Source organism: Onychostruthus taczanowskii, unplaced genomic scaffold (genome assembly GCF_017590055.1).
Source record: "Onychostruthus taczanowskii isolate IOZ18803 unplaced genomic scaffold, ASM1759005v1 scaffold90, whole genome shotgun sequence".
Classification (NCBI taxonomy): domain Eukaryota; kingdom Metazoa; phylum Chordata; class Aves; order Passeriformes; family Passeridae; genus Onychostruthus; species Onychostruthus taczanowskii.
This window is the reverse complement of record NW_024506994.1, coordinates 2,444,051-2,514,855: the sequence shown is the minus strand read 5'-3', so window position 1 is coordinate 2,514,855 and position 70,805 is coordinate 2,444,051. Positions and strand designations below refer to the sequence as shown.

At 46.3% G+C, this 70,805-nt stretch overlaps 2 protein-coding genes and 4 non-coding genes across 6 annotated transcripts; 4 read left to right on the top strand and 2 right to left on the bottom strand.

Moving 5' to 3' along the window:
* Window positions 1–20,264: 20,264 nt before the first annotated feature.
* On the bottom strand, window positions 20,265–22,596 carry LOC121347509 (gallinacin-11-like). The gene is made up of 3 exons (XM_041426214.1): window positions 22,539–22,596; window positions 21,509–21,637; window positions 20,265–20,392 (listed from the first exon to the last, which is right to left on the bottom strand). The coding sequence occupies exons 1-3, from the start codon at window positions 22,594–22,596 to the stop codon at window positions 20,265–20,267; spliced, it is 315 nt and encodes a 104-aa protein (XP_041282148.1).
* Window positions 22,597–27,055: 4,459 nt separating this feature from the next.
* TRNAW-CCA lies at window positions 27,056–27,127 on the top strand. The gene has a single exon. It is a non-coding gene; the product is annotated as a tRNA-Trp (tRNA).
* A 1,625-nt stretch (window positions 27,128–28,752) lies between these two features.
* TRNAR-ACG lies at window positions 28,753–28,825 on the top strand. The gene has a single exon. It is a non-coding gene; the product is annotated as a tRNA-Arg (tRNA).
* A 1,978-nt stretch (window positions 28,826–30,803) lies between these two features.
* TRNAR-ACG lies at window positions 30,804–30,876 on the bottom strand. Its single transcript has one exon. It is a non-coding gene; the product is annotated as a tRNA-Arg (tRNA).
* Window positions 30,877–32,379: 1,503 nt separating this feature from the next.
* Window positions 32,380–32,451, top strand: TRNAW-CCA. The gene has a single exon. It is a non-coding gene; the product is annotated as a tRNA-Trp (tRNA).
* Window positions 32,452–44,410: 11,959 nt separating this feature from the next.
* Window positions 44,411–44,918, top strand: LOC121347482 (gallinacin-10-like). Its single transcript, XM_041426169.1, has 2 exons — window positions 44,411–44,533; window positions 44,782–44,918. Exons 1-2 carry the CDS (start codon window positions 44,476–44,478, stop codon window positions 44,916–44,918), a joined length of 195 nt encoding a protein of 64 aa, XP_041282103.1. The 5' UTR covers window positions 44,411–44,475.
* The last annotated feature ends 25,887 nt before the right edge of the window (window positions 44,919–70,805 follow it).

Below are 70,805 nucleotides of genomic sequence, written 5' to 3'. Positions count from 1 at the left end.
TGGGGAAGCCCAGACTGGTGTTTGTGCCAGAAGACACACAAACATCTCGGCTGAACAGCCCTGACCTCCTCCTCCTTCCCCCTTTTTCTGCTTATCTCTGCATCCCTGGGGTAACCCAGAGCAGAGATATTCTGGGAGCCCAGCGCTGCCGTTTCCTCCCGGCGCCATTTCCTTCGGCGCGGGGTCAGCACCGCCACCCTCTCCTGACAGGACCCCACGGGATGCCCACGGTCCCCTGGGATGCTGGGGGCTATCTCTGGGAGGACATCAGCCAGAGGAGGAGGAAGCCCTTCGACAGGAGCTGATGGTCCAGGAGCCGGGCAGGCTGGAGGGTGCTGAGCAAGGAAGAAAAACAGGAAAGTGGCTGCAGATAAGGAAAAGGACCTGGAAGAGGAATATTGAGGAATAATGGAGGGTAAGAGGGAAATGAAGATCACAGCAGACGTCGTGCCGTGAGAGGAAGCTGCTGAAAGAAAAGCAGCCCAGAAATATCCTTTTCATTGTACTGGGAAAAGGGTCTGAGCCTCACAGCACAGGGGTGCTCAGCAGGTCTGTGTGCAGGGGTTGTCACACACCCACGGGCCATACCTGGTTGGGAAACTCCAAAACCAGCAAAAATGGTAATTAGCCTGTTGTGAAGACTGCTAATTAATCTGTTAGTGGCCTGATTCCCATTGTTGTAAGGCTGAGCCTCGTGGGTGCTGTCCCTAAAGAGAGACAGTCCTGGGGACAGGGACAGTCCTGGAGGCTGGATGGGGCTCTGAGCAGTCTGGTCTAGTGGAAAGTGTCCCTGCCCATGGCAGGGGTTTGGAACCAGATAATCTTTAAGGTCCCTCCCAACCCAACCCATTCCACGAGTCCACGATTCTATGATTCCATGATTCTATGACTCGGTGTGAACCAGTCCCTTGGATCCTGCTGGGCTGGAACAAACCAGAGGGAGGGGCTTGTGTCCATATCCCAGGTGTGTCCTGCCTCAGGTTCCCTGTGCAGGTGTCCTGCTGTTTAATCTCAATGTGGCAGAACACAACAACTGTGTTTCCTGGCTGGTCTCTGCCGTCACCACCACTTTTTGCTGATCTCTCGGGCATTGATCACTTCCACGTTCTCACCTTGGAACAAGTCACACTTGTGGCACATGGAAATCTCATCATTACTCCAGGACACTGCCTTTCTTCTCCATTTACATGGATAAAACCCCAATCCAAATCCATCCTGATCACAGCCATAACCTGTGGAGGAGCCCTTTCCAAAACACAGATGGGTGCAATGGAGGCACACCTAACCTGGTGTTCCCTCAGAATCATTTCCCTGGGACCTCTTCCCTACAGGAGCCTCCTGGGAATGTCCTGATGGCCAAACTGTGCTGAGGGCTTGTTTAACTCTGTGCTCACTGGTCAGCGTTAAAAGCAACGAGTGGCTAATTTAAAAGTGCAGACAAATTTAATTCCCTCCTGGATGGGAAGGATTATCCCTGTCTTGCCAAGGTAACGTGGTAGCAGTGAGGGGCTGGTAGATGATAACCCCAGAAGGGAAGAGGTCAATCCTCCAGACACAGCAGAAGTTGAGGAGACCTCCATGGTGCCAGTGTCCCCTGGGATGAGATGGGTTGCAGTACACCGACTCTGCTGGCAGACAAGAGGTGTGAGCAGAGGAGCCTGAGCAGAATCATCCCAGTGACCTGATCCAGGAGCCATCACTGACAGTGCTGGGGATGGAAACTGAAATTCCAGCCTCAGAGTCACAAGCACACAAGGAACTTGTCCAGGATGTGGTTGGTGACACATCCTGGATATGAGAAAGTGGTGCCTAGGACAACCGTGATACAAAACTGCCACTAATTAGGGAAAAAAAGAAGGGGACAGTGAGTTGTTTGTGCATGGGCTGCAGAGAGAAGCAGCCCCTCTTTCCCTCTCCAGCATAAAATAATTAAGTGAGATATATGTTGAATCCAGCTCTGGGGTCATCAGCACAGGAGAGACATGGACCTGTTGGAGTGAATCCAGAGGAGGCCACAAAGATGCCCCAAGGGCTGGAGCCCCTCTGCTCTGGAGCCAGGCTGGGAGAGCTGGGGGTGTTCACCAGAGAAGAGAAGGATCCAGGGAGAGCTCAGAGCCCTTCCAGAGCCTAAAGGGGCTCTAGGAGAGCTGGAAAGGGACTTGGAACAAGGCATGGAGGGACAGGACACAGGGAATGGCTTCCCACTGCCAGAGGGCACGGTCAGATGGGATATTGGGAAGGAAATTCTTCCCTGTGAGGGTGGTGAGGCCTTGGCACAGGTGCCCAGAGAAGCTGTGGCTGCCCCTGGATCCCTGGAAGTGTCCAAGGCCAGGTTGGATGAGCTTGGAGCAGCCTGGGATAGTGGAAGGTGTCCTTGCCCATGGCAGGGGGTGGAACTGGATGAGCTTTTAGGTCCCTTCCCACCCAAACCATTCATCCCTGATAAAACTGATTTGAACAGAACCTGACCTTGAACACTCCCAAAGATGGGGCAGCCACAGCAACCTGTTCCAGGGCCTCACCACCTGCATTGCAAAATCTTCTTCTCATATCTAATCCTAATTGACTCCCCTTTAGTTTAAAATCATCACTCCTTGTCCTTTCACAGCAGGGTCTGCTAAAAAGCTTGTCCCCATCTTTTATTGCACTACCTTCATCCACAAACCTCATTTCTTAGTATAAGGCTGACAAGAGAGTCACTGCTGCAGATCATCCATGAGAAACCCACTCATGTCTGCCCCATGCCCAAGTTACAGAAGGTCTCTGCACGTATTTTGGGATCCTCTTTTACCTCAGGATTGTCCAGCTGGTGACTGACCATGTCTGGTGGGATGACTTCCCATCTCTGAAGGCATTTTTGCTGTGTTTCACCATGTGACTCTGGTGAGTGACAGGGCTGTTGTGGGGGCTGATAACTGGATTAGCTAGAGCCAGAATTGCTTCTGCCTACAGTCAGCAGGACCTCGGATCATCCCCCACCGTGTCAGCTCACAAAATCCAAAAGCCCCTTTTGCAGCCTGTGCTGAACCCACCGCAGTCTGTCACCCCCCAGGGGACCCTGCTAACGAGCTGTGCTTGAGGAGCAGCCTCTCCCGGCAGATAGCAGCTCCCAGAGTAGCATCTCCCAGCAGATAGCAGCTCCTGAGGGAACAGGCAGCCTGGGAGCGACCGTGCTGATGGTGAAACTCCCATTAATCACAGGAGCACAGCTGCCACCTCCCCATCCCAGCTACCAGAACCAGTCACAGCCCCGAGCAGACAAAACAACCACATTTTTCCCCTCCCATGTGTTCTCCCTCCATGTGCTCTGTGTCAGGAGTTGTCTGGTGCTCAGATAGGGCTGCCCCTGGGCCGTGGATCATACATTGAAGGATTGTGTTGTCATCCAGCCTCACCCTTGGAAACATCAGCCTGGAAGGTCTGCAATGCAAATCCTTAACTGTTCATTGTGCAGATCCTAACAGGAGAATCCATGACTGTCCTCCTTGGGGAGGTGAAGCTGTTCCCATGCCAGCAAGGGGGACCTCAGCTTCACCTTTGCTTCCAGAGCTGGTTCCTTTGGGCAATCACCTGCCCATGGTCTCAAGACAGCACTGCCAGACTCCTCACCTTGAAGTAAAACCAGGGCAGCATGTTCTTGGGCTTTCCTTGAAAGCAGCAGCCTGGAGGGAGGGATTATATAATTTCTGTGTTTTTCACCCCAACACAAATGAAATGTGTTTCATTTGAAGTGGCTGCTATGGGCCAAGCAGATCTTTGGGAGAAAAGGGGCTAATGGCAAACTTGGGATATGCGTGAACTTGGAATAAATGTAGTGATTTCCAGAGCAAATGTACAGAGCTTTTGAAATTAAGAAGAAATTCTTTACTATAGGGGTGATGAGGTAGCCCAGGGGAGTTGTGGACTCCCTGTCCCTGGAAGTGTTCAAGTCTGGATGGGGCTTGGAGCAACCTGGGATAGTGGAAGGTATCCCTGCTCATGGAAGGGAATGAGATGGTTTTTCAGGTCCCTTCCAACCCAAAACAATCTATGATTCTGTGAAATCACATCTGTATTTTTGGTTTGTCCTGCAGACCTCACTGGGACTTGTTGCCCTGGCAAGTGCTGCCAGCTCCACATCTCTATCACCAAGGTTTGTAGTTCCCTAAAATCTTCCCATCACCCAGCTGCAGGTTTGGTTTTGTCCCCACAGCCCCTGCAGCACAAACTTTGCTGTTTCTTACTGCCTCAGGACCATGGCATCAGGTCCTCCAGGCTGGGGATGAACTTCCAGTCTTAAAGAATCATTCCCTACTTCTGCTCCCTCCACCTCCTCCAGATGAAGACAGGGAAGGACAGGCTTCAGGTTCTACCCTACAAACCTGGGTTGTAGGCCCAGAGCTTGAGAAAAGTGGCAACAGCAGAAACCCAACGAGATGCAGCACACAGTTCTCAACCACAGATGCAGTGCTGGGGTCCCAGTAGCTCTGTTGTGATCTGATACAGCTGAGATATTTTCCACATTAATGTCTTTCCTGCTGGCTGGAGCTTCCCCCTGCCCTGGGAAGGATCTGCCTGACACCAAGGAGGGATCAGACCCCTTGGGGTTCTGCTAGCCCAGCCAACATCCTTGCAGAACCTCTCCTCATTTGTACATACACCCATATGTATTAAGAGATGCTTTTGCAGGAAGGGTGTTTTTGGATCTTACCCAAGGAATTTAGGACTGGCTCTGCTGGGTCAAGAGGCCTTGGGTCTGACACAACTGCTTTGACAACAAATTGCTCCAAAACCCTCTCTTTCCTCTCCTTCTTCCATAGATGTGGGATCATGGGGCGGATGGAGGATGGGCTGGGTGGGCGTTCATGCCCATGCACCTCCCCTCCTTCCCTCCTCCTCCTCCCCCTCCCCTTCCCCATCACCCTCCCAAACCCCTTCTACTCTTCTCAGCCATGATAAGCTCGCTGATGGAAAAAATGTTGTCACACATATCTCACTTCCAGTGTGTGGGAGTCGCTGATAACGGTGCAAAGATCTGGACAATAAAGACTCCTGACAGCTTTCGTGTCCATCCCAGGCACGGGGGGATAGTCCTGGAAGGAGACCTGAATGACTGTGGGATTTGGGGAAGGGTCCTGCAAGCTGTGGTGCTGGGGAGGATGCTGGAGAGGGGAAAAGGCTCATCCACCCTCCCCATTTGGGGTGCAAAGCCATTCCCCTGCACATTCCCCAAATTCCACCCTGCCCTGGGGCATCTCCAAACTGAGAGCCAGGAGATTTTGGCTTCATGTGGCTTTGCTGTTGTGCTGGGGAGCAGCCCAGCAGCTGCTCAGCACGGTGTTTGTTTTGGAGCCTCCCCATCAGCCAGTGCTCCCTCTGTGGGGAGAGGGGGCTCTGCTGCTCCAGCGCTGCCGTTCTTCCACGTGGAGCTGCTGAAAGAGCCCAGAGCAGCTTGTCAGAAGGGTGAAGTCATTTATTTATGCCTAGAAAAAGTGTGTATTTTATTACACAGCCTCTGAGATGCTGGGGCTGAGCCACTGCCAGGTTTTTGTGCTGGTGTGGAGAGCCGAGGTCAGCACAGGGCAGTGCCAGTGGCTGCGTTTCTTCCCAGTCCCCTTTTCGGGATGTACGAACAGGGCACCATTTATTAATGGAAAAAAAGGAGCCAGGGTTTGGCTGGCAGAGGTTCATTTGACACGGAATCACACAATCATTTAGGTTGGAAAGGACTTCCAAGACCATTGAGTCCAGCCTGTGACTGATCCCTACTTTGTCACCAGCCTAGAGGACTGAGGGCAACTTCCAGTCATTTCTTAGATACCTCCAGGCATGGGGACTCCAAACCTCCATGGGGCAGCCCCTTCCAAAGCTTGACCACCCTTTCCATTGAGAAATTCCTCCTGGTGTCGAACCTGAACATTCCCTGGCACAGCTTGAGGCCATTCCTTCTGATTTTATAGCACTCCTAGTTTTTTAGTATATCTATTTTCTCACTCTAGTTATAATAACTGAGAATGACTTTTGCAGAAAACCTTATTTATTCCAAGCAAAAGAAAATCAATTTTATAAATTTTCCAGTTGGAAGGAGACCTACCAGTTGTTTAGATTTCTGTCCCAGTCCTCAGGGGCTGTAGATGCTCTCCCCAAAATTTCCCTTTCCCTCCAGAGCACTGGTCTCCAAAGTGAGCATGATGATCCATCAGAACGGAGGGAAAAATGTTCTTTCTAACATTAATAAATTATGCAAAATTGAATTTATTTTAAGACCATTGCTGTAGGGGACTGTCTCTCTCCTTGGGCTCCCATGTCCCACAAGGCTTTTGCTTTCTGAAAGCTGTGTTGTAGGAGATAGGAAGCCCAGTTTTCCCTGGATTTAGCCAAAAATACTTCACTGTTTTCTGATCAAACCGCCTTTCTGGGGGAGAGAAGAAAAGAGGGGGTGGTGTTAGCATTTTACAAAGAATGAAGATTTTGCATTCCACCTTGGAGAAAGGTGCCAAAACAAGAGGAGGAGACAATGGTCCATCCCAAAACCATTTCCATGGTAAATTTGTACCCAGCTCTGCTTGAGAGCACTCCAGACCCTGAGCTTTGGGTATGTGACAAATTAATTTATCTCCCTCCATCTGCCCTGACCTTCTCCTTTGATGGCAAGGAGCATCTTCTAACCTTTTTCAGATGGATTTTCCAGATTGTCTGCCTGGGATATGAGAGGTTAAACCCCCCCCCAGGAGCAGACCTGGGTGACAGCATCACCCTTGACTCGGCTTTGGCACAGAGGCGCTTTCCCCTTGTCCGGCGGCTGATAGCCGGCTCCATCCTGCTGGGAGCGACTTCCCTGCTGCCAGCGAGCTCAGACACACACACAGACACATCCCTGTGCACACCTCTCACAGGGCTCACATTCAGGGGCTCCCCACCTCCTTTCCCTTGCAGCTCCGGCATCCCGGCCCCGGGATGTCATCCTGCCCCTGATAAGGCGCAGGGGCGGCTGCCAGAGGAAGGTTCCCAGTTGCTCCCGGCGCCAGGCTGGGTAGAGGCAGACGTGTCTAACCCTCGCTCCTCTGAAGGGCCAAAAACAGATGACATCACCCCCTCATCGGGTCCATCCTCCCCCCAGAATCCCTATCACGGAGAGGCTGCTCTTGGAGGAGAGAGGAGGAAGAGGGAAGGCAAGGGGGAGGAGGCCGGGGAAAAGGAGGGAAGGCAAAGGCTGGAGCTGGAAGTTGGTTACTTTGGCAAAAAGACAAAGTTCTGCAAAGCTTCACCGGCCAGACTTCAAAAAGGTGGAAAAACTGGAGGCTCAGTTCTGGCAGGTCCTGTTATCAAGGGGAGCCTTATCTCTGGATGGGGCTGATGGCTCATGCGAGCCACAGTGGCTGCTAACCTCTGGCTGAGCTTTCCGAGGCCCCTGAGGAGCCAGACTGTCACTCAACAGAGAGGAGAAGCATCCAGGAGAGGGGACTGCACGGAGGCATGGCCACCGTGTTTGCAGCCTGCGGAGCCACATGAGCAAGGACGGGGCATCCCAGCATGGAGCCCAGCAGTCCCTCACTGCCTCAGTTCATGGTGGGGAGGAGTGAGGGGATCTTTCCCTGCTTACAGTCCAGCCAGAGATGGGGCAGATCTCCACTGGGTGTCAGCAGACACAGCTGGGTCACTGGTTTTAGTGGTTTCCTCCAGGGCAAGACTGGTGCTTCTGGGATGGACAGCAGAGTGGATTTAGGTTGAAGCCAGATGTGTAGTTGGGGGTTTTAGGGTGGGAATTTTGCACACCTCATTTCTTCCATTCCTAAGTACCACACTGGGTGTTTTCCAGAGATAAATCTGCCAGCTTTTCTCTTGAAGAGATTTTCATACTCTTTCAAGCCAACTCTCTACTTACAGCTCATTCATCTCGATTCCTGCTCTTCCTACACCACCTCCTTTCCACCTCACCACTTCCTTTCCACCTCACCACCTCACCACCAATTCCTCAAAGGTGAGGAATTGCTTTGGGGGTCCTGCTCCAGAGCACACCATGGTGGGCAATTCCCCTTCCTTCAGTGAACAACAGTCCACAGCCAACAACTCTCACTCCCTGGTGAGGAGCTGCTGGAAGTGAACTTGGCCTTGGCTCATTCCCACTCTTAATTCTACTCAATAAATCAGCCTATGCAGGACAAGAAGCAGTGATACCCCTCGGGTGATATTGAGATAGAGTTTGGAATCACTTGCACTATGGAAGTAAGATTTCACCTAACAATGCCTCTGCAGGACAAGAAGCAGTGATACCCCTCGGGTGATATTTGGGATAGAGTTTGGAATCACTTGCACTGTGGAAGTAAGATTGCACCTAGCAATGGTTTCATCCAGGAGCAGGGCAGATGCAGAACCCACCACGCTCCCTGTGAGACTGGGTGAATTGTTTGAATTGTTTCCCCACAGGGATTTCTCAGCTTTACCCACCTTTACCTCCACACAGAGGTGGATCACAGAATCATGGAATGGTTTGGGTTGGAAGGAAGCTTTAAGGATGACCTAGTCCAGCACTCCTGCAATGAGCAGGGACCCCTTCCAGGAGATCAGGTTGGATAATCTGAGTTACCCACCCAGGTTCACCTTGTTGCTATAGGAGAGGAAGAGTGGAAGAGGTTTTACAGAAACTTCTGGTTACCCACCCAGGTTCACCTTGTTGCTATAGGAGAGGAAGAGTGGAAGAGGTTTCACAGAGACTTCTGTGAGAAGTTTGATGAGAGAATCCATGTTTACCCCTGGAAGAATTTTCTACTAAGGTCATTGACATAGAAACCAAGAAAGAAATAAGGATAAATAAGAGAAACCTGCAACTGCCTATTCCAATGAGCACTTTGTTTGTCTTTCATGACCAATGAGTAAAGTGTAAACTTATGAGTTTTGTAAGAATGTATAAAAAGCATGCATGCTATAATAAAATCAGTTTGAAGCCTTCTGAAAATGGAGTGTGCTGCTTTGTATTGTCTCTGTCTCAACTGCAACAAGGAAGAGGAACTTCTGGAGGGAAAATCATACCTCTGTCTTGGATCCATCCCCTTGAAGAGGATGAATCCTGCCATGGTCTCTTTCGAACAGAGCTAGAAATTGAAGTTGTTAAAGGCAGTGACTGAGACAGAGGTGAAGGAATGTGTCCAAAGAGAGGTTTCATAACTGCTAGACCAGCCCAGCAGATCCCTCTCTTGCTGCCACTCTGCAAGGACACCCTTTGCTCCTACACCACATCTGCCACCTTTGTGCAGACGGTTTGGATCCCCCAGTGCACCTCCAGCACCACCAACCCCCGAGTGTCAGGCAGGGTTGTCCGTGTGAGGGGGAAGCACGGCTTCACTCCGGACCCAGCAGGACACAGAAAACCCAGAGGTTTATTGGTGGCGGACAAACCGAGCTGCACGTGGAGGCACGGAGGTGTCTGAGGGCAGGTTCTGTGTACAGTTCTGGCTGCAGGATCACTGGGCTGGCTCTCCTGGGGCTGTCCCACCACCCTGGTGTGGCTGCTGTCACCGGCAGCAGCGCAGGCGGCCGTTGCTGCAGCTCCCTTCCCAGCGCTCCATGTGGAAGCAGAGCCTCCGGCAGTGGCCACGGTTGCTTCTGCACTGCTGGGTGTCTGAACGGCCTCTGGCTGCTGGGGAAAGAGGACAGGAGACCTGGTTAGGAGAGCTGGAACCTTCTCAGAGCCCCAAAACCTACTGGAAACTCCACTGGTGTTGGTGGCTGAGCAATGGGATGCTGTCAGTCGGCAGCAGGGAAATTCAGCTGGTTCCATGGTGAGGATCAGATGTGCTTGGGAGGAGCTTCTCCATCCAGTGTCACATTCATATTTTTTAAAAAATCCCTTTGCTCGGGATTTTTCTCCTGGGAAGCTGCGAAGCCTCAGAGAAAAAGGAAAACAATATTATCTCACTTGCTTCTCCTGTGTTTTGCTGCTTTGGAATGTGTTGGAGATTTTTTATCCAACAGGTGATTGTTTCATTGGTTTCATGTGAATTGTTTTGACTTATTGGCCAGTTGGGGCCAGGCTGTGCGAGACTCTGGAGAGAGAGTCATGAGTTTCATTATTATCTTTTTAGCCTTCTGTAAGTATCTTTTCTGTATTCTTTAGTACAGTACAGTATTCTTTAATATAATATAGTATCTTAATAAATTAACCTTCTGAGAACATGGAGTCAGATTAATCATTCCTTCCTTTGTCTGGGCACCCTGCAAATACAATAGTCCAGCAAGCACTGGGAGTCTCCTAACGACTGGCCTGGGTGAGACAGCCAGGTCTGTGTTGGCTGTGTTAGGTTGGATGAGTTAGGTGAAGCTGGACAGCATCAAAAGACAGAGAAGTGCCTTTTGGAACAGGTCTTTTACCTGTTGCTTTATTTGGAGATTTTTTTTTTTTTTTTTTTTTTTTTTTTTTTTTTTTTTTTTGCTTCTTGGTGTTTTGGGGTTTTTGTTTGCTTGGGTTTTTCAAATCTTTTGCTGTTTTGGTTAAAAGGGCATGTGCTGCTTCTCTTTAGGCAAAGCAGAAACTCCAAGTTTGGGGGTTCTGGAGGGTCCACCACCAGTGGAATGTGCAAACCCTTCTCCCTCTCTTTGTTGTCTTCAGTTAAATAAATGAGAGCATAAACAGGCTAAGCAAGTAATTCTCCTCTTTTTGATTGTCAGGTTTGCCTTCTGCAAACCTGGTATCACCAAAGTCCTGCTAACATCATAGTGACCTTACACCTGAATGGAACCCAAATCTCTGACGTGTGTATACAAGCAGACAGCAAAAATGCCAAGCCAAGGAATAAATTTCTGTCAAACCAGAATCCCAGAAGAAAACAAACAAAAAAAGATAAACTATGTGCCTTTCCCTCTTCTTTTCCCCCAGAAAGATAGTTTTGATTTTATAGAATCAAAGATGCACAGAACGATTTGAGTTGGAATGGACATTAAAGACCATCTACTTCCAACTTCCTGCCATGGGCAGGGACACATTCCACAATCCCAGGCTGATCCAAGCCCCATCCAAGCTTGCCCTGAACATTTCCAGGGATGGAGAGTCCACAGTCTTTTTGGGCAACCTGTGCCAGGGCCTCACAGGGAACAATTCCTTCCCAATATCTAATTTACACCTACCCTCCTTCAGCTTAAGACCATTCCCCCTTGTCCTCTCCCTCCACCCCTCAACCCAAGGCCCTCTCCAGCTTTCCTGGAGCCCCTTTAGGCCCTGGAAGGGGCTCTGAGCTCTCCCTGGATCCTTCTCCAGGTGAACACACCCAGCTCTCCCAGCCTGGCTCCAGAGCAGAGGGGCTCCAGCCCTTGGAGCATCTCCGTGGCCTCCTCTGGACTTGCTCCATCAGATTCTGATGCTGGGGATCCCAAAGCTGAAGGCAGCTTTGCAGGTGGGATCTTACCACAGCAGATCAGAGGGTGAAAATCACCTCCCTCAACCTTCTGGTCACACTTGCGTCTTCCTGCATTTGTCACATCTGTATTCCACTCATGGAGAATTTAATGGGATTCTCCTTGTTTTGTGGCTTTTATCCTGGTCAGGAGCAAAGCTCAGGCTCCTGGCTTTGGCCCAGCGTTCCTGGGTGAATTTTGAGGGTGCAGAGAGGAAGGGATGCACAAACTATGAACTCAGGACAGCTGCATGCAGGAACTTAATGGAGACCATCCCAGGAGAAATTTCTTTCCTTGGAAGCACGAGTTAGGTCAGCCTTGACTTGAGGGCCCTGTCTTGTCCTCTTCTACCTCAGAAGAGTAGGAACCTGCCTTTTCTCTCTCCACAGTCCTGCAGGAACCCCTGTGAGAATTTTGTCCTTACCCGGAGCGCCCTGGAGGAGGAGAATGACAAGGACTGTAAAGAGCAGCTGCAGAACCCGCATGGCTCGGTGTGGGTGGAGGTTCCACCCCGAGGAGGAGTGAAGGGCCCTAAAGAGAGGAATAAGAGGGAAATTCTGGATTTATAGAGGCCAGGGGGGTTGTGTAATTTTCCTGGAGTGGAGGGAACTTTGTCAATCTCAGGTGCATTTCAACATGACGGCAAACAGTTGCACAGGGTATGCCTGCTCTCAGTCACATCGTGTTACAGACAGAAAGTATAAAGGGGAAATAAAGGAAAATAATAGAAGGAAAAAGACCAAAAAGTGAAGGGAAAATCAGGGTTTTGTTGACAATTACACCGAGCACTGGGGAGTCTGCTACTGCTTGCTGCTGGAGACAGGATGTTGGGACTGACCCAGTCTGGCTCTGTGTTTGTAGGCTCGAGCATGTGATGTTAAAATCCAGTCCAAGTGTTTGCAGTATCAAAGTGTTGGGTTTTGGTTTTTTTTTTTTTTTTTTTTTTTTAAATTTATTTTATTTCCAGCTCTCAGTCTCTGTATTTAGCACTGACACGGTCAAGCGTGAAAAAATCCAGAGTCTCCTCCTCAGCACTCCCCAACACACAAAGCTGGCTTGAAAATAACAGGATCCTTAAAAAAATCATGGGTCTGCTTCAATTTCCCAACTTCCAGGCTGCAGAGAGGATGCTTGCCAAGGTTTTGTTTACAACTGTCATGAAAAAATGGAAATTTAATACTTTATTCATTTATGTACTCATTCAATGGGAAAGCTGTGACACCTCCCTGCAGTACTCAGTGGCATCAGCAAAGCAGGTGGATTACAGCTCTCCCAGGGATACTGGCAGGCTCTCGGATTTGTACCAGTTCTCCAGGTCAGTTCCAGGAAATCAGCAGAGGTGAGACCTGCATTTCAACTTGGGAAAACAACACAAAGCAAACAATGAGCAGGAATGTTCCCTAGCCAACAACAAATGGAGGAAGAGGAAACAGAAACTTTATAAAGGTTTTTCTTACAGTGGTGATGCAGTGGAGGCCATCACTGAGTCTTCCCTTTTCCCTTCAGAAGTCACCTCGATGGATTTTTCTTTGCAGGCTGGATGCCAGGGAGTGCTGGAAAATGCAAACCACATGTCCTTCAGGCTGCTTGAACAGAACAAGGATCACCTTCATCAAACAGTGCAGATAAAGGGGCCTTCACCAGTTGGACTTTGGAGTAGGAAACACCGAGCTCTTAACCAGGCTGTCCTGCAAACTGGCCACGCACAGCCTGGGAAGGGAGGTGGACCTGGAAACCCACCTGGGGGAGAGCTGGGTGCAAGGATGTGTGTTGGTGCCCTGCTTGGGTGGAAGGCAATAACCTACTCTGTACCTCTGAGGATTGGCATCTCCAATGTCAGAGATAGTGCAGCGGGATTTCCTGGAATTGTGGAATCATGGAATGGTTTGGGTGGGAAGATAATGATAAAAAAATCATCTCGTTCCAATCCCTCCCATGGGCAGGGACACCTTCCACTATCCCAGGTTGCTCCAAGCCCTGTCCAGGAGGCCCTGGGCACTTCCAGGGATGGAGCAGCCACATTTCCTCTGTGAAACCTGTGCCAGGGCCTCACTGTCCTCACAGGAAAGAACGTCCAAAGCAAAGAATTTGGGCAGAGCTTATCCAACAGAAAGGAGACAGCAGTCCTTGAGCTACAGTCCAAGCAGGAAGGAGTGTGTGGATGCTCCTGTGAGCGTCCTGCTCTGAGTGTGTGACCTGAAGTGTCTGAACATGTGTGTGCAGATGGCTTGGTGTTCTGCAGAGAGGATGTGGAGCGTGGAGCCAGGGTGCCACGTGGCCACGGTGTTCCCAATGACAGACGGCAAAACCCCAGGTGTTTGTCTCGGGCTCAGCTGCTCTCCTGTGGTGGAAGCAGCACCACTGCAGAGGGTGATTTGTGCCTGGAGCTGTTTGGATGCTGCAGGCTCCATGGGGACCAGGCTGTGTCCACCACACCGCAACAAACCCCAGCTCTGCAGCTGTGGTACATGGGTTGAGTTGCAGAACGTGTCTTGGGAAAGAAATCCAGGATTATACAGTACCAACAAAAAACAGATTTCCTCCAGAAATCAGGGGCAGGAAATCTGTGTCCCTTGGGCAACTGCTTGTACAGCAGCTGGTCTGGCTCCCCTTGGCGTGGTCCCGCTGCCGTGTTGGCCTCAGGCTCTGGTGAGCCCACTGGGGCTAGCTCAGCAGCCTCCCACCCTCCCCTGCTTCCCAACCTGCCAGCAGATGTCTTTTTTCAGAGCTCACCATGCACAAAGGCTGATCTGTGCTCAGACACGTGGCACAGGAATTGGCTGCTGGGTGCTTGAGAGGTTTTGGGGCTGGGAGGAGTTGAATTAGTCTATATCTGCTCTCTGTCCCCAAATGGGAGGGATGTTTCCACTGACTTCATTGCCTTCAGGCCAGGACCTGAGCAGGCTGATTTTTAAATGCATCCTAGGATAAGTTTTTGCCAGCAAGAGCAATTCCTTGGGAGAATGAACCCTTTTGCCAGCTTGTGATGCCACCTCCTACTCACAATCCCATTGACAGCATTTTGCCAAACAAGCAAGCACTGATAGAGCCCTGCAATTCAACCTGTGAAGAAATGATTGTGGGCTCAGCTCTGGGGCCAGCCCTAGTCCAGAAACCCCCCATGGCTTTCATTCCAGACCACTCTTCATGGTCTTCTCAGAACTCTCTTCAACAGGTCCATGTTTGTCTAAAGTAGAGGCCCCCAGAGCCAGACACAGTAAGAAATTATGGGTTTTGCCCCACAGAAAATATTCAGAGCACACCTTGTGAAATTTACTTCTCCTTTCCAGTGCAGGGCCACATCCAGGTGCCATTTATTGATCATTCCTGGCATGTGCCCACCTCCAAACCATGCCAAAGAACAATGTGGAAAACAGTTCATTTTCTGGCAGCACATTTGAGCAGCCACTAACTTCTGAGCCCCACAGGATTTGATTTACTCCTGTAGGTACAGCCTCTGAATCCTGACCTGTTTTATCTCCCCAGCAGGCCCTGGAGCTGGGCTGTGCTGAGGTGATTCCTTTCACCCCACAGGATTTGGAAGAGCTCCATGTGAGCGGATGGAATGTTGGAATGTGACCCCTTTTCTCCTGCATGAAGGAAGATCCAGGCACTGGTTTGCATGGGATTGCCAGGGGTGTCAGAAACAGCCTGGATCCAAGGGGCTGCCCCTGGCTATGGCACCACAGTTTCCCCAATCAGGAGCCCAGCACCGTCCTGCTCCTGACTGCACATCACAATGACGTTTTTAGGGCAGAAGAGGAGGATTTGGCTCTCTTTGCCAAACAAACACTGGCCTGTTGCCTGGGAACAGCAAACAAATCCCGCTGAGGGAATCCATGCCATGCTTTGATGGACTGAAATCCCCAGTTATCCAGGAGGCTTGTGGTGGCTGACAGAGCTGGCATGAAGGTAGAGCTCTGTCCTGGCTGTCTGCGTGGCTGCAGAGACCCCAAATATGCATCCCAAGATGTCTGGATGATTTTTGCACCTCCTTGAGGTATTTATTTCCTAAGGTAGTACTAAAGAACCATTATCTGTAGCCTTCTGAGCTCTATCAGGTGCAGACAGCTGGAGTTCAAAGCTCAATGAAGAATTTCCCACCAAAATCCTCTTCTTCATTTGGCTTTCACCTGCCCATGGGATGGTATTGGAACTGGGTGATCTTTAAGGTCCCTTCCAACCCAAACCATTCTGGAATTCTGTGATGATTTTATGATTCTTCCTCCTCCTCAGGGTTACAGGGTACTCCAGCTAGGGTTTAATTAATTTGAGCAGCATTTCCTGACATACACTTACGCCAAAGGAGATCATGTTGCTGTTCAAGCAACTCCCCATGAGCTGAGCTGGCTGCTTTGCCCCAGATGAGTTCAGGGGTAAAGAAACCACATCAAAAAACAGTTTTATAAGGTCTGAAAGTGCCATTCTCCACCATCCACCCTATCCTTGGTGCTTTCTCTCTCCTCCCTCTCTGTGAGACTGGAAGGGAATTCAGTTCATCTTATTCATTGGGTAGAAATAATGACGGATTTTTGTTTCTTTTTTTTTGGTTGTTGGGCTGTGGTTTGGGGTTTTTTTAAGGTTATTTCCATCCAAATTAGCAAACAAGGGAACACGCAGCAGTGGGACAGTGGGACCATGCCTGTGAGCATGCCCATTAGTGTCAGAGGGACAATATTCCTTATAAACTGAGCTTTTCCACCTTTCCTGGTGGACTGGCCACTAGGTCTGAAGCATATCAGGGTCAGAAGGCCCAGTGATTATGAGGGAAAAGTGCAAGGTGAGCTGTAAGAGCCCACTCTTCACTTTCCTGGGAAACCAGGCTGTAACCACGATGGCTGAGCAGTCCCAGATGAGGGGCAGGAACAATGAACCCTGTGGATGAATGTGAGAAATAAACTGTTTGATTTGGAGAGGTGCCTTGACTCAAAGCCCTCCCCGTGCTGTCCTCGTACATCAGCATGCGTCAGAGGGATGGGCTGGAAATGGGCAGGAATTTGGCTCTGGATTCAGCCCTCTCCCCATTTTCACAATCAGTTCCCAAACCAACAGCCAGCTCTGGGTTATCTGGCTGTCCTGAGGGTTCATCCAGCTGCAGGGGATCTCCAGGGGAGCACTGGCATCACTGGAGTCCCAGTGATGACTCGAGGAGAGTAACTGGGCTGCTCATCAGTGAATGGAGACTCTTGGATGAATGACTTGTCATCCCTCTGGCAGTGGGGCCTGACCTGGTGAGGTCAGTGGGAATTTTCCTGTTTGATTCATCAGAACAAGAATTTAATCTCCCAGAGAGGACTTTTCCCTGGCTCAGTCTGACCAGTGCCCCAGCTGGTTGGCATAGCTCTCTCATTACATCATTGTTTCCTTGCTTTCACAGAAATCATTGACCCAGAGAGAAATATTTTACCTGGAAAGGGAGACCAGGAGCTGACAAAGGCAGAGAAGTGTCAAAATTTTGTGTTGAAAAGACACAGAAGGGCTGAGAGGGGATTTGGACAGAAAATTAATTTAGGCTGAGGGTGCTCGTAGGAAGAAAGCTGTGAGGGACAAAGAGACTGATTCCCTTGGGGCTGGGTGACCAAAAGGGAAAGGAGTTGCACCAGAAATGCAGTCCATGGGTAGAGAGGGCAGCCTGTCAGGACAATGGGACACAGCTTTCAGATCCCCTCCCCATCATGTTTAAAACACGTAAATCTGGGATCTTAGGGAAAAAAATTGTTCCTTCTGAGGGTGGTGAGGCCCTGGCACAGGTTGCCCAGGGAAGCTGTGACTGCCCCATCCCTGGAAGATCCAAGGCCAGGATGGGGCTTGGAGCAAGTTGGGATAGTGGAAGGTGTCCCTGCCCATGGCAATGAGATGATCTTTAATGTCCCTTCCAACCCAAACCACTCTGAGATTCCATGACTGCTTTGAGACCCTGGCACAGCCTGGAAAGGAGACGTGGATGTGGGTGGATCTTGCCTGAGAAGCACAGGCCGCACTCACCTTCATGTCAAACCAGGTGTCTTTTGAATCAAAAGTGATGCCAAAATTATTTTCCCCATTGCAGCTGTTTTCTCTGGGAAGGGAAATAAAGGCACAGAGTCCCCGTGGTGTTCTGGGGAGGTGAGGAATGCTGGGGTAACTCCTGCTCAGTGCCATCCCACCACTGGCAGCATTGCTGACTCACAGGTGGATTTAACCTCAGGTTTATTGGTTTCGGGTAAGCAGAAAAGCAATTTTTCACCTGGTCATGTCAGATAATCAGAGTCCCAAAAGGGCCACAGACATGGGTGGCCCCAGTTTCTTCTTGTCACAGTGCTTCCTAAAAAAGTTACAGCAAAACCAAATTATTCAGGATTCATGAGTGAACACACAGCCATATTCTCCCAGGGGAGCAATGCCACAGAAACCACAAAATCTCCTTCCCAACAGCCGCTCATGCCTTGCCAGTGGAGCCTGCAGCTCTCCATGTGCTGCAGTGGCTCCTCTGGAAGCCTTCAGCTCTCTGTGGTGGCGGGTGACAGATTTTTGCAGCAGAGAATGACGGGTTCAAAGCAGTACTGAGCCGGGTATTCACCAGAAACACAGCTTCCCACTCGGCACAAGCCCCCTCCGTGGCTGCAGCTGTCTGGTCCTTGAGCCTCTCCTGGACAAGGGAGCAGCAAATTCATGGATAAAATTAGTGGGGTTCCTTCTGGCACCATGGTCCCAGCCAGCCAAGCCAGCACTGGGAGCACACAGAGATCCTGGGCACCTCGAGCACACCCAGAATCCCCATCCCACAGACAGGTTCAGATATCCATGTTGGAAATCCCAAGCTGCTGAGCCAACCTTCCTCAAGGAATGTTTTATCATGGAGTTGTTTTTTCAGGATGTTGGCAAAGACTGTGCATGGGAGGTCAGAGGGGTTGTCCTCTCCCTGCCAAGGAGGCAACTGCAGCCTGAGAAAAGGCAGGAACATTTTCCCAGAGCACAGGGTTTCTTCTTTAGGGCTTCTCCCAACTCAGTGATGTGCTCCATTTCCACAGCTTCCTCCCCGATCATTTTTTGTATTCCCCCAAGAGATTAAATAATGAAATTTCCCAAAGTGCCTCACCCACTCTCTCACCCAGAAAACCTCTTTCCTCAGTACCTATCACACAGTGAAGAAAGATTATCCCTGTTCCCAGATATCCTATTCACCACCCAGGCCTTCCTGGTCTTACCGTGCTGGGTCAGGGAGATGAATATGAGAACAAACACGAGGATCCCCATTCCTTTGGCTCTGCTGGAAAATCGCAGGGCTGGGAGTGAGATTTCACAGAAGCCTCTGTATGCTGCTGGCATGCTGGATGGCATCCGGAAGAGGGGAGGAGTAGGCAGGAGTTAATTATGTTCCAGTCCCCAGAGTAACATTTGCTGCTGAGAAATCCTTTCGTGTCGTTCTGACCCTGCGCTGCTGCTCCAAACAATGTTGACTTTTTTCCACGTTCACTGGTTACTGGCTTTCCTGACTCCTCTCCTTGGCAGCTGGCATTTTGGGCTGGTAGAATTCCAGCTGGAAAAAAAGAAGCTCAGGGAGATCCTCTGCCCTTCACCTGCAGCCAGCAAAATCCCTTGGAAGTGACAGGGAGGAGGGAAGCAACCTGCAAGGGAAGAGTTCTGAGGATCTGCAAGGAGGAGAAGGATGCAGGCTGGGAGTGATTAATTTTTAATCTGAGCTCATGTGAATATTTCCTCCAGCTGAAACCTGGGTGTTATTTTTTTCCCCAGCTTTGGCTTCCGAGGAATTTGGGAGGCTTCATTCCTGAGTGTGATGAGCACACAGTGCTGGTAGAAGAGCTCTTAGTTCAGCAGTGCACCCCGTGGTGGTAAATCTGTGGTGAGTGTGCAGCTCTGGCTGTAAAATCTGATATTCCAGCTGCCCTGCCTGGTGCTGCTGTTTGCTGTCCCTTCAGCTGTGGTAATAAAACTGCTCTGTGAACACATCTTAAACTGGCAGGCTAAGGAGTAAAATTAAAAGCACCTTTCTCCCTAAAAAAATACCCAAACAGAACAACATAACTAAAATCATAGTCATTTAGGTTGGAAAAGGCCTCCAAGTTCATTGAGTCCAACCATTTCCCAGCTGTCCCAAGCCACCACTAAATCATGTTCCTAAATGCCACATCTGTCTCTCTTTTAAATCCCTCAGAGATGGGGACTCCATCACTGCCCTGGGCACCCTGTTTTAATGCCTGACCATCCTTTCCATGAAGAAATTCCTCCTGATGTCCAACCTGACCATCCCCTGGCACAGCTTGAGGCTGTTCCTTCCCATCCTGTCCCTGTCCCCTGGGGGCAGAGTCTGACCCCCCTGGCTGTCCCTTCCTGTCAGGGAGTTGTGCAGAGCCAAAGGTCCCCCCTGAGCCTCCTTTTCTCAGGCTGAGCCCCTTTCCAGCTCCCTCAGCTGCTCCCTGAAGCATCCAAGGAATGACTGGACGTGTCACTCAGTGCTCTGGGCTGGGTGACAAGGTGGAGATCGGTCACAGGCTGGGCTCGATGACCTTGGAGATCTTTTCCGACCTTAATGATTCTGTGATTAGGTGTCCTCAGTCTTCTAAAGCATTCAAGTGTAAAATCAAACATGGTAAATAAGATTAGGCTGGTAAGAAGGATTAGGGGATGGGGTTTCCAAGGATGCAACAGCAAATTTTTGTGTAATTCTGCACGTGGGCCTAATAGAGAGACATTCTGCCTCTTTCCATAAATAAATGACTGTTACACCTGATTATTTAGCATTTATTGCCTTCTTTATATAAAGACATGTCACCTCTAGTTAATTACACACTTTGCATGTTGAAAACAGCAGACACATCTACAACACTTGGAATAAAACTTGTTTGCTTTCTTGGCTGTTCATTCCCATGGTTTTCTGCAGTCCCACGAGGTCCTTGTCACACTTCTGTGCAGCACTTCCATCCTCTGCGAGGACAGAGCCCCTCTTGCTCTTGCAGACATCTGATTTCTGGGGGCACACAATGGCCTCCCTCATCTTGGCAGATGTGGAAGTTGGATGTTGTGTCTGAAATTCAGAGGGTAAAGTCAAACCAGGAAACCTGACACTGCCATCCAAACCATCTCATACACAAAGATTGTTGGGAAGTTGTGCTTACTGTGTCTCCAAAAGCAAAGACACAAAAATGAGCTTTGGGGTTTATCACAGCACTTCTGTAAAAGAAGGAATTTGTGACCCACCAGCTTGAAAAAGAATTAACTGAGGGAAAGATATTGTAGAGCTGTGAAAAAGATGGATGCAGAATGACTACATTTCAAGTAGGTGGCACTGAGTAAAGTTGTGAGGGATGACGTTTTAAAAGAAATGGAAGGAATTCCTAACCTGGGGGGAAAAATCCAGTAAGATCTTTTAAACACAAGAATGCCTAAATCTAAAAATCCTGAGCTGCAATTTCACGAAAGCCAGAATAATATATAAGAAATGTTATGATATGGTTGTGGTCACTTTACACACACAGAGTAACTGCAAAGAAATATCCACTTCTTGCCATGGACGGATCCAGGATGCCGGATCAGAGGAACTTTAGGATTAGCACAGTTGTTTCTAAAGTATATATTCATAAATGATTTATGCTGAGGGTTATCTATTGAGGAGCACCAAAACCAAGCAATTCTGTGAAGATTCAGGTAAAATAACAGGGAAAAGATCAGTTGGCACCTATTAAGCACAGCAGAGTGGGTGCAGCCAGCAGCGCCCCAACAGATAATTATAGGAAGATTTACCAAGGAAAGAGGACTCTCTGTGGGCCAAAACTTTCATTGTATTTCCCCAGTTGGAGGTAGAGCTTTGGGTTATTTTGGCCAGCTCCAAAGGCTCCACACTGATGTCAGTGGAGGAACACACAGGTCCATCTTTGTACATGGAAAGAGATGGCTTAGACCCCATGCCTGGAAATGTCCAAGGCCAGCTTGGATGGGGCTTGGAGCAACCTGGGATAGTGGAAGGTGTCCCTGCCCATGGCAGGGAGTGGAACTGGATGAGTTCACCATGGGATGATGGATTTAAGTTCCCTTCCAACCCAAACCATTCAGTGATTCTATGATTTGGTGGCAAAGTTTCTTTTGTTGAGTTCAGCCATTTCTCCCCCCGATTTTGCCCTCTTGGCAGGGTTCCCACACGTACCAACACAGCAGGTCCTCCGGCGCCGATAGCAAGTCCCAAAGGCAGCAAACGGCTCTGGGCAGGATTTCAGGTGGAAGCAGTATCCGTGGTATTCCAAACAACGCAAGGTGTCCCTGGGCAAGCCGAGACCTACGGGGGGAATGGGATTCCCAGCTGTGCTGCAGGATCAGTCCATTCTCATCTCCATTCCTCCTGCTGAAACCCCACAGACCCCAGTTAGGGATCTGGCATAAATACCCCCAAAACCCAGAAGTTTTGAGGAACTCCTGGGACCTCAGAGCATTTCAAGGAAGGTTTTTTGTACAACTGGAGTGAAATATAGAGGTTGATGGCAATTTTCTGAACATATCCTGGCCATTCATGCTATAATGGGAAGGAACAGCCCAGTCTTGGATGCTTCTGAGTTCTGGGACTGCAGCGTTGCAGGGACATGCAAGGGACAACATGATCACCACATGCCTTGAAGATAAAATTATGGCTTTAAAAAACCCTCAAAAGAAGGATCTGGCTCAGTTAACAGGAACAAGCAGTTAGCCCAGTCCCTTCTTTCTCTGGAAGCCTTTCTTCAAGGTGAGGAGGTTCATTAAGCATGAAGAACGTGTAGGATAAAAACACAATCAGAAGATGAGTCAGTGCAGCAGAAGGGCTGAGGAAGGGGAACCAGGATATTCAGACAGCTGAAGTCAGTGGTGAAGTTCAACCTGAACAATACCAGGGAACACCTCTGCTCGCTTCTACAGTACACAGAGGGGACAATTTTTAACCCTGGGGTTAGAAGAGGAGGTGATTTCCTGGATTGTCACCATCTAATAGTGCCACAAAAGACATTTCAAAGAGTCATAGGACCCAACACCTGGCAGAAGCTTGTGTGGGGAGGTTCTGGTGTGGCACCTGCTCACCATTCTTCTTCTAGACTGAGATAATAGGGAACTGCTCTAAGAAAAGGAGCTGAGGAGAACATTCTGCACCACCACACGAGCGAGCTGTACCTCCTGCACAGGCAAACCCCAGCATGGGGCTTGGCCCTTACCTGGAACAGCCTGGAGGAGGAAAAGCAGGAGAGCCATGAGGCAGGAGAAGAGCTTCATGGTGGAAGGTCTCAGCTGCAGTGTGGAGACAGCAAAACAATGCCAGAGCCTTTGAGGAGGGGAGGAGGGAGCACTCTGGCATTTATAGGGCAGTGGGAACAGCTGTGGCTGTCTGGGGAGCCTTGGCAGGGGTGGCAGGGGAAGGCAGCGGGTACAGCCTGACCTCTGCACGTGGCTAAACCTGAACAATGGCTCAGGGGCACAAAACACAAGGGGACAAAGAGCTGTGCCTGCCTGCCTGGCCACTGGGAAGGCTGCTGGGAGGGCCCCTTATCAATATGGGTCCACCCAGAGCGCATCATTAACTTGAAACGTCAATGTGGTTGGTAATGGGTTATCTGGAGGAAATTAGCCATTGTTTCATGGGAGAGAAGGCAGATGGAATATCACAGAATCATCATGGAATCATAGAACAGTTTGGGTTGGAAAGGACTTTAGAGATCATCCAGTCCAACCCCCTGCCATGGGCAAGGACAGATTTCACTATCCCAAGTTATCCAAGCCCCATCCAACCTGGCCTTGGGCAGTTCCAGGGATCCAGGGGCAGCCACAGCTTCTCTGGACAACAGAAAATATCTGATCCTGCTGCTTGTCCTGTGATGCAACATCTGTTCCCAAGATAAAGAAATAAATTATTATGATCATTCCATACACAAACATATAAAATAGTTGTAATTTTTTCTGTAAAAGGTGCTGTGAAGAACAAAAAAAAAAAAACAAAAAAAAAAAAAAAAAAAAAAAAAAAAAAAAAAACCAAACAAACAAACAAAAAAAATGTTTAGTGGAAGCTCTTCCTGTCCATGTCAGGGGTTTGGAATGAGATGATTTTTCAGATCCCTTTCATCCCAAACCCTTCTGCCACTCCATGTTTCTATGATACATGAAGTGCAGATTATCAGTTTTCAGGTGTCACCAGCAGCACCTTCAACTTGGGAGGTGCACAAAGAGTGCATGACAAGTGAGATTGAGAAAAACAGGGCCAGGAGACAAGCTCCTTTCAAAAGGCCTTTATTAAGAACAGCTCTTGGGTGGGGAACCCGAGGGGTCGCGCACACCGCCACTGCTCCCACAGGGCAACGCTGAGGAGGAGGAGTGCAGCTTTGTCACTCGGCAGAGCTGGGGCTTCCATTCTCACAAGAGTCCTCAGGAAGACAATGTTGGCTCGTAGTCTAGGGGTGTCATCCCGACTGAGTATTCTTTAAGTCATGGTGACAGGACGGAATCTGGCTCTGTAAATGGTGCGTGATTCCGGGTAGTGCAGCCAGTTTAAAACTATAGTTTATGTGCTGGCTTGCTGTTTTTTAAGAGAGTTCATACAATACCAACAGCTCCTCATTAAAATTCAGTCCGGGTGCAAGTCCCTCTGGGAGCAGGGGAAGTGGTTCCTGACCTGACGGAAAAGGATACAAGTACCGGGGTGCAAGTCCTTCTGGGAGCAGAAAAAGTGGTTCCCGGCAGAAAGGGATACAAGCACAGGGCTACAAATACAGGGTAAGACAGTAACACTTAACAATGGCAAACAAAGTACATTCAACAACGGACTAACACTCCCAGTTAAGATCCTATTAACTTTGTCAACTTTATTAACATTAACTACCAATTGCCACCCTGGAAAAAGAACTCCCATCCCCAATGTTTCACTTCTTACAAGATTAATGAGTTTTCCTCAGTATTTGTCTGCACAGAGTTTGAATGATATCAACAGACAAGTGGAAGTGGCAGCTGACAGCCCAGGTTCTCCCTCCAACATTTACTTCAGCCTCTTTCTGCACAAGGTATTTATTGATGTTGTTCTGACCCAGCAGCCTCGATATCAATACAAACTCCCCCTCAGCCATGTGCATTGTTCTCTGTCTGCCTCCCTGCTTTCTTTGTTTGCTTTCCTTTGCAAATTTGCAGGTGCCATCCAGTCCTGAAGGAGAAGTGTTTGTGTCCATTTCCAGGTACTCCAGGGACAGGAATGAGACAAAGGCTGCAACACGAACCCCTCAGCTGGCTCAGGTTCCCACTGCATCCAAGGGGATCCTAGCTGAGATATTCATCTCAGCTCTCAAGATCTGTCATTGTACTTTGTCAGACTGGAGCAGACACTCACCTTTCTCAACAATTATTTTTTAAATCACAAAAAAAAAAAAAGAAAAAAAAAAAAAAAAGGTCTTGTTCTGTAGTGATGGCCTGGAAATGTTTGGCTTTTAAAATTTTATTTCCATGGGAGGTGAAGTACAAATTTCAAACCTGAAGTGTGTTAACAATAGTGTAAGAGGAGTGACTGCCCAGTAATCTCACATTCAGAATCCCTCTCCATCATTTCCAGAATGTCCTCACTATCAGACCACAAAGTGCTCATACAATCACAGTCCCCTTCAAATTAGGATCAGAAATTATCACAGAAAAAACCCCAACTCTTTGAAATTCAAGCACCATCTCAGTCTGCCTTGATGCTTCTGCACTTTGTTTGCTTGTTTTTGCTCTCATCCTTTCCCAGGTTACTTTCCCAGGTTATTCCAGGTCAGAGATGTGTTTTATATGGATCACAAAAGAAATGCTCACACACAGTGGAAATTCTGCCCCTTGCCTAAGGATCTCTTGTGAGAAGCTGCCAAGGGAGCTGGGAAAGGGGCTCAGCCTGGAGAAAAGGAGGCTCAGGGGGGACCTTGTGGCTCTGCACAACTCCTGACAGGAGGGGACAGCCAAGGGTGGGTCGGGATCTTCTCCCAAGAAACAAGGGACAGAGCAATAGGAATCACCTCAAATTGCACCAGGGGATGTTTAGATTGGGAATTAGGAACAATTCCTTCACAGAAAGCCCTGTCCAGCCCTGGCACACCTGCCCAGGGCAATGGTGAAGTCCCCACCCCTGGAGGTTTTGCTGATCTGGCCTGGGACTCACATCCCTTTGAGTAAGGGAGTTTTTATGAAAAGGGAAGACTCCTCATTCATTTTGAAGTTTTCAGTCATGGCACAGCTCTGAAAACAATACCTGGGACTCTAAATTTATGGGAAACATCTGCTTTCCCTGAGCACTTAACCAGATTTGTGTTATGGCAATGTAAATCAGCAGGATTTGACTGCAGTTGGGCTGAAGTGGTCCTGAAACTGGCTGAAAACCTGACTTTATTTACAACATTGTGAGCAGCAAGTGATAGAGTGGGATGGATGAGGAGAGGTGCCACTGGGATTGGCAGCAGGGAAAAATATGGGGGGAAAATCTAATAGCAACCATTGGGGTTGAATAGGCAAAAACTTTGAGCCGTGGAGGAAAAAACACTGTATTTCCAGGAAGGAAACAAGCTGAATTTCCAGCCTGACCTTAGGATGGAGGATCCTTCACTGGATGAAATTAATCTCCAGCCTGATTTACAGCTCATGGAGCCCATGAGCTGGTTCCTGGCTCCCTCTTGTGGGAAAAGGTGCTGGAGGAGGAAGAGACCTCGTGGTGCAGGATTTGCTCAGGTGGAAAGGTAAAAGCAAGAGGAAATGCCTCTTTGCTCCATCCTCAGCACTGTTAATTCAGAGTAAATGAGTGGTGATTATTAATAGGTTTGGACAGCAGGGATGGGATTTGGTTTCAGACATCAAATTTTACAGAGGAATTGAATTTTTGGAGGGACTTTCTTACATTCAGGGTAAGTGTTAACTATGAAGTTAATGTTTCCTAACTTCATATAATTTTATAACATTTCTATAGCTTTATAACTTTTTTTAGTCTCTGTAACTATAGTAATACTGAGAACTCTGCACTTACCAGGATTAGGCTGAGCCAGGGTGGATTTTCCTGGTGCTTTGCCCATTGCACTGCTGGCCACAGCCCTCCCTGTATTGCCCCTCTCCAGACACCCTGTTTCCCAGCAGAGTGTCTCCAGCATGTCTCCATGGGGTAGGAATGAAGATGGGAATGGAGTTGGAGAGGGCTAAGGAAGGCTTCACCTCCTTACTGGTATGGTTATCCATGGCAGCCTTGCCCCAGGAGCCCATGAGGAAAGGACTGGGCAGCTGGAGCTGGTGGTGGCCCTTGCCTGCACTGGGTGGACATCCTGCCCTCCTTGCAGGAGCTCCAGGTGCCACTCCCAGCCAGCACAGGGCTGTGGCTGGGGCAGGACACCAGGAGCTGTGTCTGGCCTGAGCCCACGCGTGCTCCACTTTACCCAAAACCATTTCAGAGTCCACAGCCAAAACCCACCTTGAGCTGTCCTGTGTTCCCCCCTGGGCCACCATCTTCCCTTGGAGCATCCTTGAGCGTGGTTCCTGCCCTCGCTGACCCCGTAGGGCCCCTCATCCCACCCAGTTCCTTCATCCTGCAGCCTGGGCTGGTCTCAGAGCCAGGCCTTGGCCACCCTCCCCTCAGGTTGTCCCTCCACAGCCACAGCCCTGCTCCCGGGATGCAGGGACACCCCAGGGTGGTCCCCATGGAAAGGACATTCCTGGTGGCCAATCCCAGTCCCCTGGACCCCTCCATCCTGACCTCGTGGCGCAAGGGCAGCGCATCTGACTCCAGATCAGAAGGTTGTGTGTTCAAATCACACCGGGGTCAGTCTGGGGCACTGCTGGCACCCCTCTGCTTTTCTGGGGGGCTGTTCTGTGGAAGGGTGTCTTAGGCTGGGGGTGTGTATTCTATTTCCATCTGTTGGGGGTGTGGCAGTTATCCTCTGTTAATTGGGCAGCTTTTCTTTATCTCTTCCACAACCAATCCTCCCTCCAGGAGATCTCTTCTGTTCATGGGCCAGTGAGTGTCACTGCACAGCTGATAAAATTCCATCATCCCACTGGGAGATGCTCCACCCAGGGGGACAAGCCAAGCATTCCTACCTGGATAGAATCTGAGCTTTGGAACACCACAGCAGCCTTTTGCACTGGATTCCCAGAGAAGCAGCTTTCTTCTCCACTGGATTCCCAGAAGACCTGGCTCATCTACAGCAGCCCTGGAGCTTCAGAGGAAAACTCCAGCCTTGTACAGGATCCCTGCTCCAACACAACCACAGCTGGCACTGCAGGAGGGCTGAGCCACCATGGAATGGGACTGTGCCACCACTCTGACCCACAGGGTGTCAGGGCGTATTCTGACTGTGTGGTTTATTTTTGAACTATTGCATTTGTATTTTTAATTTTTCTAGTAAAGAACTGTTACTCCTATTCCCATATCTGCCTGAGAGCCCCATAATTTCAAAATTATAATAATTTGGAGGGAGGGGATTTGCATTTTCCATTTCAAGGAAGGCTCCTGCCTTCCTTAACAGACTTTGCCTTGTCTTTGTGTTGAAAAGACTCTGTCTTTTCAAACCAAGACAGAGGGGCAGGGCTTAGAGTGTAGGGGCATGGACTAGACTATATGGGAAACATGATGCCCAGAGCTCTCCTTTGAGCAGGGAGCTGTGCTGGATGGAAATTATGGGTCAGGATGCAAGCAGGGAGGTTTTGTTGTGGTGGGTATTTGCCATAATTTAGCTCAAAAAGGAGTTAATGCCTTCCTCAGGAAAATGCAGGAAACTTTTTAACTCCGGGCTCAGTCGCTTCTGGAGGACCTGGACATGCTTGCCTAGCAGGGTAACACGGGGTGCTGTGGTCAGTCCAGGGGATATCTGAAGGGGAATCAAGAGCAATTATGCTGTGTGGGATTATGGAAAAAGGGACAAGTTTCTGATGAACAACATGGAAAGTTTTTTTTCAATATTAAGAAAGACCATCTGGAAACCTTTAGTCTGGGCAATCACAGCTTGAGGACTGCCTGAACACTGTGGAAACAACCCCTAAGAAAGCCATGCCCAAAAAGAGGAAAGATGTGAAAATGACTGGAAGGCCAAGGATTTACCAAAGCAGACCACCCTAGACCAAAATAATAGATTTCTTTGAAGAGATTATTTCTTTGGGAGTCAAGTGGACACTGAGGAACATCATTTGTCTTGACTTTGGTTTCACCTCTGACAAGATCTCCCAGCAGCAGGACACAAACACAGAGCAGCTGAGCTCAACCCAAAGGCAAATCAAGGGGCCAGGACCAGGCACTGAGGGGGTTGGGGTCACTGTTGCTGGTCCAGGGGACCCTTCACTGCTGGATGCTGAGCTGGAGTGGGTCGGGGTCTCTGTGGTGGGAGCAGAGGCTGTTCCACAGAAGGAAGGACATGGCCAGCCTGGCAGGGATGTGGGGATGACCAGGGGACAGGGCCAGTGGCGCAATGGACAACGCGCCTGACTACGGATCAGGAGATTGCAGGTTCGACTCCTGCCTGGCTCAACCCTTTTAGCCCACAGAAATTCCTCCTGCTCCCTTTCTGAGCACCTTCCTTCTCCTGCTCATCATCCATCCTTCCTCAAGCTCTTGATGTCCTGTCCCACACTATGAAAGGGCAGGTCTGTGGCCCACACCAGAGCCAGGGACACTACAGCAAATCCCACAGTGGAACGCAGGTACCTCCTGAACTGCTGTTCCACAGCCAGGACAGAGCCAGCACTCCCAGGTTGTCCTGGCACCTCGTGTGCCCTGGTCCCAACCCCCTCCAACGCTCACACTGGTCTTGCTGCCCTTTGTCAGCACCTTGCCAAGTTCTGCATGTGACAGCAATGGTCTCAGAGTGGGTCCCAGAGAAGCTTTGATGTTTCCATCCTTGGAGATATTTAAGGTTTGGCTACAACCTGATACCAAAGACTGTTGTGCTCTGACTGGGGATTGGATCACCTGCTTCCAAAGGATCTCCTAAAATCTATTTTTTCCTATATTTAGTTAATTCTGTCATAAAGCCCATCCAGTGATGGGAAGCCCCCAGAGCTCTGGGAGGGCAGGGCCAGTGGCGCAATGGACAATGTGCCTGACTAGGGATCAGGAGATTGCAGGTTCAACTCCTGCCTGGCTTGCAATTTTCCTGCCCACAGTCTGGCTGTCCTATTGATGGTGTCAGGGGCTTCTTCCCCCATGGTGCCCTGCCTCTCTCCAGTGTTGTCTCTTCCTGCACAGCAAAACTTCCCTCGCATCAGGGCAGGCTCTGACTGGACACACTGGCAAATAAAATTCTCTGTGAGATGGTAAATCACCAAGAGAGGAGCCCAGAGAGGCTGTGGCCTCTACATCCTTGGAGATATTCAGAGTCTGAGCATGCAGTCCTGATCTGCACGTCATAAATTAAGCAGAAGTCTGGACTGGAGACTGCCACATGTCATTTTCATCACAAATCACTGTTATTTTATGTAAAATTCTCATTTCCACGTTCTTTTGTTACTTCATCCCACATCTGCACACTTGTGGTGCTGTCATCACTGTTTTGTACCTTCACTGTGTCTGTGGTTTGGGCCAGGAAGGTTGAAGGTGTCCATGTGCAGGGTAGCCCACAACAATTGGCCATCAAGCAAGATGCTACAGCTCACCTGCCCATCCCTCTGTCACCAGGCTGGAGCAAGTGGAGGTGGCCTTGGGCTAAGCTTTCCTCTCCACTGGGCACCACAGAGGGTTCTATAAGGCCTGGGAAGTTTAACTGTACATCCCACAGGGAGGCAAGGTGTGCCCTCCACCCCTCCAGAGCAGCTGGGCTGATCCTGGAGCTCAGTAGAGGCATCTCCTCTCCTGGGTGGTGGAACCAGTGGGACCACAAGTGAGGAGGGAAAGGCTGATATGGAATGGGCAGGTGGGAGCAAGGTGAGATCCTGCCACTTCCCTTTAACCACCAATAAATCCATGTGGTCCTGAAGTGAGGACAGCAGGTGGGATCAGAGGCTGGGGCCAGTTGCTCAGTGGATCATGAACACATCTAACTATGGATCAGGAGTCTGCAGGTTTAAGTCCTGTCTGGATCACCCTGAGGCTGGTGGTGGAGGTGACAAGGGACAACTGTCTTCCTGAGGCCCTTAACCTTTCAGGCTTTTTTTCCATCTCTGCAACATCACCATCACAGGAACATCTTTTTGTGACATCAAAGCTGTGAGCAGGGCACTGCTTCCAGAGCAGAACTTGGCAAGGCACTGACAAAGGGCAGCAAGACCAGTGTGAGCCTTGGAGGGGGCTGGGACCAGGGCACACGAGGTGCCAGGACATCCTGGGAGTGCTGACTCAGGGACAGCAGTTCAGGAGGTATCTATGCTCTGTTTTGGGATTTGCTGTGGCATCCCTGGCTCTGGTGTGGGCCCCATGTGGGACACAACTTCAGGAGGAAGGATGGATGATGGGCAGGAGAAGGAAGGTGCTCAGAAAGGGAGCAGGAGGAATTTCTGTGGGCTAAAAGGGTTGAGCCAGGCAGGAGTCGAACCTGCAATCTCCTGATCCGTAGTCAGGCGCGTTGTCCATTGCGCCACTGGCCCTGTCCCCTGGTCATCCCCACATCCCTGCCAGGCTGGCCATGTCCTTCCTTCTGTGGAACAGCCTCTGCTCCCACCACAGAGACCCCGACCCACTCCCAGCTCAGCATCCAGCAGTGAAGGGTCCCCTGGACCACCAACAGTGACCCCAACCCCCTCAGTGCCTGGTCCTGGCCCCTTGATTTGCCTTTGGGTTGAGCTCAGCTGCTCTCTGTGTTTGTGTCCTGCTGCTGGGAGACCTTGTCAGAGGTGAAACCAAAGTCAAGACAAATGATGTTCCTCAGTGTCCATTTGGCCATTGTGGAAGGAATTGCATTGTCTCAGTGTTCTGCCCTTGGGAAGTCCATGGTCCCTGTCTCCAGCCATCATCACATTCTTCCTTCATTTCAGGAACATTCTCACCTGGCCTTTGAGGTGGGATGGACCAGACTCTTCTTTTTTACTCTTTTCTTGAAACAATTCCTAGTGGTGTTCATCAGGAACCTCTCTCCATTTCCATCACCTTACACTGAACCATTGTCCTTAAACACTCCAGGACTGACTGTGCCACCTCACCTGGTCTTACAGGGAAACACCACATGGAGATAAGTCCAGGTCCCCCAGGAGTGACTGAGCCTGCAGTTGTGGAGCTTTTTCCTCTTATCAGAGAAAGCCTTCACTCTCTTCAGCTTCTTCATCAGGCAAAGTGCAGCAGACACCCACCACACCTCCCTGCTTTGTCCTGCACTCTGGTTATAACCTGTGCCCTGTGAATCATGGGTTTGATATCCATGCATCTTCCACGTGAATGGAGCTTCTGTCCCCAGGGAGGTACTGGGCTGTGGAGTTTTTGCTTTTTTTTGTTAAGGTTGGGATTAAATATGTGAGATGGAATTTCATGTTTGGACCCAGATGTTTATTAGTTTTTATCTATATTATAGTTTTACATACTGTGAGTTCTACTGTATTATATTTTACCAAACTAAAAATGAAGTTGTATCTGTCTGTGTCCCTCTCTAAGGTTTTTTAAGGATAAACTGTTTAATTAAGAAATGACACTTACTATATTCTAAAACCTTAAACTCTAAGTTTCCTACTATGTGATATTACACACTTCTGTTCAAACTACACACCCATAATGCCAGCTCTGTCATTCATTTTTGGAAGCCTTCTCCACAGCCTCAGGTCAAATGCAGTGTTCTCTTGGGGGTCAGTGCCTGTCAGCACAGAAATGTAAAATTCTTAGTAATCAGGGTTCCAGCACTGGGCCACCATTTTTCCTGTCCCTCTGGAGACACCACATCCAGGAGTCTGTTTCTCCTGGGAGAGGCTCTGCAGGGCTGCTCTGGGCTGTGGCCATTTTTGTCCTTCTTCCTGTGAAGTTTCTCATTTAGAGCCCTCTTTTTTTAGCAAGGCAAGGCAGGCAAAGATGGTGCCACTCCTGTGTCAGGTGAAGCAAAATTCCCGTTCCCTCAAAGAATGCCCCAAATTCCAGGATGATATTTGGGGGGAAAATATCCCACCCCTGACCTCGTGGCGCAATGGTAGCGCGTCTGACTCCAGATCAGAAGGCTGTGTGTTCAAATCACACCGGGGTCAGGATGTCCCCTCTGTGGTGTTGTGAGATGGGCATTTCCTGTACATTTCCTTTTGCCTTCCCACTCTGTAAATCTGTACCCCAAATTCCTGCTGAAGGGCAGGGGATGAGCCATGGCAGAGTGGTCTTTCCTTGCTGGATGAGTGTTCAAAGTATTTTCAGAGTTTTGCTTCTTCAAAGCATCACTTCAGCTTTCCCTTATCCTATGTTGGCAAAGCTGACAGGAATAGGGGGCACCCCAGATGTGGCTTCATGTCAGGGTATTAATTCTTCTGGTCCCAAAACCCCTTTGGAAAGTCAAGGAACTGTTAGGGGGGATAAGATCCCTTTATACATTCTTCCTCGGATTGAATAATCCCAATTTCTCCCCATGTCTCTCCACATCCCCCATATCCAACTCCCCCACCACCTTGACGGCTCTCACTGAACTTGCTTCACTGTGTCAGTGAGGTTTTTTTGTTGATTCTTTTGAAACACCTGGCTGTGGGGAGCCTAACCTGAGCCATCAGGACTGGTCATCAGGACCTTTAACTCTCTGCTTAGTCTTCTTTTGATTCCCCATGGTGAGCTGGACAGAGGGCATGGAGGGCTGGAAAAAAGGCTTGAATCTGTAAGAAGGACCTTATATGAGTTATAATTCATAAAAAGTAGTTGAACTCCTTTAAAGGCTCTTTCAAGGTGAATTTTAAGATATATAAACAGGAGACATACTGAGATAAGACAATGGATCAATAAGAAATACAAGAAGCTGAGATCCCTTATTCCATAACTCCTGGAGTGCCACCAAAGGGTTGAGTGAGCAGGGATTTCCTCAAGATGTCGCTGCCTCACTGCTTTCAATGTCACAGAATCATGGAGGTTGGAAAAGACCTCCAAGATCATTAAGTCAATTGTCCTTGTCTTTGGCTCTGTCTCCATAATGTGATTTTCTGTCCCTTTGACTTCTCAGAATGGAAAGAAACTCAGGTATTTCCTTTTGTAAATCTTCCACACATGAAAAAGCCCCAAATAGCACAATGTCCAAGATGCTGTATTTGGGACAACTGGCACTCTCTTGAAAGGATATCTGGTAGGAAGCATTATTCTTGTAGACTTCCCACCAGAACTATTTTCACTGCAGGCAATGGGAACAGTTTTACATTTCATAAAAAAAAAAAAATGCTGACTTTACAACTATTCTCACTTTTCAAAGGACCAAACTCTTAAGACTTCTGAAAGCATTTATATATATATATCTATATCTATATTTTTTTTTTTTAAAGCAGGAGCATTTTGAGTCACAATCTAGGGAAGGCATCCCTGCTCATGACAGGGGTGTTGGAATGAGAGGATCTTCAAGGTCCCCTTTCAACCCAAACCATTTGATGATTGATGATGTGAAGAGCCTGGTGATGAGGTTTAATCAAAGGGACACTTCAACAGAGAGTGGAACTTGTCTCCAATTCAAGAAAAGTTGTCATAAACTATTTAATAGCCAATATTGTTTCATAATCTTGAGACTCTCCAAATGTTTCCAGTTAAAATACTCTGTCTTGCATAAACAAGGAAATCTTTGAGGCTGCATCAAATGGGGAGATGTGAGGGAGAAAGGCTTAAAATATTCCATATTGCTGTAAATTCCTGTAACAAATTCTCTTTCTTATATAACTTCATTTTTCATTGAAAATGCAGTTCTCAGGGAATTGTGACCAGCCCTATTGAGGTCTGTTACACAAAGTAGTTTACTCTGAACATTGACTTAGAAGTAGCTTGACCAGAGGAGGATGTGAAACCTGAACACAGGCACGGATTGGGTTCAACTCTGGACTTTTTGTGTCTGGTGGAAATGTTTTTCTGTAGAAATTTGAAGTATGTTTTGTCAGGCAGCAAGGTTGTTTGTTTTGGTTTTTGGGGTTTTTTTTTCTGTCTGTATAAGCAACATAGTGTCACTCTTGTGTCACCAGGCTTCCTTCTAGAATGATCCCATGACTGTTTTGGAAGTTGAAGTTTTGTTTTCATTTCTCTCCACCCTGTTGGTTCAGGTCTCAGTGTCCAAATTGAAGACAAGGTCACGTCTCCCTGTGAGTGACCAAGGACAGGTTTTGTTTTTGGTCTGCTGGACTTTTCTAAGAATATCACAGAAACACGGATTGGAAAAGGTTGGAAGGCACCACTGGAGGTCATTTGGCCCAACCTCCCTGCTCAAGCAGGCTCATCCTAGAAGACACAGGATTGTGTCCAGACAGTTCTGGAATATCTCCAGTGAGGGCGATTCCACACCCTTTCCAGGCAACTTGTGGGTCCTCCTGTTTGTGGAGGGAGGCTCATTCCATGCCAAAAAAAAAAAGATCTTTAGCCTTTATTCCATCAGCACTTCAACCAATCAATGAAGTGACTGCTGGAGAAGTGATGGAGAATGATGGAAGTGATGGATAAACCTATTAACATTTTTAAAATTAATATTTAGATACTAGGAAGAATTTCTTCATGGAAAGGGTGGTCAGGAGTTGGAAGGGGCTGTTCAGGGAGGTGGTGGATTTTCCATCCCTGGAAGTGTCCATGGAATTACTGGACGTGGCACTCAGTGCTCTGACAAGATGGGGATTGGTCACAGATTGGACTCAGTGGTCTGGGAGCTCTTTTCCAACCTAAATAATTCAGTAATTCTGTGATTTTAACAAACTTTGTGTCTCTCATTTCCTCTGGCCAAGCCTGTCCCTGGTGCTCTCATCCCTTCCCTGTTTACATCTACACCTCACTCCTGCCTTAGTGTGGAGCAGGATGGGGGTGCCAGGGCTGTGATTGCTCACTCTTCCATGTGGGGACAAATTTTTATAAATATCTTCAGCAATGGCATGGAAAAAAAAACAAAACCAAAGAGTGTGGTATTGGCCATTTTATTCCAGCTATTTAAAAGCCACACAGACATCAGGGAACTTTATAAAATGGAACAAGTGGGAAAATATATAACATAAATACTCGGGGATAATGGATTTAGGGGAAAATAACCCAGGTTGTGACACTGGGTAATTTCTTTCCCAATGTACATTTTGTTGGCAGCATGTGGCTGATATTTATCTTTCTCTGCAATCAGGAGGCAGAAGGGTTTCAGCTTGTACACTGGTATCTTTAGAATCAGGTCATAAAGCAGTATGGGATGGATTATCAGCTAAGAATCTTCAAGAGAGAAATATTTCCTTGGATTTATTTCAGGGGAAACCACCAATAAAAAAGGCTCAAAGCAATTTCTTATCTCTATCTCTGTTGCAATCCCCAAGCCTAAAAATCGTCAAACTTATTTGTCATCAGATTCCAGACCTTCATTCATAATTAATTTCTTGTAAATGCTTTTTTCTGTTTTTTCAGCTGTCTTGCCAGGTGCAGACCCAGGATGTACTCATGAGTGATTTTCAGGTTGCTGTCTTAGGAACTGGGTGAATATCAGAACAAATTCCAAGAAAACCTGGACAATGCACAGGGACCACCAGCCTTGTGAGCAGACACCAACACTGGCAGTGGATTTAAAAATCAAGAGTAGATTTTTTAAATCTAATAAATGCCTGAATGAATACAAGCCAGAGCTTATCAGTTTGTAGGTACCCATCATCCTAATTGCATTCCCTGCTCTATCACAGTCCATTAGCTTTTCAAAGCCCCAGAAGTGTGTTAGACACTTTTTATGCCTTATATTTGCAGTGAAAAAGTCATGATGGGAATTTTTCCCAAGAAAGAAAATGGCAAGATGAGGCTGGAGAAGATGGCCCTGCTCAGTATATCATTCCCCATCTTCCAAAGTTGATAGAGAAATAATATAGCTCTTAGACTTTTAAGAATGGAAAATCAACCAAATTTCTTTCCTTTGCCTGAACTTTTCCCTGGGATTTTGTCCCTTATGTAAGAACAGGAGCTGCCTGCAAATGGGATTTGATCCAACAGCTTCCTTCCTTCCTTCCTTCTTTCCTTCCTCTATACTTCTGAGATTTTATATCATATTCCTGTAACCAAAACTGTTATTGCAGCTAAATCACTGCACACGACCTATGTCCTTTATGTGGTGGAAATGGCTGATTAAATACAGAACTGCTGTAATCTGAAAGGCCAATTAGATTTTAGGGTAAAAGCCAGAGATTTCACTTATTTGTGGTGTGATTGCAACAGCTTTGGTCCAAATAATGTACCAGGAGAACTGCTGAGTGTCCTGGGGCAGAAGGAGTGAGAGGGGAAGGAGGGAAGGAAAGGCTCGATCTACCCTCTCCTGTGAGAACATCCATAACAAAATGTCCTGGAGCAGCACCATGTCCATGCTGGCAGTAAAGCAGGGTGGGGACAGAGGTACAGGGCCTGTCTCTGTAATATCAGCTAAACTGGCTCAGTTTGGGCCCAGAACTGTCACAAACCCATGGGGGTTGGTATGGGCTAGGAACCACTCCCTGTGGATAGTTCTAATCCAGCCACCTGTTCCTGAAGCTGAAGGAATTCAACAGTATGGATGTGGCCAGCCACCCTTGTTGCCTCAGAATCACGGAATCATTTGGACTGGAAAGGACCTTTGCACCCACACCCACAAACTCAACCTCACTGCCCCTCTGGGGGGCTGGAGATGGGGGTAAAAGGTGGGTTAAACTCTGTTTTATACCCTCAGCAAAGGCATGGGAGTGAAAATGTGCAGATGACTTGAGAAATGCAGCCCTTAATGCTGCTAGGAATCTTGGCCTTTCCAAAGTTCAGTTTCCTAGTGGCTCATTACCCAGGAGGAATCCCATCCTTCAAGGAGGGGGTGAGGTGCTGCTGTTCAAGACGTGGTTTCCCAGGAAAGTCATGCACAGGGGAGCAGGAGCTATTGGCCCTGCGTAGCTCTGTGGAGACATCTGTGCAGAGGGGGCTCAGGGTCATTGAAAATCATCTTGAACGTTTTGTAAACTTCAGCAGATGAGAGTCAGGATGGTTTTTGCCATGTCAACATCTGTGAGGAAGGGAGATAAAAAATTAACAACTCTGTGACTTCCCTGTTTTTTGAGGGATTCTTCCATGCTGGAAGTGTACAGCTGTTGCAATGTCAGCCCTGCTCCCAGCTGAGGTTGCAGCAAACCTCATCCCCCAGCATGGAGACCAGCGAGGTGGGGAAAAAATATCCGTGAATGGAGAGACAAAATGGAAGGAGAGGCAGAAATTATATTTACCTGATGCTCCCAGAGGTTCATCTGATAGATCACAGGATGGAACATTTTGGGTTGGATGGGACCTTAAAGATCATCCAGTTCCATCCTGTGCCATGGGCAGGAACACCTTCCACTATCCCAGGGTGCTCCAAGCCCCATCCAGTCTGGCCTTGGACATTTCCAGGGATGGGGCACCCACAGCTGCTCTGGGCAACCTGTGCCAGTGCCTCACCATCCTCATGCTTTCCCAAGTTGATATTTAAAGGACATCAGATATCAAGGAAATGCTCAGAGTCCTGTCTCTATGACTCCTAAGAAATAGCATAGTCATCTAAAAAGTTCTTTCAATCCACAAAGGGTGTAGTTCCAGGAAAAAACTAATTTCAGGGAAAATAGTTTCAAGAAAAAACATTAACTGAAATTTAAACTAGAAACTAGGAGGCGGGAAAATAGTTTCAAGAAAAAACATTAACTGAAATTTAAACTAGAGCCTGGGAAGTAAAAACAATTGGGTGGTGTAGGAACAAGTGAAGAGCCAGGCATTGCCACTTCTCATCCCCAGCAGATATTGCCCGTTGGGTGGGATAAAACAAACTCCATTCCCAGCTGTGGCCCCTGCATTACACAATGCCCTGATTGGCTCACTGGAAATTGGTGACGTGCTTGATGATGTCATGGCTTGCACAACTGGGTTTTGTCCCTGATATTGACCTTCGAAGTTGTGGGCGGCTTTACAGAGGGCTAGAAATGAGATAACTGAGTAAATCAAAGTATCTAACTATTTCAGGTGACTCCTCCAGCTGGTAGCTGGTTTTCTTTGCTCTTTAGAAGTGTCCAAGGCCAGGTTGGATGGAGCTTGGAGCAACCTGGGGGAATGGAAGGTGTCCCTGCTTATGGCAGGGTGTGGAACAAGATGTTCTTTAAGGTCCTTCCAACCCAAACTGTCCTGTGATATGATATTTCAAGTCATCTTTTATAACTGAATGGACAAGCTTTTTTGTTAGTTTAGTGATACCTTTTCTTTTAGTGTTATCCCTCACTGCGTGCCATCTGTGCAAGTGGAGATCTGCACTGGTTGACTCACAGAGTGGGATTTACACATCCATAATCACTGTGATTTCTCTTGGGGACAGTGGCATTCAAGCAGAGACAGGAATGAAACTCCGTGCAATTCCAAACTTTGATCAGGACACTCACCTGTGTGGAAGACAGATATTTAGATCTCAAAAAAATTATTGTTATTAGTTGTCATTTATAGCAGAAGAAAGATTGATAGCAGCAGGACAGAGGGATTCAAGACAACTGAACCATGAGGATTGGGAGAAGGGCACTTGATGAAGCATCTTATAAAAGGCTCATTTGCAGCAGGTGCCAAAACAGACAAATATGAATAATTCACAGAATTACAGAATCATTAGGTTGGAAGAGACCTTCAAGATCACGAAGTCCAACCCATGCCCTAACACCGCAACTAAACCAGGCACTGAGGGCCACATCCAATCTCTTCTAAACACATCCAAGGATGATGACTCCACCACATCCCTGGGCAGATCATTCCAGAGTTTGATCATTCTTTCCGTAAAAAATCTTTTCCTAATATCCAACCTATATTTCCCTTGGTGCAGCTTGAGACTCTGTCTTCTCGTTCTGTCAGTTGCAATATGTAATAATTGTAATATGATTAGTTGCAAATACAGCCTGGAACTCATAACAGTGCCTTTCTCTGGGTTCTGAGATGACATCATTTGACCATACCCATACTGTGCAATTTTTGGCTTCCAGTCCGAGGTCACCACACCAGGTTGCCTGCTGGAATAGCTCCTAGCCAGGTCTAATCATTGAAACAGCCCAGGAATTTTTGGCAGAGGGCTAGCAGAAGATAAAACTGTCAGGGCTGTTCTAATAATTGAATATTGCAGATGATGAGTTTTCAGTGGTCACATCCTGAATCACTGCTCACACTCTGCTGCCTGAATTAGCTGCAGCTCAGTAAATTGTAATGTGATCTTGGATGTAGCAGGCACAAGGGAGTTGTCTGCTACAGATGAAAACAAGGAGAAGGTCAATGCCATGCTGACCTGACTGATTACAGATATAAATATATATTAATCCAATTCTTGTGGCTGCAGCATTAGCAGCTTCCTACCTAACAAGAATCAGTGGAGTTCCATGATTCTGTTTTTGATGATGATGATGGTGCCAAAGGCAACAGAAACTACCCAGTACAACACAGGAGTAGACATTTAAATGATGCACAGAGAGAAGCATTTAGACCCTGCTCACTGTCTAACATTTAAATGATGCATAGAGGGAAGCATTTAGACCCTGCTCACTGTCTAACATTTAAATGATGCACAGAGAGAAGCATTCAGACCCTGCTCACTGTCTAATGAAGACACTTCTGGTGTTTTATCTTGTCATCAACTGCTCAATAACTCTTAAAATTTAAGGCTTCTGTGTTATTCTGTAAGACACCATCCACACAGAAGTCTCAGTATTTTTCAGGAAAAGCAGCAGCACTAGGGCTGTGTGACACATCAGGGAACTCCTCATCAGGACCAGAGAAGGACCAGTCTTTTCTCCATAACCTACATGATATCCTGCCTTCCTCCTTCCTCTCAAACACTCATTATTATTCCTTCTCACCCTCTCCTCCACAGAGGAATTCCCCTTTATCTTAGAGGCACAGAGGACAGTACATTCTCCCAGCTGGTGTTCAGTGCTGTCATTTAAATTTCTATTTAATGTTGACTCAGTGTCTGGATTGCAACAGGAGGGCACAAGCAGCTGAGATCAAAACAGCCAAGGGCAGGTAATAATTGACCAGGTTCCCAGACCTCAGCACAGCACCATCCCTGAAACTCAAATGCACAGGGGCCTCCCCTTGTGCCCTTTCAATGACACCAGCCAATGTCTCACACACCGGGATTCATTAACTCATCTGCTGTATTTCTCCTCATCTAAAAAATTTACAATATTTCTTTAATAGGAGACCTTTGTAGCTGTTGCCAAGCACAGTGAGGACCGATGGAAAAACAGAGGTAAAAACCTGTGCACCCATTTAGCCCATGGGAATGGCACAAACCCCTCTAATGACAAGAGACATGTGGGAATACTGTGTGTGAGAGCCAAGAGTATCCATTAGAGGATGCCCACTAATAAATTTTCACGGATGAAGCAACCTTGGCCCTCATTTTCCCATTCTCATTGTGCCCTTGTCATAGTTGAGATGGAGACAATACAAAGCAGCACACTCCATTTTCAGAAGGCTTCAAACCATTTTTATCATAGCATGTGTGCTTTTTATGCATTCTTACAAAACTCATAAGTTTAGACTTTACTCATTGGTCATGAAAGACAAAGTGCTCATTGGAATAGGCAGTTGCAGGTTTCTCTTATTTATCCTTTCTTTCTTGGTTTCTGTGTCAATGACCTTGGTAGAAAATTCTTTCAGGCGTAAATATGGATTCTCTTATCAAATTTCTCTCTGGCTCACAGAAGTCTCTGTAAAACCTCTTCCACATGCCCTTAGCAGGATGATGTCAAAGGGTAGAAACATGGAATCACAGAATGGGTTGGGCTGGAATGGGTCTTGAAGACCATCCAGTTTCAACCCCCTGCCATGGGCAGGGACACCTTCCACTTCCCCAGGTTCCCCAAAGCCTCATCCAGCCTGGTTTTGGACAGTTCCAAGGATGTTCCACCTTCCACTAGACCAGGCTGTTCCAGATGGAGCAACCTGGGGTAGTGGAAGGTGTCCCGTGGCAGAGGTAGAATGGGATGATCTTCAAGGTCCCTTCCAACCCAAATTTTTTCATGATTCTATGATTCTATAATAATGATTTTTGCTATCATTAGGAAAGCCAGGAGAGTACTGGATTATGTTTTAGTACGCATTTGGTTTTAATGGAACATAAGCACATGATTTCTTAAACAATCCTGTGCCTATGAGATTTTAAAGGCATATTTATATTTACAATGGTAAAATGAAGTTTTGCCACCATCCAAATACATGCAACATATTTTAAACAAACTTTCTCAAAAGCATAGTGGTTCCTAGACTTCTTTTCATTTGCCATTAGCTGATGAGTTACACTTAAGAGAAAACACTGAGGCAAACCCCTCTTGTATAACATCATGTATGGTGTTTGCTGTGAATTATTATGGAGGTAGTTTGTTACCCAAGGAGGGAACAAGAGAAGAAAAAACCCTGTCTTGCAGAAGATTGAAAAAATCAGCTTGAAATGCTGTTTGCAACACAACAACATTAGATTTTCCTTGCAATATCACCTTTGGAAAGGGGCTGCTGGGACAAAATTCAGGAAAATTGAATTGCAAAATCCCCCCAGCTCCTCTTTGCTTGATTTCTCTGGGATAGGTACTTGCAGCTCCTTGAATTCCCACCTCATGTGTGGAAGTTGGTGATCAACAGAGATCTCCAGGACTTCATCCTGGCCCTGGGTACTGTGGGATAGAGTTCCATGCACACACTTCCATGTTCCAGCCCCAGGTCACTGCTGTACTGCATGAATTGTTCTGCTCCTTCCCTGTTTTATACAAGTTTTGCCCGGTTTTAAGCAACCAGTTTGCTCCTGTTTTTGTTTTGGTTAGGAGTCAAAGTCGTGGAATTTTCCTCTTGCTCTGAGTGACATTTTCGGGTTGCCTGTGCTAGCAGGGTTCAACGTGTTGGTCACTTCCATGAAATCATGGAATTTGAAGAGTTTGGCTTGGAAAGGACCTTAAAGTTCATCTCAGTAAACCCCCTGCCATGGGCAAGGACACCTTCCACAGGACCAGATTGTTCCTAGCCCCATCCTTGATTGTTTCCAGAGGTATTCATACAACCTCCCTGGGCAACCTGTCCATGGGTTTTCCACCCTCATTGCAAAAATCTTCCTCCCTGTTTCCTAGAGGTTGTTCTCTTTCTGCAAGGAAAGAGGCTGTTCAGCAAAATCTGAGTGCTATGGCAGTCCATGTAAATGAAAGTATATAATTTAACTCTGATAACAGATTGATTTTGTTCCAGAGGAGGGAAAATAAAGCCGTGGAAGTGAGTGGAGCTTTTTCAAATAATAAAAAATAATCACAACCTTTCCCAGTGCCACACTCTAACTTTATTTGGGAGAAACACCCTTACTCCCTCACTTGGATGCCTTATGGACAAGTGCTTCCACTTGCACAACATTCCCACAGTGTTCTGTCTATGTGAAAGACAAGTGAGGTGAATTCACATCTCAATGAGTCTTGATAAAAACAAAAAGGTTTTATTTCTATTTATTTTAAAAAATGGTTTATTCATGCTGGTGTTGCAGGTCAGGCGTTTGCCTCTCTGTATCCCACTAAAAAGAGAGGGATGTCAAATTAAATTTTTTTCTCCATTATAAATGGGGAAAGCTGGAGAGTTGCTGGCAAGGGAAAAGATAATTTTCAAGGCAAGGGTACAAAAAAAAAAAAAAAAAAAAAGAGACACAAAAAAGGAGCACTTGGCATTTCTTGGTTAATTAGATTTTATGAGTGGGAGAGGTAAATCAGTTTTGCTGTTTTTTGCTGCATAAACTCACCTTGTTACCTCTCCCTCAGCTACTCGAGCTGGCCCATTACCATGCAAATTAAACATAAACCTCAGTAATGTTTTCATCCTTCGAACAATTCTTGGAACAAAAATGCCATTAACTCCGAGTTAAACATAATGAATGAGGTAATAAGGAAGCAAACCACTGAACCAAAATGTCAGAGGTAGGAACTGCAGAAACACCTGGGCTGTGACAGTGTTTAAGCTGTTTATTAGCCCAGGATTTTGTGAAGAAGACCCTTCCTGCATTGATCTCCTTTTAAGAACATTTACAGCCACAGGCATCGTGCCCTGAAGTGAAGCCCCAGAAGAGGTTGCCTTTCAAAGCATTGGGTCAGACATGATTCTTGTGGAATCAGCCCATTCTCCCAAACTCTCGGGGCAATAAGAGGGGAAATATTTGGCATTGCACCACAAACTTGTGCGTGTAAAGGAAGTGGTTTATTCCCTTTAAAGGAAAAGAGATATTTTAGTGAGTGTTACAACTCTTTAACTCCTGAGGTTTTTAATATGGACAAACAAAATGAATGGGGAGAGGTCAGAATTTGCAAATTAAGGCTGAAGATAGAGCAGTGGGAATGATATGGAATGAAATGCCACGTTGAATGGGGCTTGGAGCAACCTGTTCTAGTGGAAATGTCCCTGATCATGGCAGGGGTGGTAGATTGAGATGATCTTTAGGGCCCCTTCCAACCCAAAATGTTCTGTGATTCTGTGATACAAGTGAGGACTGAAGGAGGGGGAGAGCTTTGTGTCAGCCCCCTGCAGTGGGTGAGGCTGTCCTGAGACCTGTTTAAAAAGTGACACAGAGCAGTTGCATCACCTCAAGTCTTTCCCAATGCTTTCCTCTGGTTTTGGTATCATCCACCTGGCTACAGAGATGGGGAGATGGAGACAAAATGTTACCTGAACTGTCAGTGAGTGACGAATCCAGCGTCAAAGCTGGGTCCCCACTCTAATGGTCACTGAGTTCCAAGTCCTTCTGACCCATCCTGGTGCTTGTGTTGGGAAGAGATTTCCAAAAGCCATGAAAATTGGTGCAGCTCAGTCAGGCTTGGCTGATGGTCAGATTACATAACTGACACTTGAAGTGGAAATTCACCCTTGGGGGATTGCGACACATTCACTGCCACCTGTGATAAGGGTCCCTCTCCAGAAAGTTCATGGAGTTACTCATTGACTTGTCACACTTGCACAACCCCAAGGGCCCTATAAATACCGGGTGTCTGTCCCAGCCCTTGCTCAGGCCAGTTCCAGCCATCATTGTCCTTTCAGGTGCTCTGCAGGACCTCACAATCCAAAAGCAGCTGACAGCCATGAAGATCCTCTACCTGCTCTTCGCTGTCTTCCTCCTCCTCTTCCAGGCTACTTCAGGTGAGAAGCAAAACTCCTATAGAGAGCAAAAGGGTTTGTAAGCAGCAGAGTGTTCACAGGGGGGAAAAAGCCACCATCAGCTGAAAGGCAAAATCTGATGCCGTGGGGATGGTGCAGTGGTGGGAGCAGGAGCATCTCTGCTCAGGACGCCCCTCTTGCTAAAAAAGACAACACATGATTTGTTGAACATTTGCCTCTCATAATTTCAGGCAGAACGCTGAGATTTTAACTCCTGCCACTCCCCACAGGTTCTGCAGACCCTCTTTTTGAGGACACCATCCAGTGCCGGGGCCAGGGAAAATTCTGCCGTGCCGGGGAGTGCCCACCCACCTTCGCTGCCACGGGGACGTGCCACGGGGGACTGATGAACTGCTGCTCCAAGTAGGTGACAAAACATCTCAGGGACCTCAGAAGGTTCCCTGTTTCATCCACTGTTTCTCTGAATAATCAGCAAAACTTCAGGGCAACTTGCAGGGCAATCCTAGGAGGGAAAGTCCAGAGGGAGGAGGAACACGTGTATAATGTTGATGTGTGTTTAGGGAGAAAATTCATTTGAATGGAAGTTATGTGTAGGAGAAAGGGTTCAGAATGGTCAAAATTTCCAAGAATTCAGTATTTTTTTCACTTTATATTGAATTTTTATAGGAAAAGAAAGGAAGTTTTTTCAAGAAATTATTAGGAAAATACTTCACAGTATTTATACCCATCAGGGGAGCTTTTCATCATCCCTCTGTTTTTATTTTAAAATTTACCTAGAAAATGTACATTTAAAGGGGGAAAACTGTTCACAGAACTCTGCGTTTCAACCTCTCCTCCTCTCTCCTTCCTCCACTGCACAGCTCTTAGAAAGGTGAAGAGGAGTGAATTTGTCAGTGAGTGGAGACTTGGGTGTGCATTTCATTTTGACCTTGGAAACCACTTTCTAGTAATGTCTGGAGTTTCCCCTGATACACAGATTTTTTTTTTTTTTTAAATTTCCTTAAAGTATTGAACGTGCTTTTGGGAATGCTCTTCAGCTTAAAATAAAACATATTCTCCATCTACTTAATTCTTAGAATAACTTTGTTCCATTAATGGCTACGAGACGCTCCCTGCCAGCTGCAGTGACATTCACACCCCCAAATTCAGCGCCAGATTAGGAGAGGTTCCTGTACCTTTGCTGAAGAGGACTGGTGTGATGATATAATTTATCCCAGCCATGATGTTCAGGCAGATCCCCAGCCACTGATGTGACAGGACAGACTTTGGCTCAAAATGATGGGAGAGCTCAGATCTGCAATGTCTGAATTTCCCAGAACTCCTTGTTCTCTGATTCTGTTATTTATAGAATTGCCAGGGTTTAAAGGTTCCCAGAAACTGAAGAAATCTGATGAGGTTATTCTAGAAAAAAAGTTTTATACATTTATTCAGCACAAGGGGATCCTCAGTGGTTTCAGGAAGCCTAATTCCAATAATAGGATAGGTTTGTTGCCAGGAGAATAAGATGCTAAGGAATAAAATGCTAAGGATGCATTTGGGAATTCAGGAAAGCAAATGGAACAGAAGGAACCTGATATTAGATGATTTTACAAAGAAGTGATGTGGTCCCTCAGTTTCTGTGACCACACATCCTCCTTGGGAAGCAATTTCCACTGATAGCAAATGGACTGGTAGGAGCAGGTGGGAGAACTCCAACATCAAATTTCTGTCAGAACATCTGCTATACCTGACAGAAAGAAAACTGAGCCTGGGAAAGGAGCAAGACCTCTCAAGTCTAGTTTCAGGTATAATTTTCCTACAGAAATACTCTTTCTTGGAAGAATGTACCTGATACTGATGGATGTCAGTGTTCAGGATTAAAGTTCTTATGTTGGCTGCTTGATTTTCAGCTGAGCTGACCAATTCAACAGTAGAAGTTAAAACCAACAGGGTGTTCTGAAGTACAATATAAATATTTTTTTCCAGCTTGGGTTGCTTAAAAACAACTCTTTGAATTTAGACATGAAGGGCTTGATTCAGCAGGATACATTGAGATGTTTAGTGGCATTTTTTTTGGCTGTAAATGGAATAAAAAATGTCATTACAAGTGGTCATATTAATTTACCTGTGGCCACAGTTCTTATACACTGGTTATCTGCAGAGCTGGACACCCAACACACACAGAGATGTAGGTTTTTAAACCTGTAGGCTGAACCCACCCTGTAGTTCATTTTGAAAGGTAATTAGAGGATACTGAGGCTTTTAGAGAACAAGCTGAGGTGGTGCTGCAGCACAACAACAAGACCCTTTCTATTCTTGCAGGATTTTGGCAGAATAAGAAGAAAAGGCTTTCCTGGATCAGAGCCCTTGGACCAGCAGCATTTCCATTGCCTTGAGGAGCTGATTTTCATGGATTCCTCCTCTATCTAAAGCCTCCTGCAAATGAGCTTTAAAAGAAGCTTCCAGAGGGCATGTCCTGTTAGCACACCGCTTCTGGAGATCCGGGTTTTTCCTTGCTGAAGTCACTCCCTTTTTGCTTTTAATACTCAAGCCACTTTGGCTCCTTGGCCACCTATTCCAGCCTACCTCACAGGGGTGTTTGGAGGTTCAATCACTTCAGGTTCATGCAGCTCTTGGAGGATGTGAAGCAATATACATATTATTATTTTATTCACACATGAAAATAAAGGTTTTCTTAAACCAAAACCCGTGATCTTTGTTGTTACTCACAGTAATTTCCTCTATGGTTTTGACTCAAGTCTCAGAGTAATGCAGCATTTTTTAAAAAAAGTGAGTCTGTGCAGTCTCACATATTCCCAAAGGATTTGGGGAAGGGAATGATTAAAAGAGCAACCAGTTTTGATGATTGTAATAAAGCATTTAGGATGACAGGAATGAAAGCTGAATGGGAAGAACTTTAAAGGCAACTCTTGACACAGAGGATAATTGTATGGTGGCCAATAAACACCAGCAGTATTGCAATTTTAAAAAAATGTAAAAAATAATATACAATATAAATTATATAATATATAAATTATATAATATATAATATAAATTATATAATATATAATATATAATATATAATATATAATATATAACATAGAATATAGAATATAGAATAGAGAATATAGAATAAAGAATATAATATATACAATTAATATATAATATGTAATGTATAATATATAAGCATTAAAAATAGACACACACACACCTGAATTTATTAACACAACAATGGGGTCTGAACTATCCCTTTACAGAGGCAAGATTTTGGGTGATGAATAGACTGGGTTTTAAAACATCAGACCTGTTTTCAACAACAGTCACAAAATGCAGTATTTAAAGAACACACTGTAGCAAGGATATCTCACTGCCCACAGCCTGGACATGTCCAAATTACAAAGCAGACATTGATGATTTGTTCTATGTCCCTCAAGTACCTTCTGTGTGCTGGTTTTGGCTGGGATAGATTTAATTTACTTCCCAGTTTGGAGTGGTGGTTTGGGTTTGTGCTGGGAGCGGTGCTGATAATTCAGGGATGTTTTTTGTTATGGCTGAGCAGGATTCAGTCAAGGCCTTTTCTGCTCCTCACCCCACCAAAGAGAGGGCTGGGGGTGACAAGGAGTTGGGAGAGGACAGAGCCAAGACAGCTGGCCCCAGGGGATCCAAGGGATATTCCAGATCATTTGGGGTCATGCTCAGCAATAAAACTTGTAGGAAGAACAAGGAAGGAAGGGACACTTGGGGGCGATGGAGTTTTTCTTCCCAAGTCACCACAAGTTACCTGTGGTGGATTCCTGCTCTCCTGGGGATGGCTGCACACCTGCCTGCCCGGGGGAAGTGGTGAATAAATTCCTTGTTCTGCTTTGCTTGCACAGATTTTGTTTTGGCTGTTAATCTGCCTCTATCTCAACCCACAAGTTTTTTGACTTTCACTCTTCTGATTTGTTCCCCAATCCACCAAGGCAGAAGTGAACAAGAGCTGCCTGAAGCTGAATTTCCAGCTTGGGTTAAACCACAACATCCTGCAGAAAATCTCTGCTATTAAACTGGAAAAATTCAGAACAGACTGAGCCTCAGATTTCCCTGCTACCCCAATGAAACACATCTCTGGTGTGTAAATCAGAGAGGTGTTATTCCAAAAGGGATTGTCTCCATTTCTGTCTCGGGATGCTGGACCTTATGTCCATCAAGGACTGGCATTTCAGCCCAGCAGCCACCCTCACTCCAGGCTCATTCTTCCATTTGTGCCCAATTTCTACAGAGTCCCTCGAGTGTCCATCTCACCTCTGCACCCCCCATGAGCCTGAGTGGAACCTGGCCTTGGTCTCATGAGAGACAGCTCCCACTGCTCTCCTCTGTTGATGGCCCCACAGGGATCTGCTTATCCTAGTTCCCTGCCCTGTTTCTCTCCTGCAGTGACTGCTGAGAGTTCTTCCCAAGGATTTCCTCATTCCATGCCTATTGAGAACTTGTCTCCTGGGACACCACTGGTGTTTTCCCTTGGAGGGCTGCCAGGGCAGCAGCTCAAGCTAAACTCTTTGATAGTGTTCAAGGTATGGGAGAAAAAGGTCGCTTTGGTTGATATTCCCCTTCCAAAGCCAATGCAGGACCTGAGAAAAGCTCATCCTTGGTGACCTAAGGAACAGATCAGTTTTCAAAATGATGATTGGAACACTGCTTTCCAAAAATCTGCTATCAGTGACTTATCTCCCTCCCTGTCCATGGCCAGGACACAGACTGGAGGTGGTCCTGTGACTGGCCTTGGACAGGAACTTTAGTCACTGGGACTGGAGTTTCCCCACTGAAAATCAGTTTTATGCATGAGCAGCCTTTATTGAGTGCTCTGTGAAGGAGAACAAACATCGTGTACCCTCTGCCCACTGTCACCTTCACTGTGGCTGCAAACTCTTGTCCCTCTCTCTGTCACTTGTTCCATGCCCTTAACTTCAGGACAGGGGAGCTCAACACCACTTCTTGCCTCTGCCTGTTTATTTACTGCTGGAACAGAGGAGATTGTCACTAAATTAATTCACCTCTTCTGATCAGGCACATTAGCTGCTCATCATCATTAATTAAGAGCAGGGAAACTCCTTCAGAGCCAAAGATATTTGCACTGGTTTCACCACAGTCCAGAATACAGACCACAGGTGGTGATTTCCCAAGGTGTAAAGGCAAATTTCCCAAGCTCTCTGAAGAATCAGTGAACGAAACAGATGAATTTGCTCTTTCTGGGTAACAAAATAATTTTCCTTCAAAAGGACAGGTCCCATACAAAATCCACCACCCACTGCTTGGCTGCCATGTCAAATATTAACACTAACAGAGACCTCAAGATCAACAGCTTCCTGTCAGTCACTGCCTCAGTGATTTCTCTGTTCACTGGAGACTGTTTGGGTCATCTTTTCCTGGTCCTCAAGAAGAAGGAAGAAGTGGAGCACCGTGTCCAAACTCCCTTTCCCTGGTGCCAACAGTCTTCAAGGGGGCTGTTATCACCCCAGGTACATTTGTGTTTCCATGGAGGGAGCCTGGACCTGGGACAAGCATTGCTGCCACTCTCCAGCTGGAGCTGGGGGAGGGAGTTGAGGAGGCTGGAGCCATTCCCTCTTTCCTTCCCTCTCCCTGGTGTTGTTTGGTTCCAAAGAGCATTGAACCATCTGTGACATCATGGCCCAGCAGGGTTTGCTCAGCAGCCTCACTCCCCAAATTAAACATCCCTGCCCCTTGTGCTGCCTGGGACAGGAGGATTATGCAAGGTGTAGAAAAGCACTTTCCCCTTTTCCATTAAATCCTGTTATTTCTACAGTAAGTTTCACCCTTGTTGGTTTCCTTACAGCTGGCTGTGTTTTAAGATCGTGGACTCCAGGTTTTTTTCCTTATTTTTGTCTTTCCAGATGTGATGCTGAGGGTGCAGGTGCATGTGCTGCCTGTCTGAAGCCTTGTGAAGAGTGGTTTGGGTTGTGGGGTTGTGTCCATCTCCTGGATCACAAATCAGGAATCAGGGAGATGGTCAGTGCTCCCTATGACTCCCTTCAATAAAATTCCAGGCACACAGGGACACAGAGTGATTTAATATAAATTACTGATTCCGTGAAACTTCTATATCCAGGAGGGAAATGGAGGAGAGGTGACAGCAACAGCCCATTTTACAGCTTGTGCCTCTGGCTCAGGCTCTAAATGTGTGTGTGAAAATACACACGTGCATTTTCATGCGTGTGAAAATACAGGGCCTTTCCCTAAACCATCACTGCCCACCCCAGCTCTCACAGCTCCTGGCAGAGATCTGAAGGTTAATATCCTCACCATATTCCTCAGGGATGTGGGCTCAATGAAGTATGGGTGGGAATGAGTTTTCTTTGCCATCTGTATCTTGTTGCCCTTCCTCAACCTCCTCATGCATCCACAAGAAGAGTTTTGCGTTTTTCTAGCCCTGATATACTGAATTAATGGGGTTTAAAAAAAAAATAAAATTGAAGCCCTTTCATGCTGTCCACCCAGCTTGCAGCAGCTGGTTCACCAGGCACAGACCTCTCTGTCCTCTGTGAGCAGAAATAGCTGATCCCTGCTCTTGCTCTCCATGGATTCAGTTTGCTGCTCTGGCTGAAGCAGTAAATAATTAACCACCCTCGTGACTTTTTTTCACTGATGATTTTTGGTTTGTCCTGTTCGCCTGAAAAAAATGTTCCCTTGAAATTCCTGTATGTCTCAGGAGTGGCATTTCTTGGTGACAAGTAACAAGCTTTTAAGAGACCTTTGCAGAGTTCTGGTGACACTTCTTCTGGTCCATTTTAGATAAGGCTGGACCTTCACATGCATGGAAAAAAAAGATTGGATTTTATTTTTAGATACAGAAATAAGTTACAAGATGATAAGACAGGTGGACACACCACACAGAAGTGGATTTGATATGCTGAATCTGTGAAATCAGAGATGTAAGTCTCTTTATAACCACATTCAGCATGGTGATTGATGGCAAGGGAAAATGTCATTAAAGATCATTTGCGCAAGAATGAGTGATTTTAGACACTCCTTGCAGACTAGATTTGGCAAGAAGGTTCAGACTATGACATCATTTTTTTCAGGAGAGATCTTAGAGGTTGCTGGAGGGAATTAGGACCAGTCTCCTGTGGTAGCGGGCACAACACAAAGCAGTGTCCCTTCCAGACCTTTCTGTTTAATAACTTCTGTGATATTTAGTACCTGGCTAAATCACAAATCCCTGGCTAAAGTCACAAATGAAAGGTACAGAGAGTGACTGAGCTGTGAACCATGCTGGATAAACTTCTGGGAGACTGGAGCAACTGCCAGTTTCATATCCAGGAGGGGGGATATCCATGACCCTTTCAGCCTTACTCTGTCTCCTTCTGTTGCATCCCTACAATTCCAACCCTTGCAAGGATTAAATCTCTGATCCTTTCTTCCATTTATCTCCATCATTACAGAATGGTTTGGGTTGGAAAAGACCAGAAAGATCATCCCGTTCCAAGCCCCTGCCTGGGTAGGAATATTTTCTACTATCCCAGGTTGCTCCAAACCCTGTCTAACCTGACCTTGAACATTTCCAGGGATGGGGCAGCCACAACTTCTCTGGACAACCTGCTCCATTGTCTCACCACCCTCACAGTGAAGGAGTTTTTCTGAATATCTCACCGAAACCTGCTCTTTCAGCTTGAAGCCATTGCCCCTTGCCCTGTCACTCCATGTTCTTGTCTCCAAGGAGGAATTTTCTCCTTTGCTCACCCTGCCTGGTGGCTGAGGGGGAGGACAAGCTGGCACAAGACCATGGCCAAGAGCCACAGGGCACCATCAGTTCCGCATGGTTTACAGCCCTGTGGATCCCAGGAACCCACCTCCCTCCTGCTCCAATCCTGTGCCCTCCCTGGGCGCAGCCCACCAGCTGGCACGGGGTGGTTTGGCTGCTCGGGTCAGCAGCAAGACGTGGTCATGGCTCAGGTCGGGCATCTTGTAATGTGGGAGGTTGCAACACCTCCCTACCTCACCAATCTCCATGGGAACAGGGCAATGAACTCTCTGTTCTCCAGACAGCCACTCCTCCACCCCCTTTTGTTCTGTCCCAGAGCCTTTATATGCAGAGGCACTGCCTGTGCTCGGTCTCGGACAGCTTCTGTTCACACTGGTGTTGTCTCCATCCCTGCCAAAGCTACCTTGCTGCCAGCTGCCAGTCATGAGAATCCTTTTCTTCCTTGTCGCTGTTCTCTTCTTCCTCTTCCAGGCTGCTCCAGGTAAGGCTGACAAGAGATGAGATGGACACTGAAAGGGTGAAGATGCAGAGAACCTCATTAGATCCCAGTGCTGAGGGTCAGATTACCTCTCTGCTCTGGAATCCATAACATTCCTATTAGAATTCTGCTTCCCTGGTCATTGTCCTAATTTTCAAGCTATCAATTCAAGGTTCTTGATAGTCATACTGATGGTTTCTTTCTAGCATGTGATGACAAGATAAGAAAAAAAAATGATGGTCCTGTAAGGACCTTGATGCCAGAAAAGGTTTTGGAGCAGCTCATCTTGAGTGCCTTCATGTGGCATGCACAGAACACCCAGGGGATCAGGCATTGGTCCATGAAAAGCTGATCCTGCTTGACCAGCTTGATATCCTCTATGATATCTATCCTCTATGATAAAGGTGTCCCATTTAGTGGATTAGGTATCTAGCTGGGTATTTGTAAATCCTAGACACCATTTCCCACAGAGTTTTCTTGGAGAAACTGCCTGCTCCTGGCTTGGATGGGTGCACTGTTCACTGGGTTAAAAACTATCAGGATGGCCAGACCCAGAGAGGTGTGGGGAATGCAGTTAAGTCCAACTGAGGCTGTCACCAGTGGTGCTCCCCAGGGCTCAGTACTGGGGCTGGTCCTGTTTGATATTTTAATGAATAATCCAGATGAGGAGACTGAGGGTAATCTCAGCGAATTTGCAGATTACACCAAGTTAGGCAGGAGTGTTGATCTGCTGGAGGGCAGGAAAGCTCTGCAGAGGGACCTGGACAGGCTGGATCCATGGGATCAGGCAAATTGTGTGAGGGTCAAGAAGGTCAAGTGGTGTTCACATCAACCCCTGCAGATCCTGGCTGGGGCAGAGTGGCTAAAAAACTGGAAAAGGCCCTGGGGGTTGTGCTGACAGCAGCTGGACATGAGCCAGGTGTGCCCAGGTGGGCAAGAGGACAAAGGCACCTGGATTGTTCCAGCTCTGGGGTGGCAGAGACCCCTGTGCTGGCACTGCTGGGGCACCTCCAGTGCTGGGGACAGCTCTGGGACCCTCATGGCAAGAGAGACACTGACAGGCTGGAGCATGTCCAGGGAAGGGAATGGAGCTGGGGAAGGGGCTGGAGCACCAGGAATGGCTGAGAGAATTGGAAGGGGTCTCAACCTGGAGAAAAGGAGGCTCAGGGGGGACCTTGTGGCTCTGCACAACTCCTGACAGGAGGGGACAGCCAGGGGGGTCGGGCTGTGCTCCCAGGAACAGGGACAGGACAAGAGAAAATTACATCAAGTTGTATCTGGGGAGGTTTAGATTGGATGTTAGGAAACATTTGTTCACCAGAAATTCTCCAACCCTGGCACAGCTGTCCATGGAAGTGGTGGAGTCCCTGTCCCTGGAGGGATTTAAAAGCTGTGTGGATGTGGCACTTGGGGGACATGGGTCAGTGGTGGCCTTGGCAGTGCTGGGGATGGTTGGACTCACTGATTATGGAGAATCCAAGGACCCTTTTCCAACATGAATGATTTCCTGAAGATTTTATTGATGCAATTCTTAGAATAATACTAAAGATGTTACCCAGCAACATTCTCACATTCTCACCCACATGTCCTTGACCATGTACTCTAGATTAGAACACCTCATCTGTTTTTGGAAAAAAATGTTATCTTGACTGTTGCTTTTTGCCTGAACCCTTTGCCTGTACTGTCCACATGCATTAAGTGGTTTTGGAGCCCATGTATCATTTCAGGTTATTTGAGTGTCTTTGAAGCAGATGAAGCTGTCTCAGTTTGATTTGCAGTAGTCTCAAATTTGTACCAGCTTTCTTAGATCATCAAATGTCTGTCTACTCACAGAAGAAATGTAGAACCATTGAGACAAAATCTGCATCATGTTTTGCGATTGCCTTCTTGGGCTTTTCCTACTTCCTGCACCACAAAATGTTTTATTTATATCAAAACAACCTGTGACCCCTGAGATGGCTGCAGGACTGCTACAATTCCAGTAAAATCTCTGGGGAAAAGGCAACCAGTTTTTTGCTATCTCTTCATAAAGATTATATGTATAAAACACCACAGGGCTTTTAAATTTAAGAGATAAGGGAAACTAAGGTCAAATCAGCTGAGTGACATCAAAAACATGTAATCCTTGCACAATATGTGACTAAGACAAAGGACTGGAGAACCACTGGGACCAAGTGGTTGAAATGTTATAGACCTGATTTAGAATAAAGCTGTGATTTACAACAAAGCCTGATTTAGAATAAAGCCTTTCAAATTAGGGACGGAATCCAATTTGATGACAGAAAGCTTAGCACAGTGCCAGGTAAATCTCACGCCTCAAGTCACCAGTCCTCTGCCAGGACAAACAAACACAAATTTTCCCCATTTTTTTTGCAGCTTACAGCCAGGAAGCCGCTGACACCCTCGCCTGCCGGCAGAGCCGGGGCTCCTGCTCCTTCGTGCCCTGCTCTGCCCCTCTGGTTGACATCGGGACCTGCCGCGGTGGGAAGCTAAAATGCTGCAAATGGTAAGAGAAATTCCTCCAGGGAAGGGCTGCTGCGCCAAAAGCAAGCAGAATCACTGGGCTTTTCCCCTTTTCAGCATCAGAGCCCCTTCTCCAAAAAAAGTACCTGCTAATTGCTGGGGTTGGTGTGTGGTGAAAACAATACAGAGTATTTGTGGTGTTGGAATATTCCAGAGACAAAGAGAGACAGCTTGCAAGAGTGACAGGACAAGGGGAAATGGCTTCAATCTGACAGAGAGTAGATCTGGATTGGATGTTAGGAAGGAATTTGTTCCTGTGAGGGTGGGGAGGCCCTGGCACAGGTTGCCCAGAGAAGCTGTGGCTGCCCCTGGATCCCTGGAAATGTTCAAGACCAGGTTGGGTGGGGCTTGGAGCAGCCTGGGATAGTGGAGGGCGTCCCTGGTATTCTGGGGCATCAGTAGCCACAAGCGAGTAGCTGTGGTGTGTGCTGAGAGGTGACAGCCCCATTCTGTATTTTATCTGGTTTGTCTTATGGCCAGAAACACAGGTCCAGCTCACAAGAATCTCCAGCTGTCTTTACCCTCATGTGTTCCCCATGTCTCCAGCAGTCTGAGGCATCAAGGTGTGATTTATTTGTTTGGTGGATGAGCTAAGCATGTGACTTTTCTCTGCAGGACCCCCAGCTCCTAAATATGACACCTCACTGAGCACTCAGACAAGAGATCTGGACATCTGAGACATCCCCCATCTCTTGACATCGATGGATCCTGTCCTCGGTGCCCTGGGGAGCCTTTCCCATGGGGGTGGAGGCCCTCAGGAGCACAAGAACATCTGAGGAGGAGTTCTTGTCCAATAAAAATATTTGCAGTTTCAATTCTAATAAAAACAAGTTCTTGTGAAACCATGTTGCTGATACTTGCTCGTGTATGTCAGGGTGGATTTTGTAGTTTTTATTGTCTATAAAAATCAGCCTGTAAATGAATTTTATTTAACTACAGTAAGTCCATGTGTCATCAAGGCCTGTTAAATCACCCTGTGTTGCAGTGATTTATGTAGCAACATATATATTATTAATTGGAAAAGCATTAGAGCCTATTCCAGCTGCCATTCCAGCCCAGAGCTGGGATTCAGGAGACAGGCTCAGTCCTCTGCTCCTCTCCAGGGCTGCATCTGCCAGCCCAACCTGAAATATTTGGAATACAGAGAAGCCCCAGGGTGGCAGAAGGACTTGAAGCTGTGTGACCACATTCACAAGATTCTGCTCCTGCTGTCTCTATTTAGTGTAGACCAGCATCGCGTCCATGGAATTTAATTTCTCTGGATCCTAAACTGGCCAGACTGTTTTTCCCTGCACTGCTGTGTCTGGAGGCAGTGGGCTGTCTGTCCATCAGCCTGGGTTCTCATCACAAGACTCATCCCCTCCTTCCCTTCCCCATCCCTAACACCCCCAGTGCAAAGGCCACAAGGGTTTGGGACAGGGGGTGACCCAAAGTGTCCATGCCATGAGCTCCTGGATGGATTCAGGATTTCCATGGGTGCTCAGCCTGATCAGTTTGTGCCAGCTCTGCACTGGCCTCATCACACTGGGTTTGGAGAGTCACAGAATGATGAAATGGGTTGGGTGGGAAAGGACTTTAAAGATACCCAGTTCCACCCCAGCCACAGGCGCCTTCCACTGTCCCAGGTTGTTCCAAGTCCCACCCAACCTGGCCTTGTAGTTATTCTTGGTCAAATTAATAATGATTAGGACAAGGACCTATTCCTGTCACATGGGTTTGTTTTCCTCCCCTTTTCTTGGATAAGTTTACCACAAGGCACATCTCAACTGCTTCCAGGTGAACCCTCCAACAAAAATGCACATCAAGAGAATTCCTCACAGGAATAAGGTGTTCTTCACAGGGATAAGGATCAAACACATATCTTCCAGGGCAAGTTTATTAAAATTTATTGAGGTGTGTAGACTACGAAATATAAACACCTTAGCTGAGCATTCTGGCGTTACATACATTATTGCTGACTCCAAAAGGAAAATAAAATAATAGTGATAATAAAAATAAAATAATAGATGTTCTGAGGGCCAAAGGAAGAACTTTGCTTCCTCTCATGGGCACATACTCCTGCATGCTGGTGACCTCTGGGACAGATGTTGGTTGGCACAATAAAATTTCAGCAGCAAAACATTTCTAAAAATGAAAAATATTGGTCTTTTCAAGAATTGCTTTGGGGTTTCTTCAGGTCATTAAGGCTGTTTGTGGAGAGGTTTGTTCTCTTTCTGTTGTTCACGTTGTGGAATGTGCCTGTATGTGTCAAATGCATATATTCTGCTCAGAATTCCAGATTTTCCAGTGAGATGATACATCCTTTAAATTGCCAGAACCTCTGGAGAGCCCATCTGTGATGCCAGTTGTCCCAGGTTGTTCTGTAAAAAAAAAAGAAAAAAAAAAAAAAAAAAAAAAAAAAACAAAAAAAACTCTTAGATTTTGTACTTATGACCAGGAAAGAATTTAAATAAAATGCACAGAAGGGATTGAATGAGCACCAAGGGCTGATATTCCTGAATCCAACTCTTCAGGATATTCACACACCTGCTGCTGCTGAATTTTAATAATAAATTTATTTTCTACTTTAGTTAATAATGAATTGACCACACTCTGTGCCTGAAGCTTCCTCATCCTCCTCTTGAAATTTTTAGTATTGAAAAGAGTTTCTGCTGCTCAAGTTTTCTTTTTAACATCTCTTGCTACTAATATTGAACAAAGTTTAAGTAAGAGCCTCCAAAAATAAAAGAGTCTGCAGCATTTTACAGGGAAAAAAAGAATCAGAAAATGAAATCTTAGAATCTGTGGAGGCAGAGTGTAAATATTTGTTGCTGCAATTTCATATTGGAATAAAGATATGGGGTGAACTTTAGGCTTCCAGTAAGGAATTTGAGGGGAAAAAGAATAAATTAATCACAGAATTAAAGAATGATTTTGATTTGAAAGGATCTAAAAGACCATTTAGTTCCAACTCCCTGCCATGGGCAGGGATACCTTTCACTAGACCAGATATTTTGGTTTTGTCTAGAAGATGCAGTTTATGAAACCATAGAAAAAAAATCTGGGAGAACAACATGACTTTCAGGCTGTTATTCTGACTATGGGACCAGGCAGGCTTTGCAAGGTGGAACATGCAGGTTTTCTATGAATCTGACCCAAAAATCCCAGGTTTCAGGACAGAGTACACATTGAGACATGTGTCCTGTGAAGCCAGTACAACTCATCGTGAGCAGCTTGAACCAGCTAATGAGAACAGCAGCAAAAAGTTCATTTCTGTCTAATTAATTCTCTCTGCCCAAGAGGTTTCACTGTGATCTTTCCCACGAGGCACTTGAGCTGCACCATTAATGCTACAGAGGGAAGCAGTGAGGAAATCCTCAGGAAATCCTACATCTGAGTGTGCAGTCTCTGCTCTTTGCCAGCTTGTGCAGGAGGAATTTTCCACCTAAAGGGCAGAGTAGATGTACAAAAATGAGTAATAAATGAGTAATAAACCCCAAGAAACCCGTGGAAATGTTCAAGGCCAGGTTGGACGGGGCTTGGAGCAACCGGATCTTGTTGAAGGTGTCCATGATAATGGGGGTGGAACAGATGATCTTGAAAGGCCCTGCCCAACCCAAGCCCTTCTGTGGGTGTGTGATCCACCACATCCTGGACTCACCATGCTCCTACAGCAGGGAATTCCCTGCTGGCAGCGTCCAAAGGGTCTGGTGTGGGGCGGGGGGCAGCGGTCGCTGGAACAGACCCCCCCAGCCTGTCTGCACTGCACCTCGGTGTTGGGGGCACGCAGGAAACCTGGGCAGAATGAAAAATAAAACAATGCAGAGTCGAGATTTGCCTTCCCAAAGAAGAACAAGAACAATCCAGGTTGTAGCGTGGCAGCAGTCTTGAAATTACCTGCAGGCTGGCCACTTCCACACCATTAAATTCCCTTATTTTCCAAACTGGGAGGGTTCAGTGAATCCACGGGACCCATTTGGTGTCTGGTCACAGCTAAAAATGTGTCCAACACCATGGCAGCACTTTGGGCAAAAGGGACTAAACCTATTTCTATTTCTATTTCTATTTATTTTTCTATTTTTTCTATTATTTTTATTTCTATTTCTATTATTTCTATTATTTCTATTATTGCTATTTCTATTTCAATGTCTTTCTATTTTTATTTCTTTTTCTATTTATTCTATTATTTCTATTTCTATTTCTATTTCTATTTCTATTTCTATATTTCTATTTCTATTTCTTTTTCTATTTATTCTATTATTTTTATTTCTATTTCTATTTCTATTCCAATTTCTATTTCTATTTCTATTTCTATTTCTATTTCTATTTCTATTTCTTTTTCTATTTCTATTTCTATTTCTTCTTATTCCTATTCCACTTATTTCTGTTTTTATTTCTATTCCCATTTTTTTTTCCATTCTCACAATTTTCCCTCTGCATTTCCTTAGAGTTTATTTAACTCTTACCTGAAGTGCCCTGGAGCATTAAGAGGAGAATAGCAAAGAAAAAGGAAAAGATCTTCATGTCCAAATTCAGTGCCACCAAATACAACAGATTCTAAGAAAAATTAAAAAAAGTCATGCATTTAATGTGCATTTGTCATCATCCACCACAAACACTATTAATGACAAATTAGCTTCAATTCTTAAATAAAATTGGCATTTATGTAATAGAGAAAATGTTCTAGAATTAATCTATAGAAATAACAGTTTTTAAGGAAAAAGAAATTTGAAAGCATCCTGCATAAGATTGATTAAATGTATTTATGACGATAAATATTTTTGTAATTTTTTTAAATTTGAGCAACTGCTGAGTCTGGCTGGGATGGAGTTAACTTTAATCATGGCAGTCCATACAGTGCAGTGCTTCATGTTCAAAGCAAGTCACTTAATGACTAAAACATTCAGTTTATTTAATTAATAACGTAACCCTTTCCAATTTCCTTGAATATAAACACTCAAAAGCTTTAATTACCGAAATAATGGTATTTTTTTATCTTACAAGCCAGTAATTACTCCTTGAAATAGCTGTACATAAAATCTGTGTAGCCATCTATCCATCCTGGAGGCCCTGGATTGCCTCTCCACCATCATTTCTCAGTGAAGATCCCAGCTACCTTTGGAAAATAACACCAACTAATTTAATAATTAAGAATCACCATCATTGAGTATAACAATCAGCCAAATGCATTACTGAAACACCAAGCACTGATCATTTCAGATATTCATTAATTAAGATGCAATATTCTACGTCTTGGATGATTAATTTCTTTTCAGAGCAGCAACAAATTTTATGAAAAATTAGGTGTTTTTCTCCTCTTTGGTTGAAATTTGTGTGAAAACTGCACCTTTAGCTCACCCAAGAGGAGCTGAGGAGAGAGGGACCAGTGGGTCCTACCTGGTTCCACTCCAGGGGATCTTCACAGAGTGATGTCTCAGCCCAGAACAACTGTTTTTATATATTCTGTGGGTGACAGAGCTGCCACAGAGCAGCTGGCCAAGGACATGGACTTGCCACAGCAATTCCCAGCAGCTGAAATGTCACTTCCCAGCAGCTGATGGGGGACAGTGACCTCTTGGGAACTCCCTCCCCTTTCCCTGGAACATGAGCTGGCTCTTCCCAAAAATGCCTCACACCGCCCAGATGTGTGCCCAGCGCATCAATCCTTCTTGGCCAGGGGGAAACGATGGCCTGGGACACACAGGTGGGGATCCAGGGGGGACCAAACACTGCAGGGCTGTCTCTGGAGCCTGCAGCTGCATCCACAGCCCCATAACAGCTGAATTTGGGAAGTTCAGATTGTGCAACGTCTCTTCTGTGTGAAATACAGGTGAGAGCCCTCTGTGTTCATAGAATCCCAGGACGGTTTGGGTTGGAAGGGCCCTTAAAACTCACCCAGTTCTACCCCTTTCCATGGGCAGGGACACCTCTCATTATCCCAGGTTGCTCCAAACCTCAGCTTGGCCTTGGACACTTCCAGGGATCCAGGGGCAGCCAAAGCTTCTCTGGGCACCCTGTGCCAGGGCCTCCCCACCCTCACAGGGAAGAATTCCAATATCCCATCTGACCTTGTCCTCTGGCAGTGGAAAGCCACCCCCTGTGTCCTGTCCCTCCATGCCCTGATCCCAAGTCCCTCTCCAGCTCTCCTGGAGCCTCTTTAGGCTCTGGAAGGGGCTCTGAGCTCTTCCTGCAGACTTCTCCAGGTGAGCACCCCCAGCTCTCCCAGCCTGGTTTCCGAGCAGAGGGGCTCCAGCCCTTGGAGCATCTTCTTGGTCTCCTCTGGACTCTCCAGCAGGTCCATGTCCTTATCTTGGGGACCCCAGGTAGGACATCACAAAAGCAGATTGCCCTGCCTTGACCTGTTGGTCTCTCTTTCATTCTCATGGATTTGCCACAACTGCTTGTCCCAAAGGAAATATTTATGTTTGGATAATTAATTTCAGGGAAGCACCCACCTCCACACAGCCTTTCTGATTCCAGGTGGCCAAAGGAAACAACTTCCACAAAAATATTTTTGGTCAAATATGTGCCCTCAGAGGATCTGGACTACAGAAGGTGGGGCAGCACTGGTTTAACCTGAGCACTGAAGGCACTTGTGAGCCCAGATGTTGTGTTTTCATTGTCATACCACCAAGAAACCAGGGAAAAACCCCAACATTCCTGTACCTCAAAGAGCGTTCACCTACTCGGGTCTCTCCCAGAAGATGGCAATGAAGAGCTAATGCTGGAATTCCCCTCCAGCAATCCCCCTCCCCTTCTTCAGTGAAGAGTACGGAAATTATTCTGACAGCAGGGGTTTATGGATTTTTCTCTTTAATTATACTGATGTCTTTTGATTCCCAGCGCTGATATGTGAGTGAATGATGTTTTCTGACAGGCCAGACTCAAAGCCCTCCCTGCTCTGCAGTCTGCTGTGGACTCCTGTGATGGGCAAGAAGCCAGTCACTGCTCTCAAAATCAAATTGACAGGACTCGAGGACATGAAATGAAGCTGAGTTGAGGGAGGTTTATGTTGGATATCAGGAAAAGTTCTTCACCCAGAGGGTGGCTGGGCACTGAAAAGGCTCCCCAGAAAAATACATATATTTAAAATCCCATTCCTGTATTATTTAATTGGAAGAATATGTATATTTGATTTACTATATGGAAGAGCATTTGTTTCTGTTATTTGGGTTTTGATTTTGTTCTTTAAAAAAAAAAAAACACAAAAAACTTAACTCAAGTGATGAAATGTAAATAAGCAGAAATAGACACTGTGAATATTGAATGTATAAATGAGTTTTTAGAGGCACAGAGCTCTGAACTGAGATTTTGGGGTAACCTCATGAAAATGAAGTTAAAATAGGATAAAATTATTCTTTCTTCCTGCTTTTCCACTTTGTGCATGTGCCACCTGCCCAAAGTGGAACAAAACAGATCCAAGCTCAAGTATCAGGATTTGGATAAGATCTTTAACTAATTAATTTGATTTATTTTATGATTGATGGAAAACTTCCTTTAAATATCTTAAATACTATAATTTAGCTCTTAATTCCAACATACTGTTATTTACTCTAAGCATTGTTTTGGCCACTCATGATTACAAAAGTGATACAATTCACCTATTTATTGGCAGTTAAACACATGCAATTAAAGAATGAATATTGCAAATCAATTAATATTGCATCTAGAAAGCATTTTGGCCACTAAATGTCTTAGTTCCCTTTTCCTGGGGTACTGTAAAGGACATTTTGTGGAGCCCCCAAAATTATGTTTTCCAAGCATAAATATATATCTGCATGCCTGTACATATAATCTATAAATATTCCAAGAGAAACAAAGGCTGGATTTACTCAACTATTTATATTTTATTTTTGCTAAAGAACATGCAAATAAAGAATATTTTAACTGGGTATTCTAATGGGTTATTTACTCAGGAATAGTCAGGATATTAATTTCAGTAATTGTTTTTTAACATAGACAAATTTTGTAATGATATTTCTTACTCTCCTGATTCTCTATAGCCCTCCTAGCAAATGCATTCTAACATAGATATATATTTATACATAAAATATTGTTAAAATTAATATGTGGAAGGACTCCTCCAAATCCCAGCTGATTTTTTATTACTCAGCGCACCACAGATTTTGTTCACAGTAAACATTCAGGTCTCAGTTCCTTTGCCCACACTTAGACCAGTGCTGCCTGAGTTGTCCCTGTGTCACATCCCTCCTCCCTGGCTTGCTGTCCTCTCTCCTGACCCTTTTCCATGAATCCCAGGAGGAGATCTCCAGCCAGCCCAGAGCACCCTAAATCACTCTAGGAGCTGGCATGAAGGCCACTGGGTTAAACCCTGTGTGTCACCTCAGCTTACCTGTGACAATGGGATGTCCCCAGACACTTGAAGCAATGAGGATCCTTCACCTTCTCTCTGCCATCCTCTTCCTCCAGCGTCCTCTGTGCAAATGACAGGAAGGATGACAGACCTTTGGTACGATTGCCCAACGTTTGTCCTCACAGCACCTCCACACCTGGCTGAAAATGGCAGGAAATCCATGTGGGAGCAGCCCTAATGTCTATCCACTGACCTTGGACAGCCCTGTGGAAAACTGCCCAGACCTGACTTGGCCAAACTCTGCCTGGAAATCTCATCTGCTGTTGCGGATTTTGAGCAGTGATGTGGAGTGAGCTGCCCCTACTCCCTTTGGGAATTGCACCTCTCCCACAACAAAGACCCCCCAGCACAGGGAAGGCACAAGCAAACAGGGTTTGTCAGCTGCTCCCAAAACCCTGGAAATACAAGGATAAAAGTGCTTCTTGGAGATCCAGAGAGCAGAAATTGAGCTTTACCTCTCTAAAGCATCAGTAATATTTATCTGCGCTTCCCTGACTGCATTGTAAAGCCGTGTTTTATTCCATGTGGGGTTGGCCTATCTGGGAACAAACCCTAGATTTCTCTAACCTGAAGGTGAACATCTGAGCTGCCTTTTCATTCAGGACACTCGAGCAGCTGTAAAGCAGATGTACCTTGAGGAAGATATTCCCAGCACTAAGATTTCTTAAAATCCACATAGATTTCCACAGCCCACTCTTGTCCTCATCCTTATGTAATTTTAAGATCCCTCCTAGGCATCAAGGTTTCTGGTTGTCCTGGATCCTTGGTCCAGAAGATCTGTAAAGCACCACCAGGAGAAGCTTGTGACATTATCAGTGATTATTTTCCAGGGAAGTAGAGGAAATTTTTCCCTGTGAGGGTGGTGAGGCCCTGGCACAGGCTGCCCAGAGAAGCTGTGGCTGCCCCATCCCTGAAGGTGTTCAAGGCTGGGTGGACAGGGCTCTGAGCAACCTGGGACAGTGGAAGGTGTCCTTGCCCATGGTAGGGGGTGGAACTGGGTGAGTTTTCAGGTCCCTTCCAGCCCAAACCATTCTGGGATTCTACAGCAAAGGAGTCCCCAGGATCAGGAGCACTCAGTGCATGTTCCAGGTATTTTACATCACCCTGTGGTCTAACGTGCCTTACACAAACTTGGATGGGTTGCACGAAGATCAGGGGCTCTGTGGTGAAAGCAGTTTCAAAGTGGACCTTCCTTTCTCATTGGAAGGAACAAAATACAGGCTGGAAAAGGCTTTTTTTTTCATTGGCCAATGACTGCATTGGCTCATCCCCAAACCTTTATAGGCCTTTGGGTCTTGGTGTATCCACAGGAGAACAGGAGCGGCAGTAATCCTCCACCTTCTCCTCAGGTAACTCTGCCTGGTTCTGGAGAGCCACCCTCACCTCTCCATCTTTATTAACCTTTCCTTTCATCAGCCTCAGGTTTCTGCTTTGATTAACCCCTTCCCTCTCTTTATTCCAGCAAGTGCCCCCCGTGTATACATGTTCTGTAGAACCACGGATTGGCTGCTTGCAGGGCTTCCAGGAGGGCACTGAGTTTGCTGCTCTCCAAGAGGAACAGAGACCTGGGAACCTTCCCTTGAGACATCAGAGGCAGAAATGTCTGTTTTACTCCAGAAATAGACACCCAGCCAGCACAGCAGCTGAGCTTTGCTTTTCGAGACGCATGTCTTGCCTGAATGCAGTAATATTTTGAGTGGTTACCTTAATTAATACTGAAAAGATAGAGATGTCTTTTTTCAGACTTTCTTAAGGATTAAGATTGGCTCATGAACTTTTTGTGTACTTCAATATGGGGAAGAGGGATAATTTTTGGGCCTGTGCTGGTACCAGAGTAACCTGCTGGTGCTGAAGAGATCTGAGATATCTTTTTTTCACTGAAGTAAAACCAAAATTAAAAGAAGAAAAAAAAGAAAAGAAAGGAAAATCAGCACCAAAACAACATAGAATCCCAGAATAACTTAGGTTTTGAGCTAATCCAGGAGTTTCTAGTCTGAATCTGTGCTTAAAGTGGTACTAATCAGGTCAGATTAGAGATGCATTCCTTGAAATTGCTAATACCTCCAAGGATGAGGTATTCACTCTGTTCTTTGTCCAAATCCACTGGACAAATTTTGGCTTTGGTGTCATTTTTTAATCATCATCTCCTCATCAGGAGGGAATCCTCTGTCCAGTATTGTTCAACCTTGTGTTCTCTGCTCGGTGCAGGTAAAGAATCCACATCCCAGCTGTGGCCATGAGGATCCTTCACATTCTCCTGGTTGTCCTTTTCCTGATGTTCCAAGGAGCTGCAGGTAAGGACTGAGGAGAGTAAAGAAGAAGACTGTATTTTCTTTTGATCACTTTCATGGTAAATGACTCCTCTCTTTGTGCTGTGCAGGACAAGTGTTTCCTAGGCTAGACAATTCTTGTTTGATCCAAAATGGACGCTGCTTCCCAGGGATTTGCCGTCGCCCTTATTACTGGATTGGAACATGTAGCAATGGATATTCTTGCTGCAGAAGGTGAGTAGAAATGCAAGGATCTCTATGGGAATGGCCCATATCCTCATTATTTTTCCTCCAGAGCAACATCTTAGAGGCACAGCTTCTGCCATCTGTCTCACTTCTCTGGTGCCAAAGCTGCTGGCATAGAGGGGGAATTCACATCGTACAGCAGCCTCTGCTCTGATGTCATGAGATAAGGAGAACATCTATGCAGAAAACCTACAGGTGGGTAGAGAGACTCTCTCTTCTTCATGCAGGGGTTGGAGTAGCTGAAGAGTCCCTGGATTCACCTTGGAAATCCTTCCTGCTTCTATTGAATGGCTCCTGGGAATCACCTGATCCCATCGCTCCTGGTGGCACCAGTTCCTGCTGCAATGAAAAGTTGTCACAATCCTCCCTTGCAGTGAAGCAAACACCACAAACATGAACCAGGCAACACTGTGGAAACTATTTCTTTCCTCTCCTTTAATAAAATCAGCTATGGTGGCAGTCATGTTGTTGAGCTCTGGTGATTCTTTGTAGGGAAAGAGGGAAATATTTTCCCTGTGAGGGTGGTGAGGTGCTGGCACAGGTTGCCCAGAGAAGCTGTGGCTGTCCCATCCCTGAGAGTGTCCAAGGCCAGGTTGGACAGGGCTTAGAACAACCTGGGATAGTGGAAGGTGTCTTGCTCTTGGGTTGAGATGATTTTTAAGGTCCCTTCCAACCAAAATCATTCTGCAATTAAACAAATTAGGAGCCCTCAGTACCAAGAGGAGCAGTCGTTGCAGTTGCAAAGTGAACTTTCCTTTCTCATTGCAGGAAAAAAAATATGGGCTGGAATGTGTGCTTCTGTCTCTTTTCCTTGCCCTCATGGCCTAGCAGTGTAGATAAAGCCAAGATACCTTCAGATGTTTCCTTCAGAGGGCCTGGAGGCATCTGAGAAATTTTGCTTCTGAGTGGACCTTACGCAAAGGAAAATTGGGAGCATTTTGAATCATATCAGCAACACAAAACAGAAAAAAAAAAAAGTTAAAAAAGGGATAGAGTAAAAAAAATATATTCCCAAGAGTTTTGGGTGTTATCATAGGGATTTGGTTGTTATCTCTTCAAAAGCAGTTGCTAAACAGTCACAACAGTGCCCAGTGAAATGTTACCAAAATTGGGTGGTTTGGACTCCTAATGACTTTGGGTGGGTTTGGAGAGGTGACAACATATTTAGAAAAACCCTCTGAAGAGCAAATTCTGGCTCTGTGGGAGACACAGATGCCACTTGTGTTGTTCTGCAGAATTAGTGCTTGTGGCTCTTAGTGCATAACACCTCCTCCTGCAATGTTTCTGGGTTTCTTCTATCCCTTCTGTTACTTCTGTGTTTTATTTCTAACAATCTTACTGCAAATGTCTATTAAAAGTCTGTAGAACAGTCTCTCTCTATTACCCATAAAGGGAAAGCAGTGAAAATAGTTTGTACTTGGATATTTCATTTTAGGATATCTGAAATTTGGTGAGATTACTCCTGCCAATTTGCTCTAGAAATTTTGATTCGGTTTACAAAGGTTCTTTGAATTTTAGAAACTTTGGGGTTCCTGACCTGTGCCAAGGAGCTTTGATCACACATACATCACTGCCAGTCACATTCTGCTTCTCAAAAAAGAGAGGGAACTCTGCCCTTGTACCCCAGTACCTTTAATTAGCTGTCAGGTCAAAAGATGGAGCCAGAATTGTTCATGCAGCTGTTAATCTCATTTACTCAAGATAAATGCATAATCAATAAAGTATTGAGCTTGATTAAATACATTTGGTGTACATTTTGAAGCACTTTAATTAGGGGTAACACTAGTGAAAGACATGCCTAATATTTCCCTTTTTTATTTTCAAGAGAAAACTACTAGGAGCAGAGTTTGAGGTTCTCTTTTTTGCTCCTAATTGCCTCATCTTCTGTGCTAGATACAAACTCCTAAGGTGGAGATAAGATCCTCCTTCTTCTCTGGAAGGTGATCTTGGTAAAATTACTCAAACATCATGATTTTAAAAGGGTGAAAGAAATTTCTGCTCCAGATACTTTGCAGTGTCCTTTGAGGACATTTCCCTTTGGAGCATATCCCACCTGCTTCAGGCACAGCAGCTCCTCAGCACTGGATTTTTTCACAAAATGCTGATCCCACCATAATAATTGGAAGTGTTTGATTGTCTCTTGCTCAGAAGAACAGGAGCTGCAGAGGGGGATGGAAAGATTGTCCCCCCTAAGAGTCACAGCCCAAAAATCTTGCTGAGTTCTGCCAAAGGTGCTCCACCCCTCCTCTGCTTCTCCCTTCCCCTTGTCCAGGCAGAGGTTTTCTGATGGCCTGGATGGGACTGTGGCCATGTGAAATTTATATTAAACAGGGCCAAGGATGACCAGTGTTAAAGCCAAGCCCTTGAGAGTACTTGCACATAAAATCTTACAGACAATAAAAATTAACAATGCACCTTTGTTTCCTTGAGGAATTGTGTTGGGTAAGAGCAACAGTTGGCAAGTTAACCACAAACACTTGGCAAGAGGTGAAGCAACTGCAACTTTTGCAATTTTATTCCCCTTATTTTTCAGTTTTATGCCCAGACGTTGGCAGACACACCAGAAATCCAATTACCATTTTTTCCTATTGCAGAAACAGTTCACATACGAAATTATCTAGAGAATAAAAAGCTGTGTCAGGGTATGCTTGTAAGGGAAATGGTTTGTAGCCACGTTTTCACATGCATATAGGTGATTTCTGTACACTTCTGTGCACCTGTTTACTTGGACAGGGCTCTGAGCTAGGTCTGGTCTCACCTGATCTAGTTGAAGATGTCCCTGCTCATTGCAGAGGGCTTGGACTTCTTCACCTTTCAAAAGTCTGTTCCAATTCAGACTATTCTATGGTTCTACTTAAGAACTTAATATCAAAGTAATGAAAAAATTACACGGCTAGGAGGTAAACTGCCAGTCAGCAATAGAAATATTTGAGATTTATTTTGGTATTATCTTTAGACACTGCAGTACAGCAGTGTCTGTAAGACATGGTGTCATTTGCAGAGGTCTTGGCCAATTAGAGACACCAATCATTCAAATTAGCAAATGTATCATTACCTATTATGATGTACTTCATATGTCATGTTAAAATACTGCATAAACAATATTTTTTTGTTGACTGAAGGGAGGTTTAAAGTAAAATATGACCCGAGAAAGCATTTAATATCTTAGAGTCAGAGAAACATAGCATGGTTTGGATTAAGGGACCTTAAAGATAATTTCATTCCAACCTCCCCAATGCAGAGAGAGACACCTTCCACTATCTCAGGTTGCTCCAAGCTCCATCCAGCCTGGTTTTGAACACTTCCAGGAATGGGGAAGCCACAGCTTCTCTGAGCAACCTGTGCCAGGGCCTCAGCACCCTTACAGGGAACAGTTTCTTCTTAACATCTATCACAAACCTGCCTTTTGTCAGTTTAAAACAATTTCCCTTTGTCTTGTCACTTTTTGTCCATATAAAAAATCCCTCTCCCTCTTTTTCATAATACCCCTCTAGATACTAAGATGGAACCTAAGGTCTCCCTGGATCCTTCTCTTTTCCAGGCTGAACACCCCAGCTCTCTCCATCTCTTCACAGGAGAGGTGCTCCATCCATGCAGAATTTGGGTGCTACTTCCCAGGGCAGGAGAAGCAGAGTTCAACAGATGGCAAACTGAGAGCAGATAACCAAAACTTTAGATGAATGCTCATCTAAGGCATAATCTGGTTTTGGAATGATCAACTGAAGACGCTGTGGAAGGCAGAAGTATCAAAAAATCAACCAGAGTCCTGGGAAAAAAGCTCAAGCAGGAGCTTTGGGGCCTGAAGGCCCAAAGACATGCTCTGGCACTGGATTTGACTAAATTTACATATTTCCCGTCAGCTGGAAGGGTGTCCAGGTGTCAGAACCCAAGACATATCTCTGGATGCCCTGGATGGCTCAAAGCCCTGGCAGGGAGCTCGGAGACCCTGGAATGCAGCCAAAGACTCCTGTGGCTTTGAGTTCAACCCATGGAGCAAATTACCAACTTTATATGAAGAATTACAAGTCACAAAAGTTTAAGTAGCATAACAGCAGTTGTCACAGGGTGAAAGGTGGAATTTTGACGAATTTTACTATGGGGTTCTAGGAGACAAGATGGAGGGATTTGGGTGCTGTCCTGTCCTTCTCCCTTCTTCTTCCTAGCCTCCATCTTCTTGGTGATGGTGGCACTTTGGGATTGGTTTAGAGTAGAAAGTCACTGTCTAACATAGGTGATAGGTATTGGGACATAATTGTAAATATTGAATACATAGTTTGTAGTATAAAAGACAACACCAGCCCAGGGGCGGGCAGTGTGCCTCAGACCAACCTGCAGAACAGACCTTGGCAGTCCAGACAGAAAATGTTTTAGATAAGAAATAATAAACAACCTTGAGAACGACAGCCGAAGACTTCAGATTTCTTCTTGGACAGCTGGGTTGGGGAAAAGAGACTTTTAACACTCCTCAGGTTCATCTCAGCCAGAGGGAACCCTGAGATCCAGGGACATAACCATGATGTATTCACTTTATTTGGGTACATCTTGCTTCACTCTGGCACCTCCAGTGGCCACTGGCCAGGAAGACAACGGACATTTGTTTTAGTTCCATATATCCATTCAGTGTTCTTCTATTCTGTATTTATGGAACAGAAAATTAACTGGGATTGCAGGGAACACAGAGATGC

Coding starts and splice junctions, on each gene's coding strand:
- LOC121347482 (XM_041426169.1), top strand. CDS start 44,476: ATGAAGATCCTCTACCTGCTCTTCGCTGTCTTCCTCCTCCTCTTCCAG. Junction 44,534..44,781: donor CCTCTTCCAGGCTACTTCAG/GTGAGAAGCAAA, acceptor CACTCCCCACAG/GTTCTGCAGACCCTCTTTTT.
- LOC121347509 (XM_041426214.1), bottom strand. CDS start 22,596: ATGAAGCTCTTCTCCTGCCTCATGGCTCTCCTGCTTTTCCTCCTCCAG. Junction 21,638..22,538: donor CCTCCTCCAGGCTGTTCCAG/GTAAGGGCCAAG, acceptor TTCCCCCCGTAG/GTCTCGGCTTGCCCAGGGAC. Junction 20,393..21,508: donor CCGGAGGACCTGCTGTGTTG/GTACGTGTGGGA, acceptor TCTGAATTTCAG/ACACAACATCCAACTTCCAC.